Raw genomic sequence first — 71,268 nt, 5'->3', positions numbered from 1 at the left:
CACTGTTCACCACAGCCAGAATCAGGAAACAATCTGAGTGCCCAAGAACAGATGAATGTGGGGCTGGAATGATAGCACAATGTGTAGGGTGTTTGCCTTGCACGCAGGCGACCCGGGTTCGATTCCCAGCATCCCATATGGTCTCCCGAGCACTGCCAGGAATGATTCCTGAGTGCAAAGCCAGGAGTAACCCCTGAGCATCGCCAGGTGTGACCCAAAGCAAAAAAACCCAAACAACCAGATGAGTAGACAAAGAAACTATGGCACATCTACACAGTGGAATACTATGCAGCTGTTAGGAAAAATGAAGTCATGAAATTTTATAACTGGATGGACATGAAGTGTATTATGCTAAAGGAAATGAGTCTGAAGGAGAGGGACAGATGTAGAATGACTGCATTCATTTGTGGTATATAAAATACTCCCACTTGGTTTGGCATACACATTTATATCTCATCTTGTTCTGCAGGAGTATAATATTAGGTTAATGAATCCCCCTACCTTGCCCCTCACTGCAATCATCTTTAGGGTTGTTTGATTTGAGAACTGGATCATCATAGAGTTTGAGGAAAGAGGTAGTGTCTTGCATATATGCTTTAGGATGTCAACTGTCCTAGGATTAAGGTTCCCAGTGTCTATTCATATTACAGTTATTTGTAATAATTGGTGGCTAAATAGATATTCAGTGATTCCACATCCTGAACTGGTCCTGTTAATAACTCAGTTAAAATAATCCATGTCCCTGATATTTAGGGACTAGGTTTTTCTCCAGATTAAGATGAAGGAGACCGTTCCTTCTATGGTTTCACCAACATCCTAGAAGGTAACGACCCTTCTATCCAAGGCTGGATTCAATGCCTTAATGCCTAATGGGAAACTAGCACTGTTTCAGTGTTGTCTGTATGTAGGACTCTCTTCTAGATTTCTCCCCTCTTTTTAGGATTTGCTCCTTTTTATTCCAGTCCTCAAATTCCCTTGGGTTAAAATAGATGCTTACTTTAGAATTCAACCAGCCATGTTCAGGATGCTTGCCAAAGGGATGAAATATTCACATTTGATTTTGGTATTTTATTTTTACTGCCAAGTGTCCCAGGTCACTTCTCCAGTTATAGATATTTGGGCAACAGCTCTTATTGAGAGTTATGTAGACATGATATGTCTTGATTCTCTTGGGGAGTGGGTTGAAGAAGCTAAGTGTAGTGAGAATCTGATGACTTATCTCTCATATTTTCTTAAACCCTTTAGGTGCTTTATAGATCATTGCTATTGCCTAGTTCTTCCTCTCGGAGAACCTGGCTAGCTACTGAGAGTATCCTGCCTGCATGGCAGAGCCTGGCAAGCTCCCTGTCACATATTCGATATGCCAATAACAGTAACACTGATGGGTCTCATTCTCCTGACCCTGAAAGAGCCTCCAATGCGGCACTGTTGGGAAGGACGAGTAAAGAGAGGCTGCTAAAATCTCAGGGCTAGGATGAATGGAAACATTACTGGCACCCACTCGAGCAAATCGATGTACAACAGGATGACAGTGATACAGTGAAAATATATATACATATATATATATGAAGACTAATATCTATGGCCAGGAAAACAGGGGTTAGGAGGTTAGGAGGACTGGTCAATGGTTGGAACTAACCACACGTGTGTCGGGGACTGAGGGTAGGTAAGATAGAGAGGAAATCAGTATGACAATAATAGCTGGGAAAGTTGGGAATGATCATGCTGGACAAGATCTGAGGGTTAAAAGTAGGTAAAAGGATATTATTGGTAACCTTTCAGTGTCAATATTGCAAACCATGATGTCCAAAAGGAGAGAGAGAGAGAGAGAGAGAGAGAGAGAGAGAGAGAGAGAGAGAGAGAGAGAGAGAGAGAGAGAGAGAGAGAGAGAGAGAGGAAAAGCGCCAGCCGTAGAGGCAGGTGTGGGGGTGATGGGAGGGAACCTGAGGACACTGGTGCCGGGAAATGTGCACTGGTGGAGGGATGGGTGTTGGATGACTGAAATCCAATCATTACAGCTTCATAAAGGTCTATCTCACAGTGATGCAATAAAAAAATTTAAAAAAAAAAACTGGGTTGGTAGTGATGTAGGCAGGTAGGTAGGGAAAGGCCCCTGGCAAAGAAACTTAGATCACCAAAGTCTCCGGGGAGGAGAATCCTGAGACTGACCCACCCTGTAGACACAGGAACCGCACAGCACTCGATAAGACCTTCAACAGACTCTGAGGATAATAGACCCCCACCCTGTGAAACCGCACCTGATAAGACCTTCAACTGACTCTGAGGATAATAGACCCCTCCCCAGGAGGTTCCCCGAAGAAGGCTATCACCACTCCCAACCTCCCTGGTAACCTTAGCAACGGACTTTTACCTGGAAAGAAGCCCCCACGTGGGGGCAGGTTGGAGAAACCCTATAAAGGCCACCTTGAACAAAGGAAGTGCGCGCATATGCTGCCTGAGCCCATGTGCTGCTTGTGCCATGTGGCCGAGCACATGTGTCGCCCGCATCTCCCCCCTTGAGATGTGTACTTTCATGCTTTCATGTCCAGTGCTAGGGTGTGTGTAGAGCTCCCTCCATCTTTGGAGGAGCCCGCGTTCTTTCTTGAGCGCGTTACTCCTACTGCTTTTTCCTTTTCACTTATCTCTTCCTCCTTCCCTAAGACCTTCTAAATAAAGTCTGTTACTTCACTGCTTGTCTACTCCTGAAATTCTTTTCCGAGAGCGAGACAAGAACCCAGTAACCCTGGGTCCCGGGTGTTTGAGGCGGTTGGAGAGAAAGTGACCGTCTTTCTCCTCCCCGCTCCACGAGAGTCACCCGTGGGGTCCACCGACGTCAGTAGCACTGAAGCAAGAGTGTTAATCCCTGTACTACCGCTCCAACTGGGAGCCGAACCCTTGGAGGTTGATGTACACACACGCTACATGGCAGCTACAGCTCTCGGCTTCTGCATGTTCTCCTGGACCAGAGGAGGATTTCAGCGGCAGAATCACGTCTTCTTTGTCGGAACCCCGCTCCCTGGGTACCCTCTATATAGTCTGTTCAGGGGAGGGGTCTGTCCTTCGTGAGTCCGTCAGGGGGAATTGGGGTAGAGCGCCAATATTTGTCTAATTCCCAGCAGAAAACTCAGCTCCCTAGCACATTCTCTCCATTAAGTCAAAAATTCCCCAATGGTCTAAGGTCTTCTTCTTCTTCTTCTTCTTTTTTTCTTTAACATTTTAAAAAACCTTTAAGCATTTGTATGTTAGGCATGTGATTTATAATACTGTTAATGATATAATTTCATGCATAACACAATCCCTCACGGTACTCTTCCCCTGAGGGTCTGTTTCCCTCAGCCATTGTTTCATTCCCCCCCCCACACACTTTTCCCCCTTTCCCTTCCCTGTTGTAGCTTCCTACCAAAGACCAGTTCGTTTCTGTTGCCTTTGGGTATTTGTTACACCTCTCCTGTTCCTTTACATCCCACACATGAGAGAGATCACCCCACCCCCATCACCTGTGTGGTCCCCTGAACCCAGCAGGAGTGATGATCCCTGTGTGCAATGCCAGATGTAAGCCCTGAGCAGTTTCGGGTGTGGCCCCCGAAGAAAAAGCAACCAACCAACAAAAACCCACAAAAAGAAACAAATGAAAAAAAAAATCACTGGCCTAAAAAAAATGTGCTTACCCAACTTCTGGCTGAAAAAGTTGGCAGAGAGTCACGTCTGCCTGCTTCTCCCTGGAGAGCTCAACTGGAGAGCAAGAGGCGGACAGAGGAGCACACCGCCAGGCAGCGGGGGAGGGGGTGTGGGGAGGGGGTGTGGCTCAGGACCCCAGGACTCAGGGAGCGACAGAGATGGAGTATCCCGTGCTTACCCCTTGACTTCCCCTGGAGAAGGCTGTAACCCAGACCGGGAAGTTATCAGCCCCCAGCAGAGAGGGGAAGGCAGGCCTGGCTTGCAAGGCCACACTGTGCTGATCAGAGGAGCCTGGCTGGCCAGGGGACGGTGGGCAGCCCTGCCAATGGCGAGCGCACTTGGGAGGGCAACTCTCCTTCCCCACCCGGAGAGGCTGGTGGCTTCGGTGGCGTCAGCTGTGGATCAGGCAGAAGGGATCTGCCACCACAAGCAACTGCAGTGGGTCTGACCCTCCTCTTGCCACCAAAGTCGTGTGGCTAGGTGGGGGAAACACCACGCACCCTTTGGGCATCAGCGAGGCTAGCAGGAGACCCCGTTTGACCAGAGAAACCAAAGTGACCGAGAGAGTGACACAAGGGCTTTGAAAACTACACTGGGGCCGGAGTGATAGTGCAGTGCCGAGGGCTCTCGCCTTAGGCACGGTCCACCAGGGTTCGATCCCCGGCATCCCAGATGGTCCCGTGAGTGCAGCCAGGAGTAATTTCTAAGTGCAGAGCCAGGAGTAACCTTTGAGCATTGCCAGGTGTAGACCCAAAACAAACAAAAACTAGACTGCCACAAAAGTTGTCAAGGATTTGCAAGCTAAGCCTCCCTCTGCTGACTGTCTACTAAAATTAAAAACATGGTGACAAAAGGATCCAGATATGGTTGATGGTCACTGATAGTAAGAGGTAAGACAAATGAAACTTGAAAGAAAAAAAAATAAACCAAACCCATTGCAGAAATGAATCAGTTATTAGAAAGATCTAACATAGATCTGAAAGTAGTGTTCATAAAAAAAAAATTGGGGCTGGAGCGATAGCACAGTGGGTAGGGTGTTTGCCTTGCACGTGACCAACCTGGGTTCGATTCCCAGCATCCCATACGGTCCCCCGAGCACCCCTGAGCACTGCCAGGAGTGATTCCTGAGTGCATGAGCCAGGAATACCCCCTGTGCATAGCCGGGTGTGAGCCAAAAAGAAAAAAAAAATTAAGGGGGGTTGTTTGAGCCACATCTGGTGGTGCTCAGTGCTCACTTCTGGCGCTGCACTCAGCAATTACTCCTGATGGTGCTCAGGAGACCATCTGGGAAGTTAGGGATCAAATCTGGGTTGGTTGAGTACAAAGCAAGAGCCCTACTCACTCTACTATCTTTTTAGTCCCCATAAAAAAGTTTTAACAGGGTCATAATCATAAAAATTGTACAGGGGATAAGGCATTTATTTGGCATGCAGCTGATCCTGGTTCTATCTCTGGCATCACAGGGGGTCCCCTGAACTCGACAGGAGTAGGTCCTAAACACAATGGGGTAGAGCCCTCCTCATTTAATGATGGGTGATTGGATTTCTTTGCTGCTTTGCTGTTGTGCTTTGTGAGCACTTTATGTGTCTTATATAGTAGTCAGATAATAGCTTTATGCTTGATGTATTTTTTTTTTTGCTTCTTTTTTTGGGTCACACCTGGCGATGCACAGGGGTTACTCCTGGCTCTGCACTCAGGAATTACCCCTGGCGGTGCTCAGGGGACCATATGGGATGCTGGGAATCGAACCCGGGTCAGCCGTGTGCAAGGCAAACACCCTACCCGCTGTGCTATTGCTCCAGCCCCTTGATGTATTTTTTTCGGGGGGAGAAAGGTGATGATTCTGGAATTGAGCCCAGGATCTCACACATGCAAGGCAAGTGCTCTACTGCTGAACCACATCCCCAACCCTATTTTTTTTCTTTTTGGCTCACACCCAGCTATGCTCAGGGGGTAATCCTGACTCTGCACTCAGGAATTAATCCCGGCAGTGCTGGGGAACCATATGGGATGCTGGGGATCGAACCTGGGTCAGCTGCGTGCAAGGCAAATGCCCTACCCGCTGTGCTATCAATCTAGGGCCGCCCCCCCCACACACATACCCTATTTTGACTTTTTGAGGATTTGCTGATGTTTCCCAAAAAGGCTGAACCAATTTACATTCCCCGAAGCAATGTCTATAGGGCTCATCTCTTCATCTCACCACTCGTTACGGTCTGTCTTTTTGATTATAGTCAATATGGTGAATATGAAATGGTATTTTCATTTGCATTTTTCAAATTCCTAATAATGCCGAGTCTCTTTTCATGCTAATTTTAAAAAAGGAAGTCAGAGATTTCAGAGGGTTTGTGTGCGTATGAAATTTCCTAATTTTAAAACATTGCTAGGAATTTTTGTTCAACCTCTTGAGGATCAAACAAAACAAATGCTATTCAGAGACATGAGCATTCTAAAATTGGACTACGCTTGCTCATATGGGCTTACTTCCGGCAGGAACCAGGACTCTGACACGTTGGAAAAATTCCAATTAAAAACGGTTCCAAAGTCCACAAAACAGCAGATCTTACGTGTATAATGACCGCTGTGGATTGGAACATACCAGATAAATCCATCCATCCATTGCCGGTGGTACTCAAAATGATGACCTAAAGGGACTGGAAGTACAGTGGGTAGGGTTCTTGCCTTGCATGCAGCTGACCCGGATTTGATCCACAGGACCCCAAACGGTTCCCTGAGCACTGCCAATGATCCCTACATGTAGAGCCAGGAGTTAAGTCCTAAGCAATGCTGGGTGCGGCCCTAAAACAAAAAAGTGGGATGCTGGGCTGGAGAGAGAGTACCAGGGTTAAGGTGCTTGCCTTGCTTGTGGCCCACCTGGCTTGGACCCCAAGCACCCAAAAGGGTCCCCTGAGCCCTGCCAGGAGTGATTTCTCAGCACTGCTGAGTATGGCTCGAAAACAGAAACAAAACAAAGAAAGAATGTTGAGTTCTGTTTTTTTTTTTAATTTACAAAACAATACATTATTGGTTTTTTGTTTAGTGTTTTTTTTTTTTTAAATTTGTTTAGGGGCTGGAGTGATAGCACAGCGGGTAGGGCATTTGCCTTGCACGCAGTCGACCCGGGTTCAATTCCCAGCATCCCATATGGTCCCCTGAGCACTGCCAGGAGTAATTCCTGAGTGCAGAACCAGGAGTAACTCCTGTGCAATTGCCAGGTGTGACCCAAAAAGAAAAATAAAAAATTTGTTTAATTGAATCACTGTGAGATATAAAGTTACAAAGTTGTTCATGATTACCTTTCAATCATACCATGTTTCAACACCGGTCCCTTCACCAGTGTACATTTCCCACCACACAAGTCCCCAGTTTCCCTCCCCCCACCCCAGCCCCCAACCTCCTCCACAGCCTCTTTGTGTCAGGCTCTCTCTCTCTCTCTCTCTCTCTCTCTCTCTCTCTCTCTCTCTCTCTCTCTCTCTCTCTCTCTCTCTCTCTCTCTCTCTCTCTCTCTCTCTCTCTCTCTCTCTCTCTCTCTCTCTCTCTCTCTCTCTCTCTCTCTCTCTCTCTCTCTCTCTCTCTCTCTCTCTCTCTCTCTCTCTCTCTCTCTCTCCCTCCTCCTTTTAGGCACTGTGGTTGTTTGCAGTACTGTTCCTGAAAGGGTATCATGCATATAATTTTACCTCCTTTCAGTACTCAGTTTGTGTCCAGAGTGATCATTTCCAACTGTCATTGTCTCAGGGGTCCCTGTGGTCCCTTCTCTGTCTGAACTGTCCTCTCCCCTTTCCCCACCTTTGGGGCAAGCTTCCTACCATGGCCCAGTCCTCCGGCCCTTGTTTCTACCTTCTTTGGGTACTAGTCTCCTATTAGGAGTTTTATATCCCGTAAATGAGTGCGGTCATTCTGTCCCCCTCCCTCTGACTCATTTCACTCAGCAAGATACTCTCCATGTCCATCCATGGATAAGCCAATTTCATGACTCAATTTTTCCTAACAGTGGCTTAGTCTTCCACTGTGCAGAGGTGTATAAAAATAAAAAGAAAAGGCGCGGGCGAGGGAAGGGACGCCTCACCGCACCGAGCCAGGCACAGGGCCTAGGGCAGCAGCTGTCTCTCCCGCCACCCGAGTTCGGTAGCCTCCAGCCGCTTCCCCCACCTCGGGGAGGTTGATGGCGAAGATGTGGCAGGCGAAGGAAGGAACGGAGCCATGATGGTTGGTCTCACTTGCAGTTTATTCCAGTCTTCCCTCTATACACTCTCCGTCCTCTATACACTTTCCGCCCCTATACACTTCCCACCTCTATACACTTTCCTGCCTCTATACACTTTACACCCCCTCACCTTCTCTCCAAACCCCTTTTATTGATCATGGCCCTTCCAAAGGGCGCAATACATTGACATCACCAAAGGCACCAAAAGATCTTACAGGAAGAACGTTGAGGCAACATAATTCTCTTGTATCTGCAGGCCGTTAATCTAGGCCACCCCCCCCCCCCCCCCCAAAGAAGATACAAAACCAAAACCGAAGCCTTCTTTGGGCTGAAAGCACGATTTACATCCCAAAGACCAGGCTGGCCTGCAGCCTGGAATCTACAATGTCAAATCAAGCCTGGCTAGCACCTTAGATCTGCGGGTCAAAGATCAGCTAGGTTTCTGTGACAAAAGGTTTCTGTGACAAAACTCCAGAAGGCAGCTGGAAAAGGGGAAATATTCCAACACAGAGGTACCATCCTTTCTTGACCCACTCATCTGTTCTCCGGTGCTTACAATGCTGCTTCTTTGAATGAAAACGGGTTTCCTGTGTCCATCGCCTTGACTGTGGCACAGGCAGCTGCTCAGGGATGTTGGTGGATGAGAAAGGGTGGAAGATGTGTTCCCCAGCGCCTTGGCTGTAGGGATGAGGTGGGGAGGAGAGGGGAGAGGGTTCGAGAAAGGTGTCTACCTTGTCCCTCTAACCCGTGTGTGTGTGGGGGGGGTGTGCCTGGGAAATCCTGGACTGATGAGTCTGCTCGGAGCGCCTGCACGGTGCAGACCTCACGTCTCACCTGGACTCCACAGCGTGGGCCATGATCCCCGCCACCTCATTTCTTGGGGTGCTGCAGAGCCCGGGCTGCAGTGAGCAACTGCTCCTTGCAGGGAAAGAAAATCAGTCCTAACGTCTAGCCAGATCTTCTAGAAATGTTGCCTTCCCTCGCAGCAGAGAATTTCAGGAGACAGGTAGTGAACCAGTTTTGTTTAGAGATGATGAGGAAGGGAAGGGGGGTGGGGAGGGAGAGAAACAGAGACAGAGGGACAGAAAGACACACAAAGAGAAATGCATGCAAGAGGGATGTGGGGTCAGAGAGATAGTACAGCTGGTAAGGTGCTTGCCTTGCATGCAGCCAACCTGGGTTCAATACCTAGCCCCGCATTCGGTCCCCTGAGCACCGCCAGGAGTAATGCTGAGTTCAGAGCCAGGATTGACCCCTTTTTTCCCTTTCCGAAGGGTACTCCCTCAATCCTGATTTTAGACATCACAGATTACTTTTTCTTTTTTCTTTTTCTTTTGTATTTTAGACCACATCTGGAGGTACTCAGGGCTTACTCCTGGCTCTGTGCTCAGAGATCACTCATAGTGGGGGTCATGGGACCATTATGTAGTATCAGGGACTGAACCCAGGTCAGCTGCGTGCAAGTATAGCTACCACTATACTATTGCTTTGGCTCCAGACTGCTTTGGGGAGGGAGGTGGGAGGAAGGGACAGAGGCTACATTCATCAGAGGCTATTCCTGGCTTTCTGTTCAGGAGTGAGCCTGGCAGTGCTAGGGAAATATGTGGTGCCAGGGATTTGAACAGGTGTCTGTGGGATGCCAGGCAAGCGCCTAGCTCTGTATTTTCTCTCTGGCCCAACACAGATGACATTTATATCCATGGAATGATGTGGAAGGTACTTTTTTGTGTCTGGACTATTTTGATCAATGTATGTTTGTGCAATTCATCAGTATGTTTGTGTGTATCTCTCACCTGTTCATTGGTGCTCAGTACAGTATTCATCCTACTGTATAAATACACATGTATTATATATTCAACTCTTAAGGAGCAGGTAGTTATTTCCTAAATTAAACAGTTGGAACAATTAAAATTGCCTTTTGGGATCTACTTCTTTTTTTTCCTCTTGGGTCCACATTCAGGAACATTTTTCCAAGATGCTCCTTAAAACTTATATGTATTCCCATCTATGGGAATGTATGTATTGGTATGCTGGTATCTTTCCCCAGCCTTTGTGATCTTTAAAAGGCATTGAAAGTAGGCATTGAAAGTGAAGGGTTCAAAGTAATTTTCTTTTTTGTGTCACACTAGTGGTGCACAGAGACTATGTGGTAACAGGTCTCTGCATGCAAAGCATGTGCTCAGCCCGGTGGGCTCTCCCTGCAGCCCGACTCCAGAACTCTAAAGCACACATACACATACACATACACATACAGTAGTACAGACAGCAGCATGCAACGTCCCTCCCATTCTAGCTCTCAGTCCCTGCTCACAACCACAATTACCACCAGGCTGATCTGTTATTTATTTAATTTTGGTTTGGGGGCCACACATGGCAGTGATCACGGCTTACTGCTGGCTCTGCACTCAGACATCACTCGTGGCGGTGCTCAGGGGACCATATGGCATGCCGGGGACAGAACCAGGGTCAGCTGCATGCAAGGTGAGCGCCCTACCTGCTGTGCTATCTCTCTGGCCCACCATCTGGCTAATCTTACAGAATGTGGGAGTGGAGTCTCTGCCGACACCAGCATACACACATTTATCTCCCACATAAATATGGAAAAGAAGGAAATTAGAATATATTATCCCAAAATATGCCTCTCTGACATAAAAATTATTTTGAGCTGGAGGTAATTAAGCAGCAGCAAACCCAGAAAAAACTCCCCGTTTTCTGCCTTAAGGATTGATTCTCCTTCCACTGGAGCCAGACTCTTACCTTATGGGTGCAGGGATGAGGCGCGGAAGGGATGAGGTGGGGAAGGGATGAGGCGGGGAATCTGCAACCAAGCTTCTCACTGCTCCGGTTTCCGCCCATGGATCCACCTTCCTACAGTCCGTGCCCCTGGAAGCCTCAGCTGCTCTCCTTTGTCCTGTCATTTCTCTAGATTTATTGTTCCTTGCTGAAGACACATTCCAAGTGGGAGATTTTTTTGTTTGTTTTTTATTTTTATTTTTTTTTCCAAGTGGGAGTTTTAAGCTGCCATTTGAGATACTTTTGTTGGGTTTCTTCCATGAGATGTGTGCTGCATACATATTGAACTGTTTTGCTTTGATATTTTTCTTTGTTGGTTTATTTTGGGGGCCACACCCAGCTATGCTCAGGGGTTATTCCTGGATCTGCACTCGGGAATCACTCCTGCTGGGCTCAGGGGACCATATGGGTGCCGGGGATCAAACCCGGGCCAGCTGTAAGCCAGTGCCTTCCTCACTGTACTATCGCTCTGGCCCCGTTTTGCTCCGTCTAAGCTGCCTTTCATTAGTGTGCTGGCCAAAACACTAAGATAGGGGCTGGGGACAAAATTCAAAGGGAGCACAGGATTTCCATGAGGAAGTCTCTAGTTCCATCCTGGCATGTGACAGTCCCCAAATCCACCACCACTGGGAGCAACCTCCAAATACTGTGCTGTGACTAGGCAGAGTACCGTTGAGCGTGGCCCAGAAATCAGGACCAACAATCCAAACTTAGATGGGCAGAATATTGCCTCCCCTCTAGAATCAAACTTCTCACACTTCTCTGCTGTTTGTTTTTCTTTTACACACACACACACACACACACACACACACACACACACACACACACACACACACACACACACACAGAACACACTGGCCCCAAAGATATTCAGGTTTAAATCTCCTCTCTCCATCTATCTCTCCATCTACAGCCGGTGACGGTGATGTGGGGAAGTAACCAACTTCCTTTCTAGGCTCTTTCTCTCCCTGATAGGGCTGGCTGTGGATCAGGGATTGGGGAAGATTTCAGGAACAGTGCCCAGCCCATGGTAAGCCCTTTTCTGGAACTGGCTTACCAGGTATCTTGGAGAATATCCATTTTCATGTGTCAGGCTCTCATTTTATGATCTATTATCTTAAATGTCTGGGTTAAAAAAATAAAAAATTCATCCAAAATCTTGGGCAGAGAGAAAGTATAAAGGGTAAAGTGTTTGCCTTTTATGGGGTCAACCTGGTTTCCATTTTTTGGGGGGAGGTGGTTGTAACAGATTTTTTTTGTCTTTTTGGGTCACACCCAGCAATGCTCAGGGGTTACTTCCTGGCTCTGCACTCAGGAATTACTCCTGGCAGTGTTTGGAGAACCATATGGGATTGAATCTGGGTCGACCACGTGCAAGGCAAACACCCTACCTGCTGTACTATCACTCCAGTCCTCAGGTATAGATTTTTCTAAACTTTATTTTTATAAAGCTGTTCATAATACTTGATTAATTCAATATCTGAACACCAATCCCACCACCATTACACCTTCCCACCACCATATTTCCATCCCAAACCCCAAACCCTGCCCCCAAAGCACAACCAAAATAATTTCGTATTGCTTTTGAAAAATCCACTAAAAATGATACAAAAAAGGTTTCTTAAGAGGACAGTGTGTGAAGATTGTTGTATTTCACTCAGGAGCCACTAAGCCCTTCTATAAGAGATTAGTAACGTGTTGTTAAAGGTTGAGACTTGTGTGCTTATATCTATATCTGTGTAAATATATTTCCCCCTAAGCTTGGATGCCTTCTGCTTTAAATGCCATCACATATGGGGTGCTACTCTCGGTACATTGATGGTGTAAAGTATGAGATGTCCAGGAATAGGTTCGCTCGTGGGTGAGGCTCACCGAGCATGTGAACATGGCGGTGGTTGAGTTCTGGAGGTTTTCGGCTGCTGGAGTTGGCTCTGTTGGCGTGGGAGGGGCCTCAACCACCCACCTCCGGTGTGTCCCAAATGAAACAGCCGGTGGGTACCCTGAGCCACACTAGAAGTGACTCCTGAGTGCAGTAAGCCTTGAGCATCACCGGGTGTGGCCCGAAACTGAAAGAGAGATAGCACAAGGGGTGGGGCTTTGCTTGTGGCTGACCCAGGTTCAATCCCTGGCATCCCATATGGTCCCTAAGCACCACCAGGTTTGATTCCTGCATGCAGAGCCCTGAATATCACCAGGTATGACCCCAAACCCAAACCCAACCCAACCCAACCCAACCAACAAACCAAAGCAATTCCTTCCGTCCTGTGTGCAGGCCTCATTCTGCTCTGTAGAAGGCAGCATGTTGCCTCAGGTTTTCTGGCCTTTGCATGTTCTGGAACATTCTTCACATGCTCTGACTCCCTGACTAATTCCCAGAAGATGTCCAGTTCTGGGCTCCAATATCCCTTTCTCGGGGACAGATCCATGGACCCCAGACAGAGAAGATTTTTAACTCATCTTGCCCTTCGCTTGCTGTTGTTCCCCTTTACTTACTTCCCATGTGGTTCTCTCCCCTGTGGTAAGGCCCCGAAGAGCTGGTGCTTCACCGCGAACTCTCGGGCCTGGCACTGTGCATGTACTCACCCACCCTTAGTGACTGCGGACTACCACCGGCTCTACTTCTCTCACTTGTTTTAAATCTAACTCTACAATGGATCTGGATTTGAAAAACAGAACAGAAAACCCTGCTTTACCTCAGGGTCAGATTTCAGCTGTGACCCACCACACCAAACATGAGAGCTGTCTGAGGGGTCAAGCTCTTCACGTTTCACCCCGACGCAGGTAGCAACTGATGAACACCAAACTTCTGAGTAGGCGCCCGTATATGCTCTTTGACTTAATTCTCTCAGTAACCCTCTGAGGAAGATATAATTAATACCCTCCTTTGAAACGAGGACACGGTGCTCAGAGAGGAGAGCAATGAGTCCAAGGACACTCGGCCAGGAACGAGGAGCAAGATTCAAATACAGGCCCAGGAGGCTGGAGCCATAGCACAGCAGGTAGGGCGTTTGCCTTGCACGCGGGGCCGACCCGGGTTCGATTCCCAGCATCCCATCTGGTCCCCTGAGCACTGCCAGGAGTAATTCCTGAGTGCAGAGCCAGGAGTAACCCCTGTACATCGCTAAGTGTGACCCAAAAAGCCAAAAAAAAAAAAATCCCAAAAACAAGACTCAAATACAGATCCAGTCTGGGGCGCTAACACTTGTATCGGTTCCTCCTCCTAGTACAGGTGGTGTTTCAAGGACTTTAAACTCTGGTCAGGCCTTGGTGGTCTCCCACCCCAGGGGCTTCCAGCCAGTTTCCGATCTCTGTCAGCTTAGCTCAGAGTGTTCAGATGGCTAAAGTCTCTCTTGAATTCTACCCACCCCTGACCAGGGGTCTGGGTACTATATGGCCTCTGAGAGAGGAAACCTTGCCAACTCCCCAAGCCCTTGAAGGCCCCGACCACCAATGCTGACAAGCCTCGCAAGCCTGGTGGACTGTCTCTGTCCGGAGGGTTCCTAGTTGGAAGTCTCCAGGAGAGGCTGAGCCCTGGGGAAGGAGGCAAAAGGAGGATGGGATGTGCTCTGCCCTCTTGCCAGTCTGACAAATCCAGATATAAATCCCATCACCTGCGGGACACTCATGTGTCCCAGATTCACCCTGGAAGCAGGACAGGCTGTCAAAATCGATAGTGCTGGCTGATGGACACGTGGATTGAGCAGGTGACCAACAATACAGGCCATTAAGGAACATTTGGTGTGTTAATTCTGCTGAGAGCGCACTGTACAGATGGGAAAACTGCAGAGCAGAGGCAATTCTATTTTTTTTTGCTTTGGGGAGTAGCAGACGGTGCTCAGGGCTTATACCTGGCGCTGTGCTCAAGCTCCTGGTGGAGCTGGGGTGGATCATATGTGATGCTGGGGACTGAACCTGGGCTGGCTGTGTGCCAATGGCTTTAATCCTTGTAGTTTTTAATTTTTTGGATCACACCCGGCGATGCACAGGGGTTACTCCTGGCTCTGTGCTCAGGAATTACTCCTGGCGGTGCTCAGGGGACCATATGGGATGCTGGGAATCGAACCCGGGTCGGCCGCGTGCAAGGCAAATGCCCTACCCACTGTGCTCTCACTCCAGCCCCAATCCTTGTACTCTTTGGCCCTCCTTCGGGTCTGTTCTAAATTTCATCAGAAAGCAACAGAGGGGCTGGAATGATAGTCCAGCTCCTTTTGGGAACCCAAGAGATAGTACAGCAGAACCTTGCATGCAGAGCGGGTTTGATCCTGGCATTCCATATGGGTCCCCGAGCACCACCAGCAATAATTTATGAGTGCAAAGCCAGAGTAACCTCTGAACATTGCTGGTGAGTACCCCTTTCCCCCTGGCCCCCAAAAAGCAGCAGGAAAAACTTTTTTTCCTTCCCCTGTCCTGCTCCTCATCCCTTTTGCCTGTCCTTCGGCCTTTTTCATAGCACCTGAGCCTGGCAGTTAAGGGCCACAGCTCTGGAGCCAGACAGTCAGGAACTGAAATTCCGGTTCTGCCTTTCACTTGGTATGTGACTTCGGGGAAATCTCTTCACTGCCCTAAGAATCAGTGTCTTCCTCAAAAAACAACAACAACAAAAAGGCCAACAACAGTACCTCTGGATGGTGTCAGACTGCATGAGGCAAGATGCTTGTCGACCCTAGTTAGTGCTCAAATCAGGGTAGCCGCTGCACTTATCAGTAGTGAACTGTCCCCAGGTCACCCTGCTGGAGGCTTCTGGTGTTCAACAGTTAGGGCAAGGACGAACCCTTTTTGTTTTTGGGTCATACCTGGCTGTGCTCAGGGAAGACACCTGGTGGGGTTCAGGGGCCTATATGAGATGCTGGGGACCGAACCTGGCTCGGCTGAGTGCAAGGCAAGCACCCTACCTGCTCTACTAGCTCTCTCAGGCTTCCAAAAGGACACCAAAAATAGATGTGTTTTTTTAAAAAGTTAAAAAAGAAATTAGGGCTGGAGAGATAGCCTAGGGGTTAGGTAAGGCACTTTTATTTTTTGCCTTTTTGGGCCACACCTTATGGGCTGGAGCGATAACACAGCGGGTAGGGCGTTTGCCTTGCACGCGGCCAACACGGGTTCGATTCTTCCGCCACTCTCAGAGAGCCTAGCAAGCCACCGAGAGTATCCCACCCGCATGGCAGAGCCTGGCAAGCTACCTGTGGCGCATTCGATATGCCAAAAACAGTAACAACAAGTCTCACAATGGAGATGTTATTGGTGCCTGCTTGAGCAAATCAATGAGCAACGGGATGACAGTGACAGGTGATAGTGACAATGGGCCACACCTGATGATGCTCAGAGGTTACTCCTGGCTCTGCACTCAGGAATCACTCTTGGTGGTGCTCAGGTGACCATACGGGATGCCGGGAATCCCACCTGGGTTGGCTATGTGTAGGGCAGCTGCCTTGCCCGCTGTGCTATCACTCTGGCTTCAACTTTTTCAGAAACCAGTCCTCTTTGTTCGCTTTTGGTTTGGGGGCCAAAAGCATCTATGGGTGCTTAGGAGCTGCTCCAGGCTCAGTGCTCTGGCCTGCTCCTGGCAGTTTGGGGAACCATGGGGTGCTGGGGATCAAAACTGGGCCTTCACAGGCAAATGCTGCCCCCTAGCCCATTGAACTATCTCCCTGGCCCAAGTCACTGATCCTTAATTGTCTTGTCGAGCCCAGGCAGGGGTAGGGGTTGGGGGAGGAGACACGTGTTGAAGCACACAGTTCCTTCATATCCTGCTTCCCCTAAGCGCTAATTCTTCACCAACCGTGTCAGCACCTCAGTGAAAAGAACCTGGAGCTCTAGGTGCCCTTTCCAGTGATGCCACCTGGTGGCCGAAGGAGAAGCTGCTTTGGGAGGAAGAGCCTGCAGCCATTCTAGCTCCTACCACTCAGGTAGGGAGGGCCGGTCTCTATTCTGGAAGGTTCCTCCAACCGATTATCTGGTGAGGACCTCCTGTATCCAGCATCTAGGAGTGCTCAGTGTTGAAGAAACAAGAGAACATAAAGGGTGTGCCCTTCTGGATATCCCTAATGGAGGGGTGAGGAAAGACACAGTTGACTAAGATGCATCAGGCCTGGGGGGTGGGGGGGAAGCAAGGGTTGGTGCTGGAGAGAGTACAGCAGGGAGGGTGCATCACATATGTCCCCTCCCTGTGCACCGTCAGCAGTCATTCCTGAGTGGAGAGCCAGGAATAAACCCCTGAGCAAAGCCAAGGCTTGGGGATAGCAAGTGATGGCATGGGTCCTCTCAGCCGTGGGAGGTTTCCAGGAGTCCTGGGCAGCTCCTGGAGGTGTTAAGGGGAGTGGCACATTGTATAGGCTGGAGGGGTGGAAGCAGGGGGACCAATAAAGAGGTCACTGTGGTGCTGTAAGTAAAAGATGGACACTGCCTGGGAGACTGCAGAGGGTGATGACAAATGGGTTTGGGATGCATCTGCAGCTTGCACCCCACTAGAGGACAGGACACAGGCAGAGGGGCGAGGTCTGAGAGAGATGCACTCAGCACACACACTTGCTTAGTTATGGATGCCTTTGGAGAGAAGAAATGAATGTTCTCTACTCTGCTTCCCTGTCCTGGCCTGAGAACAGACGCAGACAGACGTCATCCCTTTCCAGCTAGATGACGGGGGCTCGAGGCTTTATGCCGTAAAACTACTGTGAGGCACCACAAGTACTTATGATGACTTGCACTCACCCAACCTTCTTTAAAGCAACCGGTTACAAAGTACAAAACTCCATCGTCCTCATTCTGGTTTTTAATGGTCAAGGTGACAATAGTGTACAAAGTTTTTCCAGACCCACTTTTAGTTTCCGTCAATACTTTCACCTGGAGGAAACGCTGTGGCAGATGCGGCAGGCTCCTGCCGGTTTGGGATTGGAAGCACCAAGCCACGTCCCTTTCGTGGGATGGGCCTGGGGAGACGCCCCAGGCCCCGTCCCAGTTCTGGGTAGAAGTAGTGTTGGTTCTTGGCTCATCGCAGTGGGTGAAGCAGGAAAGAGAAAGTGACTGGTAATAACTGCTTGGAGAGAGGACTGAGGCACATTATGATTCAAGACCAGGAGAGTCTGAGTCAGTGTTGGTTCTAAGTCTGTAGTTCACGTTTCCCAGGGAGGTGGACAGGCTTCCTTCCATCCAAGACCCTAGCGATTCTCTTCTCCAAAACTTGCACAGAAAGTACACTTGAGGGTATGGTCTTTACCAGACTGGCATTACTGCCTGAACTGTTCACAAATCAGAACTCAACTGGGCAGAAAACAATGGGGGCGGAATCTGCACACCAAAGCCATGCACGGATGTTACACTCACCCCTCCAAATTGACTCAGCAGAAGCCTCTTACAGGTGCCACTGTGGTGGAAGGCATTTGTAAGAAAGGGAACTCAGCCTTCAGTATCTGACTTTGTCATGCATCATTGGTGAATGGCACAGTGACACTTGGATTCTGTCTATATTTCAGGCCAAGATATCCCGACTCTAACTCGTTTGGGTTGGTACATGCTGCTTCCCAATGAAAGTAATGTCCCATTAACTTCCTGGAAACACTCAGGTCTCTGGACATGAAGTACAGGCGGAAGCAGTGGGCACTCACCAGGGAGCAGTATGGTTGTGAGGGGAGATAGGGCCAGGAAAGGAAGGAAGGTTAGAATCCCAACTGGCCAGGGCCTTGGGCACCTGAACTGCCCCGAGTCTGAGTACACGAGTGAATCATTCCTTATGTGAAGATGTCTATTATCTTGGTCTGACCTCACACTTTCGGGGACTCCAGCAAGAGTCTTGCCCTGGCAACAGAACTGTTCTTTCGGGAAACAGCGGCTACAAAGCCTCTTCCTAGGAGTTTCCCTCTTCCCTTCTCTATGAAGGTAGAAGAGTCCTCCCCCAGGCATCATGGCGGTGGTGGGTGGGCATACGAGTGGGCGATGTTGTGTGCCACAAGCAATTTTCTGCAGAGTATGGAAGGAAGGCCCCTTCCCACAGGTCTTGGAGATAAATGATTTTATAGCAAGAACCTACTTCAGTGGGAGAGGTTCCATACAACATGCTGGTGATATTCCTTCAATTTTTTTGGTTGTTTTTATTATTTTCTTTAAAGTCCATTGATCGTCACAAAAACCCAGGAAATGCAACTAAAAAGAAAACAAATGTCCAACTGAGATCTAAGAACCCAGAGCTACGGAGGAGACGTGGCACTGGACTGCTGGGTATGTGGGAGGGGTGGGGGTGTGGTCCCCAGGGGCAGCAGGCCGTGGGAAACACAGGAAGGAGGCGAGGCTGCCCATGGGGCCGGGCGGTTATGTCAACCGCTGTACAATGACGGCGTTGAGCAGGTTGGCGTCCTTCAGGGTCTGGTTCTCATCAGCTAGCTCTTTGTTCGGGAAGGTAGTCATGAGGACAAAGCTGGTGGCAGCCATGGCTGGCCGGGCATCTACGATGAAGAGCCGGATGTCGCTGATCCTGGTGAAGTGGGGGTGAATGAGGTGGTGAGCAGAGCCCCCTGCTGCCAACGACCTCAGCCAGTGGAGGCTGCATCGGGCCCACCCCCAGGCTCCTCCCCAGCCCTGTGCTACACACAGGAGCCAGAATTCACCTTCAGAAGCAGACGGGGTCCTACTTCTTTCCTTGCAGAAAACCCTTCCCAGTTTGTTTCCATTTTTCTTGGGATAAACACCACTATCCTTCCTGTGATTCCAAGGCCCAGTATGATGCTATCTCTCACTCACCTCCCACTTTTAGTTCTTCACCATGCCCCACTCTGCCCAGATCTGGGTCCCTCTTCCTATTCTCTGCCTGATCCCTTTCCTATAATCCTTATCAAACTTCAAGCCAAAAGATTGAAAGCCACCTCCTCCGAGCAGCCTTCCCCAAACTCCCGGGATCTATCTTCTTTACCTCTATGATACTGAATTAGTTTGAATAACACAATTCTAGATTAATAGAAAAGATCTTCCTGTAAACCATGAATAACAGATCACAGGAAGCACTCAAACATTAGGGTAGAATATATGAATGAATGAAAGTAACTCACTTTTGAGTGCTGGAATTCCTTTTCTATACACTGTGTCCTAAACCTGGCAATTATGGGGATGGATCACCTAAAAAACGGCAGTCTTCTCCTCTAAGGTGCTTAAGGACTTGTGTCTTCCCATCACCAACCCTTACAATCTATACTGTCTCTGATTTGGCTAATCTAAGGAACTGAAGCCCTAAGATGCAGCCTCAGGCTTTCAGCGTACACATTCCCTTCATTCGTATTCCACCTTCACTTGAGATGGGCTGTCCATTCAGGAGAGAGCTGAGAGACCGAGTGAACTCAAAAGGCAAAGAACTCAAATCTCTGTGATGGACTGATCCCCTTCAATTCCAAGCACCTGAAGTGAAACTAAGGAACAAGAAATGTTTGAACAAAGTCTCTCTCTGTCCTAGGGATTGTTTCACATGTTTCTCCCTTATTTATTTATTTATTTATTTATTCATTCATTTATTTATTTATTGCTTTTTGGGTCACACCTGGCGATACACAGAGGTTACTCCTGGCTCTGCACTCAGGAGTTACTCCTGGCAGTGCTCAGGGGACCATATGGGATGCTGGGAATCAAACCTGGGTCTGCCGCGTGCAAGGCAAACGCCCTACCCGCTGTGCTATCGCTCCAGTTCTCACACGTTTCTCCTTTAAAAGGAATCCGAACAACACTCAAGCGTCGTCAAACCATTCAGTGCCCTGTGCCCTGATGGAACTGGTCTATGGTTGGTGAAATTTAGGTATTACTATGCTAGAGAGAGAACATGCCAAAATATCTTTACTGGTGACAAGCAGTCTTCCTTACTAAACTTAATTATTCCACACTTCAGTTTCCTTATCTTTAAAATGTGAAAATGTGAGAAAGAATTGTTTTCATATAAACAGGAAATCCAAACTTCTCAAAAGTCAGACCTAGAAAAGACCTTATCAAGCTGAGTGGGTTTCAAAAGCCTCACAGGAGGGAAGCAGGCTGGAGAGGTACTATATTTCTTTCCCCTCTGTCAACCAAAGCAGTTCAAATTTTATCTATTCTGCATTTGGGCTTTAGCATGAACCAAGAATCTGGTGGCTATTAATACCCGAAGAACCTAATCTTCTAATTTTAGGTAAGAGGAATGGGGCCCGTGGGAGCCAGATTGGAAGAAACATGACTGGTCATACTTAAGAGAGGGGCGGGATGCAGAGCCAAAGCTCTGGACCCTCCTTCCCCCTGTCTCCCTGGGAAGGCAGGGTATGCCTGCCGGTGTTCAGGAGAAAGAACAGCTCCCTCGCTCCCACCTACTATGGGGGTTTCTGGGACACTCCTAGAGGAGGCAGGTGGAATGTGTGCACAGGTACCTGTGGCTGTGGTTGAATTTCTGCACCAGTCTCCCGCCATCAGCAAGCCGTATTTGGATGTTTGTGGTAGGCTGTGACTCGTCGATTGAGATGGAAGAGCTGGCTTTGGCTTCGTTTTCCGCCTGTTGGGCTGGAGAGCTGGTATTCAACACCTGGGGAGCAGTGCTGAGGAGAGAATCAGATTAAGGCATGGAGAGAAATAAAATCCCTAGCAGGGGTGGAATCCTGGTTTCGGATTTTTACTGAATGGCTTCATCTAACATGGGATTTGGTACTTCTGATACAGTAAATGACCCGAGAGAACCCCTGCCCTCACAAACTTACAAGCCCAGCAGAATTCACCTCTAACCCTCACTCTTGAGTAATCCTAATCCTGGGCCCTCAGTCCCTTCTTCCTCAGGAGTTCTCACTTAAAACAGTCTTTGAAGGGCGGAAGTAGTAAATACAACAATCTCTGGCAGGAAAGATGCAGTCCCAGGCTGGAGGATCCGACAGATTAAGGGTGAACTTCAGCCTCAGAGGGCTGAGGGCGTCAAGTCTGCAATGATAGAGTACTGACACAACCCGGCAGTCACTGCCAGGGCATAAGAGGGGAGCTTCAGACACTTCTCCATGATGAAATCTTCAGGCATTCCCCAGTGCAACCTCAGTGACATGAATATTGCACACCCACAAGCCAACCAACAGGAGGAGGCTGGGATTTTCTGAAGGCTGTAAATGTCCTGTAGGGTTGGAACCGTACTAAGTACAGGCTGTGTAGTGTGTGCTGTGTTTAAAGGTCACACATAGTCTTAGAGTGAGAAAGAACCTGCATCTGAGTTCATCCTACCAGCTATGGTGGCACTGGGAAATCTCTTCCCTTCAACAAGGATAGAAAAGGGATCTTTAGTTGTTACTACCCACTTGCTCAGGTTTCAAGGATTAAATGGGAGAATTACATACAGCATCCAGGGTGGCTGACAAACTGGAATGTACGTTGGACTCCCAATCCGCCACCTCTTCCATTTGGAACCTTTATCTCACTCAGCCTTTCTCTTAACAGATACCCTGTTTTAGATATCTGTAGAGAGAAGTCTTCAGATGAGAACTCACTTGCCCCTATCTCCTGGCATCTAATTAGATCAAGTTTCTGTATCTATTGTCCCTCCTCTCTAATCTTTAACGTAAAACGGTATGGTTAGCAAATCCAACAGGAAGTGTGTTCCCTAGAACTTGAGTCCTTTGAGATGATCTCCAGGAAAATTTCAGAGTGTCATAGATTATATTAGAATCATCACAGGTCAAGGCTGGAGTGATAGTATAGCGGGTAGAGTGTTTGCCTTGCATGCAGCTGGCTTGGATTTGATTCCCAGCAACCCATGTGGTCCCTGAGCACCACCAGGACTAACTACTGAGTGCAGAGCCAGGTGTGACCCAAAAAACAAAAAACAAAACAAAACAAAAAAAGAATCATTACAGGTCACTAGCACATTAAAAGTTCCGAAGGATAATGTAGTGAAACAGATTTATTCAGCCAATGCCCTTTGTTTGTGGGCGATACCCTGCAGAGCGTGGGGGACCAGGTGGTACTGAGAACCAAACTTGGGTTTTCTGCATGCAAAGCATGTGTTTAGCCCACTGACCTCTCTGCCAGTTCACAATGTGCTTTTTACTGTTACACTTGTCAATCTCCTGCAGATAAAGTATTTCATGTAACCCAGAGCAAAAAAACAAAACAAAACAAAAAACTGAAGAGTGATCATATTTTTTTCTGAGAATGTAAAAAATATGGGCCTAGAGACAAGAGCTCAGAAGAGAATGTCGGCCACATTTATGTGCTATGAGAAACTTTTATACATCAGTCTGACTATAGCCTCGCTGCATATGGGACTGAAATGTGGGCCAGATGTACAGATATATCCTACTATAGATCTTAAAAGATGTTTAGAAATTAGTTTCATGGATCTTACAACTCTCTAGACTATAGGCAGCCTGTCCCTCAATCATAACAATTCCAAGTATAGGACAGGTACTCACTGAAGCTCTTCTTTATTTTGATTTTTTGTTTTTAGGCCACACCTGGTGGCACTCAGGAGTTCTGCATGGCTCTGTGCTCAGGGATCATTCCTGGCAGAGCTTGAGGTGTTGAGGAATGAATCTGGTCTTACATGAGCAATCTCCCTGCCCTATCTGTTGTACTAATCCTACTTCCGAAGCCATTTTTCCTACCAGAAAGGGAACTCGTTCTCAGCTGAGCCAAAAAGTAAGAAGGAATACACTATTCCTACGCAGGTGACTTGTCAATTCAGGTAAGGGTGAGGGAAGGAAAGAGGGAAAAAAATGGCTTCAGAATCACAACTTACTTTGGCAGGGAAAGGGTGTGTGACATAGTCTCAGTTAACTTACATCAGAATTATCCTCTGAGATCTTAACTTTATAGATAAGATAGAAAGCAAACACCGGAGAGCAGTTTTAAAACATTTAAAACCTTAACCAATGAACAGGTTTTCTCCATTTACATCCTATATATTCCTAATAGCCATGATACCATCAGGCTTTACTTTCAGAAAAGAATATTTATACTGAATTTTTTCTCACCGACTCCCAGAGAATCTGATTTAGTGGTGGTGGGCAGGAGGGTGTGTGTGTGTGTGTGTCCCAAGAAACACTCAGGTGATCAGAGCATTCCAGGATGGCCCCGTGTGAGGGCACAAGGCGGAGGTGCTGCTTGGGCCCTGAAGTGTCAGGAACCACTGGGGCTACACCTGGTGATGCCCAGGAGACCATGGGGTATCAAGGCCAAACCGGCACTGCAAGGCATGTACCATCACTACAGCCACTCAATTTCCGTCTGTGTAAAAGGAATCCTATGCCTAGTTCCTTACTCATTTTAGGGTATGTATGGTAGGTAATTCATTAAATGACATCAGGGAGATTCAGTGTGAAGGAACACTCTCTGGTGTCAGCTCTAATGGTTTTAAAATAAACAAGTGGTTCAACCTCCAGCAAGTTATTCAATTTCAGTGTTTCCATGTGTGACATAATTAACTACTGTTACCAGAACTAGATGAAATACTGTGTGCTGAAGGTCCAGCAAATACCAGACTTTTCAGAAATCCTCTATACAAGGAGGTAATGGATACTTTTTTCCCAGCATAGCTTTCTGCATTAAGTTGGTACTAAAAAAGCCTGATGTATGGATCTGTTACTTGGTTTCTGATTGGTTTTCTTATATACATTCTAGAAATAGGGTTGACTTGGGGAGGCCTGATAAATATGGTATATACTTACAAAGCTCCCATTATGGAGCGGGGCCGGAGGTATGAGCATCTGACATGCACTTGGTTTACTCAGTCTTAAAGGTTGGGTAAAGAATTCATCACTTGGGGCTGGAGCGATAGCACATTGGGTAGGGCATTTGCTGCCAACCCGGGTTCGATTTCAGCATCTCATATGGTCCCCCGAACACTGCCAGGAGTTAATTCCTGAGTGCAGAGCCAGGAGTAACCCCTGTGCATCGCTGGGTGTGACCCAAAAAGAAAAAATAAAAAAATAATCACTTATATATTACATATGAGGAAACTGAGGCACAGTGGAATCACGCATCTTGCCCCAAATCTCCGTTTAGTCTGAGGTGAAAGTGGAATATGATCCAAGCCGTCTGGATCATGCTAGGTCCTATGCTCTTAAATTACTATACTCTGCCAGGCCTAGAAGTCAGACAGACCCAGATCTGGATTACCTAAGACTCAGTTTACTTATAACTAATATGAGAGGGAGTTGATGAAAACCTCTCATAGCTGAAGGTTTTGCATATACCAGAAGCAGAAACAAATGTCTGTATTGTTATGCAAAAAACATCTGAGACTCAATGCAGCATGGTGGGTAAGAGTGGAGACCAAACTACCTGCTCCCTGAACTGTACTGACCTGACCAGCAGTGTGGCCCGAAGCAAGACCAGGACAGGGGTAAAACAGGATTAAGGGTGGCAACACACGGAATGCTCAATGGAGTGCATACTTAACAGAAAGACACTCAGCTCATTACTCTCCTTCTTCAAGGTCCTAGCCCACTTAATATTTGCCTAAACTCTGACCCCAAGTCCCTTGGAGACGCTAATGTTTTTCATTAGGGTTGCAGAGAGCAGGTCATCTGAGAGCAACCAGTCTCTGATGCCCTCAAGAAACATGGGGCCTGGAGGGGAACCTCGGTACAAGGTCTCATGGTTGTTGTTTGGGGCAAGACTCTCAATGAGCATTAGTTCTGAATGCTCTAATCACCGTGGATTAGAGATACAGCAAAATGTGTCTGTTTAAAGGTACCCACCCATGTCTGGTGCTTCCCAAGAACTGCTAACACTTGACCGTTTGGACTCCCAGAGCAGCTGGGTCACATGCAGCAGTGAGAGCAGTTCATCCAAGTCTCACTCAGACCGAGTCTGAATAACCAGCTGCTCCTTTTCTTCACAGTGGAAACAAACTGGGTACTAAGGTGTTTGTTATCTCCCTTATGAAAAATGACTGCAGCTTTGGTGAGCAGGCGGAGTCCACCCTGTCAGTGGGAAAGCCTCCCTCAAGCACACTTTTAACATCTGCCACTCAACATGAAGTAAATGTGGACTTGCCCAGATTTCCAGATGAGATCCTGTCCAGATCAATGCATTGTAAGGACTGTACCTGTGGGGAGGGTCACCATGCTCTGAGTGCCTCTTAGTCCCCTTGGAAGGAAACTGACCAAAGGACTCTGTAGCAATGGTCAAAGCTGAGATCTTGGTAGCCTGCCTGCAGTGTCAAGGGTATGGTGGGAGAACCAATCGATCCTATCAGCTGCTGGCAGTGCAGAGGACTTAGGCCAGAAAGGTATAGGAAGTGACAGTGGAAGTGTCAGGCAGGGACCAAAAAATAGGGGCGAGAGCTGCCACAGTGGTGGAACAGTAGCCCACATAGGCCAGAGACCTCCAGGAGCTTCCCCGGGCCTTATGTAGCACTTCTGTGAAGCTGGCTGATGGGAGCTGGGTTCTGCATTCCTGTCAATCATCACCCAGGTAACATGAACATACATGTCTGCTTTAGCTGAGTCACCAGGTCACCCCCACTCTCGCTGGAATGAAAGCGAGTGCCTTTTCCTCATGCTTGCTCTGTCTGCTCACTAGAGGGCACTGATCTCCGCACTCCTCACAATACAGGAGCGGGGAGTTCCAGCATAATTATCAGGCAGTTCTAGAACAGACATGAAGCCAGGAAAGTGGAAAGATTTTATATTAGCCTTAGGTTGTTAACACCTAAGCTCACATTCTTCAGACTTTTCCTCCCCTGAGAAGGGGGAAAAAAGAAGGATTTTGTAAGCAAGTAAAGAGCTACATAAAACAACCAGGTCAGGCCAGGCTGAATGACAGTTGCACTCCTGCCTGTCCTCCTCCTTACCTGCCCAGTTTCTGACCCTCGCCAGTGAAGGCCTTGAAGGCTCCCTTGGGCTTCACGAAATCCTCATCCCGATGGTCCTCCATGTCCAAGTTCACCTGGCCACCGTGTGCTAGCCTCCGAAGTTCTGCTGGCACCTCCCTGTGGGAGAGAGAAGATGCAAAGCTGGGAGATAGGGCAGGACGGGAATGATGGGAATGACGGTGATGGGGTTAGGCAGAAGAAACGTCCCAGTTCTAACCGTGAAACCGTTAAAGACCTTCGCAGAGGGATGGGAAGTCCTGTCCACCACGCCTGCCCCAGGTGAGGTCGAGACCTCTATCTTACCCGGTCACTAAGCTCTGCTCCAGGCCAAAGGCAAAAAGGACATACACGATTCTGGGAGCAGATCTGAAAATCTCAACCTATGCTCCTGCTACTTAAAATCTTTTGCTTCTCAAATTATAAACATCTAGATCAGCTTCTTTCCCACCAGTCCCCTTCCCCGTATAAGGGAACCGGGAAGGCTTTGCTCACCCTCTGCGGATAGATTCCAGAAACTGGGCATTGGCCAGGTCTTGGTAGCTTCGGAGTTCGCCATTATCCAGGCTGAACCCGCTCTTCCAGAGTTTCAGCACAACATGAACCTGGGACAGGAGGCAAGCCATTCAACCACGGCCAGAAACCTGGCAAGCACAATATATAACTGCAAACGAACATCATGAGCCTGCAAGTTAGCGGAGTGTCCCTACTTGAGTCATTATTAAACACACACGGGAATCTGGTTACACAAATACATCAATAACCAATAAAATCAATATGAACCTGAAGCTGAGAAGGTGCTAGGGAGCCAATTAAGAGCTTGGACTTTAAGCAGACCTAGGGCTGTGTCTTGACTGCCACTCTCTAGCTAAGTGGCACTCAGTAAGTGACCTGATCAAAGATCGATAGGGCTGGCAGCGAGTTTGGCATGTAGGTCATATGCAACTCAACTTCACAGCGAATTTACTCAAAAGACGATTTTGCAGCCATTAAAAGTATTATCTTGGGGCTAGCGGTTAGCACTGCAGGGAGGGTGCTTGCCTTACACATGCCAACCTGGGTTTAATACCTGGCACCAGCTACGGTCTCCATCACTGCCAACAGAGATCCTTGAGCACAGAGTCAGGAGATATATCCTGAGCACACGTGGGTGTGTCCCCTTGCCCCCTTTCCCTTTTTGGGTCACACCCAAATATGCTTAAGGCTCACCCCCGGTTCAGTGCTCAGGAGTCACGTCTAGTGTGCTTGGGGGACCACGTGGGGGTGCTGGGGATTGAGCCTGGGCCTGCTGTGTGCAGGGCAAGCGCTTGCTGCTGTGCCATCTCTCTGGCTCCCCCAAATTGCCTAAAATTTCTGCTCACAACTTTCTCAAGACACATTCACAAAAAAGGGTCTACAAGAGTGTTTCTCAACACTTGGACCCTTTGCAATCTTGTTTACTTCCTGTGCACCCTGCCCCTAGTCCCACCAGTTGGTCCCCTACTCTTGTACTGGACCCCCACCCCCACACATTTATACGTATTTCTACCTGTGGAGCCTTGGAATCCTGGAGACCACAGGGGACCATGTGGCTCCTGGCTGAGAAACACTGGACTAGAAAACCAAAAACCACCCTAGCAACACTGCTATCTCAGGTGGATAGGATAGGATTTTCTTCTGGCTTGACTTTTTTTGGGAATTAAAAACTAAAATGATTAGGGGTTTTGATCCCTGGCATCCCTGACGGTCCCCAGAGTACCACCAGGAGTAATTCCTGGGTGTAGAGCCAGGAGTAATCCCTGCGCATTGCTGGGTGTGGCCCCAAACCAAAACTGATTAAAAACAAATACATTATAGAAACTAAGTCTCTCTCCCCCTCCCCCTCTTTTTTTCATTTTGAGCCATACCCTGGAGTGCTAGGGTTACTCCTGGTCCTATGCTCACGAATCACACCTGGAGATGGCTCGGGGGATCTATGTGGTGCTGGGGCACAAACCCAGGTCAGCTACATGTGGTGTACTTTCTCTCCAGCCCAGACACTAAGTCTTAGAGGTATGTAAGAATGTTTACAGCATACTATGGATCATCTACCTGCACACACAACGATCAATGTGGTACAGGATCACATTTACTGCATTTAATGGAGGGAGGACCCTTATGCACCTGCTGGGGTGGGGGAGGGAGGACTAGACAACAGCAAGTTCAATTTTATAGAAGTTGCAGTTCAGGCCTTTTCTGGCGAGCTGAAGAAGTTCTTTAGCCACGCCCACACTCCAGAACCCCAGACACAAGGTCCCTCTGGCTGGGATCCAGACAACAATGAAACCATCCCCTGTGCCCCTTCCCGCCTGCTTCTGAGCTAAGCTTTTCTTCTGTCCGTGGACGGCGGCAAGGGCAGCACCTCTGCGGGCTTCCCTCTCAAGGCTGTCAGTTCCTACCCACCACGTGACCAGGCCCTCCCGACCGACAGCAGCGAGTACAGCACAGCACTAGGGGAGGAGACGCTCACTCACATCCTGGCCGGAGTGCCGCCTCCTCTCTCCCGCCACATAGGCAGACTCTTCCTCCGGTGCGGCCCCGAGGCGGTAGCCACCCCCTGCAAAAGGCTGGAAAAGACAAGTTCAAAAAAAACACTTGAGGGTGTGTGCGAGATAACTGACACAGATAATGACACAGCTCAAATCTGTTAACCACCATACACATTCTCTGGGCATCAAATTCAGAGCTGTGAGGTATGGCAGGTAGCACAGGTAAACAAATTCAACAGCCAGGACTGGGGTGAGAATGGGGCAGGGCTGGCTCCTGGCTGAAGGGACAGGCGCTACGGAGCTCTTACTGGCCATGCAGGAATCTCAGCCATGCAGGAATCTGAGAGCAGGGAACAAAAAAAGACTTTAATTTTTCCAAGACAAAAATCCAGATTTTCTGCTAATTAAACAAAATGAAGCAAGACATTGAATAAGCCAAATTGGACAGACCAAACAGAACCTGGGAGTAGGACACAATTTGAGACCACAGGCCATACGTTTAAAAACTTTGCCACAAATCTTGATTTTGTTAACTGGTAAGAAATTCACTGCTCTTCTACACAGGAGACCAAGCAAGTGCAGGAAACAGAAACAAGGACCAATCCAGTCAGACAGAAACAAGGGCCTCTTCTCCCCATCTGTGCTCACTCTTGGTTTACTGGTCTCTCCAGGGCTCTTGGTCACTCGTTCCACAGCCACTGCTCCATGTTCCTTGGCACCTTTAAAAAGATCATCCACCAGCTCGTTGGGACTTTTCTTCCTGGGAGGGCCAACAATCTGCTGTCCGCTTCTCTCTGAGCCCCCGGCATAAAACCTGCGCAGAAAACACACATCTAACACCGAAAGCACTTAGAAGACCAGACTAGAGCATGCTCCAGGCTCTGGGCGAGATGCTCGGCACGTTGGGGTGAACAGAACAACGCCCATGTGGAAGGAACTTACTGTCGATGGGGACACATGTAAGGAGGCAGGCAGGCAATAAAGCAGTGTGAGCAGCAAGAGAAGTCAGTAAGTGGTGTTCTGGGAACATGAGCTGGGGAAGACAGTCAAGGCTTCCTAGAAGGGTGTCTTCTGGGCTGAGTCTTGAAGATGAGGATGAGCTTATTAGGTGAAGAGACCAGGGGAGGGCATTCCAGGCATGCACGGCAGCATGTCAGCTCTGAAGAGTCCCGACTGAGTATGACTATCCATCTGGTGGCCGGCCCCTCTCCAGGAGCCAGCACTACAGCCGGCCAGCAGGAGCTATCACCAGCAGCTCTGGGTTAATGGCAGCAGTGGGGCAATTAGTACAAGCAGCTCGGCTCTAGTGTTGGCTTAGCCGCCGTGTGACCCAGGGCAAGCAAGTACATTGCCTGGTACCTCACTTTTCCTGTCTTTGAAATGGAAGGGAAGGACCACATGCCCTACCTACCTGCTCCTTAAGTCAGGACCGTGAGGTTCAAATCAGCAGATGTATGCAAAAGAACAAGCACAGAGTAATGCACACAGGTGAGGACGTGTGACACAACACAGAGAGCTCACCCAATCCTCACTTCATCTTGCCAGTCTTGTGACAAACACTGGGGAACTGAAAGGGTTGGGGGGGGGGGGTGCTTTAGAGAAGATCAGAGAAGTACAAAAACAAGCCCCAGGCGATCCATAACAGGGTTGCAATGGACTAAGCATGGCATGAGATTAAGTTGGTATCTCTAAACCTGGGTCTGAAAACCTACCAACAGTCATAGCCTGACTAGCTGCCTCCTTATCACTACTAGTCACACATGTATCAGAGGCACATCCTGAGTGGGGAGAGCTGGGAACCTATAAAAATGAGTTTCAGCCTTTAATTTCCTAGGGAATGCAAGGCAACATTGTAGGTCTTGGTAAGGACAACAGCACCAACGTCGAATGTCAGATCTAATATGCTGGGCCAAGAAAGGAAGGTTATTGCCTGGAGGATAAGACAGGAGAGGAGTGGAAAGAGAAACAAGTCTTTTAGGAGTTGCGCATTCACACTCGTGCCTTTTACTAAGTATAAAATCCTGAAAATAACATTTAGTCTTGAACCTTGTGTGTACCTAAGAAGAATGTTCTGTGGCATAATAAAGTTTACTACATCATGAAAACTGAATAGAATACATGATGTCATTTCTCAGTCTTCTTCGCAAAGAGTGACCATGATGAGGTAACTGAATTTCCATTATGGTTATTATACAAGATAACTTGGGGATGTCTGACAGACCGAGGCAGACCTCCTAGAGAACAAAACCCATTAAATGAGGCTACAGCAAATTCATCCTCCTTCACTCCAGGTAAATGAAGTTCTGTTCAACAGACTGTAAAGTCTTTCTTTCAGAGAAATCTCAAAACCTTAAAGAAGTAACAGTCTGTAATCAAGTACCTTAAAAACATGCCCTGGAGAGAGAGCACAGGGGTTAAGATGCATGCCTTGGATGCAGCCAACTGTGGTTAGATATCCGGCATTGCATATGGTCTTCCACGCACCACCAGAAGTGACCCCTGTGCACAGGTACAGTATGTGCCCTAGCCCACACATTCAAGCCCTTCAAAATTTCACACACTTCAAAAAATTATGCTCAGATCCTTGACCTGCATTTTAATTTCTAGGAACTGTAATTTGAAATGAAGTAGAAAATATAAATGAAAAAGATGCTCACACACTATTTCTAGTGGAAAGCCCGGAAACAATCTTAATATTGGACATACATATGGATCATAATTAGTCATTGGAAATGCTCATGAACAAATTTAATGACATGAGAAATGTTTAAGATGAAGCATCAATGTAACGAGAGACACAAAAATGATCTGACTTCATATAAACAAAATACAATCTAGGCCCTTTTTACCCTCTGGAGAAGCCTCCGTGTTCCACTCTTGAAAACCCCCCCTCTACTCCCATGTTAAATGTCTTTCTAATAAAACAATTTTACTTCATCAAACAAACAAAAAACCCCAAAACAAAACAAAAAAAAAACAAGCAAAAAACAAAAACAAACTGAAAACATGTATTTATACACAGCATCAAGACTAAAAACAGCATCTGTAGTTACCAAAGGGTGGAAATACTTTTATTACAAAAATCTTATTTACTATAGTGAAAACTAAAATTACCATGGCATGACAAAGGTTAAAATCAAACATACTTGGGGGATCATACATTTTATTGTTTGTATTTATTCTGCCTTTAATCTGTTTATTGTGGACATATCATCTTTTCAATTAAAAAGCTCTTTAGAAATAGAGCCAGAGAGACAGTACAGAGGGCAGGGCACTTGCCTTGCACTGGCTGACCTGGGTGCGCCTCCCCAAACCCAAAGGAAAGAATACTGATATTGGGTTACTTCTGAGTTGTGCTATTATGAATAACTTGTTCTTAGTTGTTTTTCCTTTCCCCAATTATCTTCAGTATAATTCAGACACATTCTTTAGGTAAATGAAAAATCAAAACAAACAAGCAAAAACAAACCACCAAACAACTAAAAGCAGTAACATGGATCATTTGGAAGTGGGGTCAGGAAACTGCCCCAGGACATAACCAGCAGAGCAGCCCCAGTAGGACTCGCTAATGGCTGAGCTCACTGAAGCCTTAGGCATGGTTTACATGCTTTCCCACACACTATGCCCACACCTGCCCCCACCAAAGGCTCACCTCTGGCCTTCTTCCTCTTCCTCATCCTCATCTTGGTCATGAATGAGGTCTCTGAAGGATGTCACCCTATTATCGCTGGAGATACAAAAATGAGCAAAATGGTTTCAGGGCGAGTTGCAAAGAAAGTCTTATCATTAGCAGTTAAGGAGTTGAGAACACTGCGGGGGGGGGGGCAGAATTTTTTGGGTGGGGAAGGAAGAGGATTTCTAGGAAAGAGGGCCAACTGCAGGCAAAACAAAGTGGTATTTCTTTAAGGTCACAGGGGAATAAGAGTAAGTTAGAAAGTACTGCAGTAAAGTTGATCAAATTTCATTAATACTCTGCTGGAGAAGGGAGAAATGGACACATTTGCTCTGCTTTAAAAACTTACTACTAAGACTACTTTCATCATCGTGTTTTCTGTAGGGCAGAGGTTTGGGCCACACCCAGCCAGGCTCAGGCTCAAGGGTTATTCTTGGCTCTGTGTTCAGGAGTGACTCCTGGAGGTACTCAGGGGACCATAAAAGCTACTGGGGATTTGAACCAAATCGAGGTTAGTAGTATGCAAGCCAAGAGCCTTATTTCCCGTATGATCTCTCTGGCCCTTCACCATACATTATTATTTATTTATTTATTTATTTATTTATTTATTTATTTATTTATATTTTTAGGTGACCAGACCCAGCTATGTCCTGCACTTACTTCTAGCTCTGAGTTCAAGGATCACTTCTGGGGTTGCTCAGGGAACCATACAGGGTGTGGGAGATTGAACACAGATCAGCCGCATGAAAGGAAAGCACCCTGCCCACTGTTCTATTTCTCTGGCCATACAATTTTTAAGAGCTGAGATGAAAGGCCTGCGTGGATGCCAAGTCTATATAGATGATAAGAGTTCTTAGCCATGTAGCACCCTGGCCAGGAAAACAACCCATTCAGCACTGCAATGGGGCTAAGGCAGTCTTGAGCACAGGGGACATATGGGAGCCAGAGCCTCCTGTTCTGTGCAGCAGGTGAACATCAAGAAAGGGTTCCTGGGAAAAATGCGGCCGATTTGGACAGCCAGACAGAGGAAGAGCTGTGTGAGCATAAGGAGTTCTAGTTCCTTACAATTGTTAGAAGGGCATCACAGGAACAGGTTATACAAATACAAAGAGTGGAAGAAGTAAATACTGGAGCAGGGTTCCCCAGAGTGGGCATACCACCCGCCACAGGGATGCTCAGAGATTCAGGGGGTGCAACAGTAGCACTGCAGCAACTCAGTCATAATCCGCCCCCCCCCCAAAAAAAAGGGTCAAGGAAAACAGATTTGGGCTTCTATATGCTTCCGGCTGCAGTTCAGTCAAGAAAAGGTTATCAGTGTTTAGGGTGAAAAAGCAGGTCTGTATGGGGATGGGGCACTAAAACTGGGTGTGAGAACAGTGAACTCTCTCCTCCAAGATTGTCTTCCACTGTCACTTTTTTTTCCTAGTTTAAATGTATTTTCAAGGAAAAATTTTATATTTGGCAGGGGGTGGGCTTTAGGTGCAGGTGGTCTCAGAAGTGGTGCTCTGGGACTCTGGGTGCAATCCTAGATCCTTAGTTGGCTGTTCAACGCTACTGTCCAGGGATGCAGTGATACCTGGGTCACTTGGCGCTGGGGACCCCAGGGCCACACCTGGTGGTGCTCAGGGCCCTACAGAACCAGACCCAGTGATGCTTGAGAGGCTCTGTGGTGTCAGGGAACGAACTCAGCTGTATAGTCTCCTGGCCCCAAGGACTAATCTTAGCTTTTTAAGGATCATGAGATCAACATTTTGGCTTTTGTACCAAAGCCAGTGATACAACAGGATAGGTGCTCAGAGGCTACTCCTAGAAGTCTGAGGGGACCACTTGCAGGAAGAAGGCCAAACCTGGGCCTCTTGCACGCAAAGCATGTACTTCAGCCCAACAGATTATCTCTCTGAAATAAGTATATTTTTATTTATATACTTCCCTGAAATATGTATTTTGTAGTTCCCTTCCCTTCCCACCTTCCCCAGTATTTCTTAGGGGGAAAAAGGAGCTTTGTAATAAGATAACAAAGGGTTAGAGAGGCCAAACAGAAAAAAGAGTGGTTTGCAAGAAAGAAAGCCGCCCTGTTCAATTTTGAAGAATATTTCAAGATGCCAATTGGTGTGCAAAGCAAACTTTGAAGTTCTATCAACTGGAAATAGGAACAAAGACCAATCGATCTAACAAATCCATTCCTTGCTTGAGTCAGCTAACAGGAACCTCTTGGGCATTCCATGATCTTTCTACGACATGGTTCAAAAGGACCCAAGTGATAAGATCTGTAGCTGTGCCTTGAAAAGCTAATTCCCAGGGGTACCTTTCCACGAATGACCAGTCTAAGAGCTACAGAGGGAAAACACACTCTCTCTGTGACAAGCATCTATGAATACACACATGTACACTTGCTTGGGCCAACAGTTTCGTCTGACTATGGTTTGATTCTTTCCTCTAAAGTTCCTAATCAGAATATGACTGTCAGCACAGACTCCAATGCCCACCTCTTTGGTTCTGACCCCAACCCTGCCTGTCACCCAGGCTCTTGGGTATGTTAATGACGTTCTGTAAGACTGCAGCAACCACAAAGGCTATCTGGGGACAGTAAGAGTACTGAGGCATACAAAGTCCTTTAAACGATTTGGCTCATTTTCCACTGTTACTTTTGAACAGGGACTCAAAATGGCCTTTGAACCAGGAGCCCCAACTGTGAAAACTGCAGCTTCTCAATCAGGAGCTCAAGTTCCAATGATCTTGTTCTATGGAGTCCTCCAAGTAATTATTTGGGTTGTTTCTGTGCCACACCCAGCTGTGCCTGGGTGCCCAGCTGAGGGTTCCTGCATAAAAAAGCGCTAGTCCCCGAGTACCTCCCTGACCCCATCTTCAAGTAATTCTTATAAACGCTTAAGTTTCAACACCATTGCGCCAAAGCACAACCTTTGAAGCATGTTGGGGTCACTACCAATCCAGAACAATTTGTTCTCTGGTCTCCAAAAATAAGCAAAAGCTCGCAGAAATGCCAATTTCTCAGTATTAAAATTCCATCTCCTAGGTTATCCTGGCACTCTGAACTGACACAGAAGTCTGCTATCTTGCCAGATACTTTATGTGGGGATAGAAAAGCTGATCTGTACCAATATGTGTACAGTACAGACCTCTAGCCACATGTGGCGATTGAGCATCTGAAACATGATTAATGAGGGCCTGGAGAGAGATGGTACTGAATTTGCCTTGCATGTAGTTGACCTGGGTTCGATCCCAGGCACCCCGGCTCCACCAGGAATCATCCCTGAGCACTGCTGCATGTGGCCCCAAAACAAAAAGAATAATATTAGAGAAAAAGACCAAATATCTTGTCTGATTTTAAGCAACTGAAATTGCCATTGAGGCCAGTAATGATCATCTTAAGTTGTATCATTTTAAATAATCAGAGAAAGTCCCTGGAGTTTTAAGTGAGCATGGTGCTGGAAATGGTCGAAGCAGCTTTGGGACAGACCCGACTTGGTGTTCCATCTGCCCTCCCAGCAGCTGTGAGTCACTCAACCTTTCTAAGACTCGCCTGAGAAATGATGAGTATCTGATCTACTACTTCAGCTGGCAAGGCACAGATAAGCTCAGGTGAAAACAACTGGCAGGGCTAGACAGATGGGAGGCAGTCCTTCTATGATCCCTCCCATTTTCAGGAACATACAATTTACTTAGGATAGAAAAATTAAGTTAAGTATGAGAAGGGGAGTTCACAAAGAAGGCACATGGCTATGGGTCAAAGTGAGAATTATAGTTGTGACTGGAATTGAGAGATAGACCAGGGTTATGTTGCCTAGGTTGGGGTTCAGAATATACTGAGCAGAAAAGGTGCAGGTAAAGCTAAACCTGAAGGACATATGAGATTTGTATAAGCAGAACATTAGAATGGGCTGTCTTGTCAAGTGAGAGGCCTGAGACAGCCCCCTCCGCCCTGACAATCATTTTGGTTGGAACAGATTTAAGACCAGGGCGACTTCTGAATCTTGTGAACCTTGAAAGACCAGAAGGAGAGGTAGTACATCATTCTGGCTGAGCTAGATGCTGGGAGCAGAAACAGAGCTGTGGTTAAGGCCTTGTTTTATTGGCTGTGTGATCCTGGGAATGTGCTCAGCTTGTGTCTTCACCTATGAAACGGAGACAACGACAGTGCCGACTCCCCAGAGTTTTAGCGGGATGTTTCCATGATGGTTTAGCTCGTGCCTAGCACCTACCAATGCCCAATAAAGGGCGGCTTATTGAGTTCAGACTTGTTCTGAGAGCAATGGCTAACCTTTTGTGTACCAAAGCATTCTGAAGATCTGATAAGGAAAAAACAAACGATGCTATTGTAGATTGCTGTGTCATTCCCCATCCTCACTAGAAAACATACAGCTTTCTCTCATATTTCTGCCTATACTTTCAGGTAATTTTTAGACCTCTCCATAGATTCTGTCTAAGGGCTCAGGATTTCCATTTTGAGACCCCCCCCCCCAATTCTAAAGTTCAAGGAACTCACTAAGTGCTGTTCCAGGGAGGCTGTGATGACATGAGGGTATTTGAGAATGTGAACACGGGGAATGGAGAGAAGCCAGGAGCAGAATGAGTTTCTTGTAACAGGGCAAAGAGCGGGAAAGGCAGATTCCCACACAGAATTTCCCTTAAGTGCAAGGACAGGTTTGGCTTGAGAATGCAGCACGTTCCAGACGAGGATAATGATGAAATAAACTGCTCTGTGCTCTCCCCTTCCCTGTCTTCACCTAAGCCCAGACCAAGTCTGAGTGAGCTCTAACACAGACACAGAGAAGGCCTTTCTATACGTATGAATGTGTGCTCAGCCTTTTACTCACAATTTTCATATTAAACTGTTTCCTTGCTCCTTTTACTTTATATCTATTTTTAAATATATTGCAGTTTTGGAATGAGACAGGAAATATTAAAAAAATGACTATAGGAGCTCGAGAGCTAGTACCGTGGGAAGGGTGCTTGCCTTGCATGTGGTGGACCTGGGTTGGATCCCCAGTACCCCTTATGGTGTTCCAAGTCCCTCCAGGACTGATCTCTGAGCACAGAGCCAAGAGGATGCCCTGAGCACCACCAGGGGTGATCCAAAAACGAAAACAACAACAACAAAGACAATAGCTGCTAACATGTACTATGTTCTATGTGCTTCATAAGAATTAACTCACATAATCGCCCACGTGGTACACTATTATTTCTATTTGGCAGGAAGGGAAAACTGACAGGCTGAGATATTAAGTTATTTAAGGCCACAAAATTACAAAGTGGCAGAACTGGAATTTAAATCCAGGCTGCCAGGCAATCAGGGCCGTGCTCCTTATGTCATTAACAGGATTTTCACACTACTAGAAAAGGAGAAGCATGAATATGTGATTGACACCAGAAGCTAAGTGTCAGTTTCTGCCCCTCTGTATTTCTGACATGCCAACAACTCAACCTGGAGTGCTGTGAGAGTCACATCTTAGGAAATCAGTGTCTCTACCAGAGGTTTCAAAGTCCTCTTCTTAAGGATCACACCCCAATGTGCTACCAGTGACACCTGACAGGCGCCTCAAAGGGAGGAAACACATTAACGGGGGTGGGGGTGGGAGACAGATGAGATGAGGGAACGCACACCTAGCAGTGAAGGACCATGTGGTACCAGGTATCAAACTCAGGGCCTTCTACCACTCCAGTCACCTTTTTTTTTTTTTTTTTTTTGCTTTTTGGGTCACACCCGGCGATGCACAGGGGTCACTCCTGGCTCATGCACTCAGGAATTACTCCTGGCAGTGCTCGGGGGACCATATGGGATGCTGGGATTCGAACCCGGGTCGGCCGCGTGCAAGGCAAACGCCCTACCCGCTGTGCTATCACTCCAGCCCCTCCAGTCACCTTTTTGGCCCCGGGAAACTTAAAGATGCCCTCAAAGAAAGAGAATTTACCGCTTCACTGACAAAGCAACATTCCCGAAACATTCTCTATTATGAACTCCAACTCCAGCAGATTTTTTTTCCTTTTTCTTTTGGGTCACACCTGTGATGCACAGGAGTTACTCCTGGCTCTGCACTCAGGAATCACTCCTGGCAGTGCTTGGGGGACCATATGAGATGCTGGGAATTGAACCTGGGTTGGCCGTGTGCAAGGCAAACACCCTACCCGCTGTGCTATCGCTCCAGCCCCTCCAGCAGATTTTTCTGGTGAGAACACAGACAAGACAGGAGAAGCCAAGCAGGCTCCGGCATGGGGGGGGGAGCTATGATGCAGGCCCACTGGCAGGAAGGGCCTTGTCTGTGCCTGGAGGGCAGCACCGCCCCATTCTGCTGATCACTCCCCACACTGGCTGGCCCACCACCCACCTTTCAGGGAAAGGCAAAAGACCAGAATCCAGCGCCTGCCTGGAAACCTACCTTTTAAAAGCAGACAAACAGAGCCACCCAAACTGCAGCGAGGCCCCCCTCCCCCTTGTTCTAATGTCCCCCGAGGTACAGTATTGCTTCTGCTGGGAAACAATGGTCCACTCTGGGAACACAGAAGCCAATTAAAAGGACAGAAGAGGAATGAACAAGGAGCCACAAAGGTTGACACCATTTCACCTAGTACTCTGCTCTTATCAGTCTGGGAAAGGGTGAGTAACAGAGACTTCTTTTTAAAGTACTTGCTGTGCTGTGGGTGTCACACCCAACGGTGCTATGTAGAGCAGGGAAATGAGCCCAGGACCCTGCACATCCAAGGCATGTGCTCTAGTTATGGGAGCCACAGTCTCTATCCTTCAAAACTCTTTCTTTTGAGGGGCATCTCCGGCAATGCTCAGGGATCACTACCGATGGTATTTGGGGGACCATATAAGATATCAGGAAATGAGCCTGGGTCAGCTGCATGCAAGGCAAGCACCCTACCCGCTGTAGTATACCTCCAGCCCCAACCCCCCAAAGCTCGCAGCAGTATAACAGGCATCATAAAATTAAAAAACAACCTGAACAACTTTGGGATTAACCTTTTACATCTGCAGCATTGCCGAAGGCCTTTGGCTTTGATTTTAAGAACTTCTAAAGAGGACTGGAGAAATAGTACAGTGGGTGGGGCACTTGCCTTGCATCCTACATGGTCCCCAATGCACTGCCAGCAGTAATTCCCGAGTCTGAAGCCAGAAGTAAGCCCTGAGTACCACTGGGTACAAAACAAACCAACAAAACATAACTTCTAAAGATAGAGGCATTTCCTCGAATTTGCTAAATAAAAGATACAAATACCTTCAAAGTATGTTGTGTGAACTGGATGACAAACCACCCTCAGATAGTGGCGCAGGAAAGGAACGAACTGCAAAGAGCTGTTACCCACCCGCCATCAAACTCACTCAAACCCACAAGTGAGCATCCCTAGGCCCGAACCCTCAAGTCAGACGACCGCCGCTCCTCAGTGCTGGAAGCAGTAACTCAGATGGACCCTTACCTGGGGGCTGTGCCTCTGGACACGGAACTGGGGGCTGCCTGTGAAATGGTCACAATGTCTTCGTCCCCTCCATCCTCATAAAAGCTTGCTAGGGCGATCTGAAACAGAAAGGCAGCAACGTGGGACCCTTCACAGGCCTTTATCTCACACAACTCCTTGGGGCATGGAAGGAGAAAGACCCAAATGTGTGTCCCCCATTCACAAGGCAGTCTATATCCAGGGCCCAAAGGAACAGAGACCGAAAGGCCACAGTGTCAATTATTACATCTTCATAGCAGCTGAATTCTACCTACTAAGAAGGATCGAAAAGGCAGGAAGAACGGATCAGATGGACACATTCCTCACTCTCATTCACTGGGAAGTGCACCCTAGTACAAGCACACATTTACTACGGTGCACGCTGTTCTGAGTGTACCTCTCTACACGTTTTAACTCATGCTTCTCTGAGAATCTTACCTCTTAAGTACTACATTTTTCTACTGACACAGAAGCACTGACAAGTCAAGAAAACTGCTCAGAGGCGCACAGTTAAGGAATGGAGTCAGGTTTGGGCCTTTTTGATTCGGGGGCCACACCCAGCAGTGCTCAGGATTTCCTCCTGGCAGGCTGGAGACACCTCCTCAGCCCCCGGGATGGTGGGGATTGAACCTGGGTCTGTCCTGTGCAAGGCAAGCGCCGACGTGCTGTATGATCGCTCCAGCCACAGAGTGGAGTCAGGCTTGATCCCAGGCAGTCAGCTTGTCCCTTCCTCTGAGCTCTGACGACAGCCAGGAGTCGGGGCTGAGAGTTCAGTCCCAGAGCTCTATTTTCTTTGTCTCTGAGGCCTCGCTTCCAATCTGGTTAAAGGGCACAAGAGTCCCATCCACGTCGTGCCATGGGTAAGAAGACCCTTTTTACCCGCACGAACGGTCATGTCTGCATTCCAGAAATGAAGCGGTATGTGTGTAGGGTGGGGGGGTGGAGCGACAGTACAGCAGGTAGGGCGTCTGCCCTGCATGCAGCAGACCCGGGTTCGATCCCCAGCATCCCATTATCCCCCGAGCCCCATCAGGAATGATGTCTGAGTGCAGAGGCAGGAGGAACCCCTGAGCATCGCCGGGTGTGACCCAAAAAGCCAAAAGAAAGGAAAAAAAACCAAAAACAAACACACCAACCCAGAATTGAAGGTGGGAGTGCTCCCACCACCCGCGGTCGCGAGTTTCTCCCCCACTCCACGGAGCGGTGGCTACTGATCACTGACCCTGCCTGCACAAACACCCACGACACGCCACGGTCGGCAGCGGGGAGGCAGTTGGGAAGGCGCCTCCGGAGCAGCCAGGACCGGGCCTGGAGGGATCAACAACAAAGGATGCCACAGGCACGAGCCTCAGTTTCCCTTCCTGCTGAGTGTGTGTGTGCGGGGGGGTGGGGGGGTTGGCTGGGGCTGCTGGGCGGCCTGACAGGCACCTGCGACCCCTTGCAAGGTTTCCCGCCGGGGATCGGTGCCTGGGGCCCCCGTCCATCTCGGACTCTGGGGAAGGGGCGCCAAACGGGGCAAGTGGCACATCCAAGGCGGGCGGGGGGCGGGGGAACAACCCAGACCTGCCTGGGCACGTGTTGGGGGGGTGCCACCGCCCAGCCCGCGACCCTGCCGAGCTTTATCCCCGCGGGCGGGGGGGGGCGGGGCGCGCCGCGGCTCGGGCGGGCCGGGGGGGGGGGGGGTCCCCGGGCCCGGCCCCCGCCGGCTCCCCGAGGCCCGGCCGCCCCGGCGGAGGGCGGGGGGCGCGGGGCCGCGGCCGGGGGGCGGGGCCGGGCCGGGCCGGGCGGGGTCCCGGGGGCCGGGCCGGCTCGGGCCTCGCCGGGCGGGATGACGCGGCGCTTCGGGCCCCCCGCGGCCCCGCGCCCCCGGCCCCCGCCCGCCGCCGCCGCCGCCGCCGCCCGCCGCGCGGCGCTACCTGCAGGTCCCAGCCGGCCGACTCGAGGAAGAAGCGGGCCCGGTCCTCCTCGGCGCCCGTCACCGCCACGAACTCCCTCAGCGCGTCCTGCCGCTCGGCCGCCATCTTCGCCCCGTGCAGCGCCCAAACCGCTCCGGCCGCCGCCGCCGCCGCCGCCGCGTTCCGCCCGCCGCCGCCCCCGGCGCAGTGCCGCCCGGAAAGGGCTCCGTGCGGGAAACGAGGCCCCGGAGCGCGCCCCCGCCGGCCACGCCCGGAACTGCAGCGCGGCGGCGGGACGTGCCCGGTGGGAGGCGCGGGCGCTCAGCGTTCTCTCACCGCCAGGCAGCGCGGGGCTCGCCGAGCCGGGACCCCCGCGGCGCTCCTGCCCGCCTGCGGGAGCTCCTGCAGCAACAGCCCTGCAGGGCTTCTGGCTCCGCACCCACCGTGCACTTTGGCTCGTTTGTTCGTGGGACAGCCCTGCGTGGCTTCTGGCTCCGCACCCACCGTGCAGTTTGGCTCGTTTGTTCGTGGGACAGCCCTGCGTGGCTTCTGGCTCCGCACCCACCGTGCAGTTTGGCTCGTTTGTTCGTGGGACAGCCCTGCGTGGCTTCTGGCTCCGCACCCACCGTGCAGTTTGGCTCGTTTGTTCGTGGGACAGCCCTGCGTGGCTTCTGGCTCCCCAATCTTGTGCAGTTTGGCTCCTTGGTTTGTGGGGCAGCCCTGCGTGGCTTCTGGCTCCGCATCCACCGTACAGTGTTTGGTTTATTCGTTGGCCACATCAGGCGATGCACAGGATCCACACCTAGCTCTGCGCTCGGGAATCCGCCCCCGGGACATTCAGGGGGCTTTGTGGGATGGAACCCGGGTCAGCGTCCTGCCCGGCAAGTGTCCTTCCCCGCTATCAGTCCGGCCTGAATGTCCTGTCTTGCTTAACAGGACAACAGTGCCCAGAGTGTCCATCTTATCTCCTGCGCTTCCCCCCTGGCTTCCTCTGCTCCGGGCATCGCATCGTCCATCTGGAGGGTCCTGGAAGGCAGCAGGCGTTGGAGGTGCTGGCCAGAGGCTTCTTCACCTCTGGACGTGATGCTTCCCTTTCCCTCGAGGCTGGAGGGGCACTTTCTTCAGGTCTCTGCTTGTAGACAAGCCCGTGACCATCTTAGTCTTCACAGGATCCTTAGACCCACACCCACTTTTTCATTGTCATAGTTTTGTATTACTCCTTTTGGGCACTTAGATTGGACTCAACACAGAGATGATAAAGCCGAAACATGGCAACATCTTTGTCTTTTTCCTTTTGTGTTTTTCCCCCCTCTCCTTTTCCTTCCTCATCCCCTTATTTATAGAGAATGGGGAAGTACATTAGGAAGAAAAGTAGCCGTATTTAAGCCCTCAGGTATAAGTATAGTGCAAGGCAAAATGAAGCAGTGAGATGCCTGCTTCTAGGTATGTACAGACTGTAGAGATGCTTGAAATAGTCTGTGTTACTGTGGGTGATATAATTTATCAGAATGGTAAAAAAAGCAACAACAACCCAGTCTTATTTTTTTGATACTCTATTTAAACATCACAGTTTACAAAGTTGTTCATAATACAGTTGTTACAGCCTTTCGATGTTTCAACACCAACCCCCCACCCCCGAGTTCTTAATTTTAAAGTTATGTGCAATGCAAAGTTGAATTAAGATGCATTACATTATGTGTCAAGGGGCTGAAGTGATAGCACAGCGGGTAGGGCGTTTGCCTTGCATGCGGCTGACCCGGGTTTGATTCCCAGCATCCCACATGGTCCCCCAAGCACTACCAGGGGTTATTCCTGAGTGCAGAGCCAGGAGTTAACCCCTGTGCATTGCCAGGTGTGACCCAAAAAGCAAAAAAAACAAAAAAATACATTAGACGTCAAGTGTGCTAGGAATGAGGTGCCAGTAATAAGGCAGTCTTTCAGCTGCACTAGTTCTTGACTGATTGATGTAGAAGAGGAACTACTTTAGATCATGTTCATGAAACTGACCAAGAAGAAATTGAGGGCTGAATTTAAAATGAAGCCACCAGGGCTGGAGCGATGGCACAGTGGGTAGGGCGTTTGCCTGGCACGCAGCCAATCCAGGTTTGATTCCCAGCATTCCATATGGTCCCCTGAGCACTGCCAGGGGTAATTCTTGAGTGCAGAGCCAGGAGTGACCCCTGTGCATTGCTGGGTGTAACCCAAAAAAGCAAAAAAAAAAAAAATTAAGCCACCAGCCTCTCCTGGACAGGGACACTTGTCTTTCCCTCAAAGCGTAACCCTTACAAATCTGTGTAGCTTTTTTGTTTGTTTGTTTGCTTTTTGGGTCACACCCAGTGATGCACAGGGGTTACTCCTGGCTCTTGTATTCAGGAATTACCCCTGGTCGTGCTTAGGGGACCATATGGGATGCTGGGAATTGAACCCGGGTTGGCCGCATGCAAGGCAAACACCCTACCCACTGTTCTATCATTCCAGTCCCATCTCTGTGTAGTTTTGCAAATCATAAAAAAATGAATCTCGCGGGACCAGACCATGATGAAATTTATTTAACACTTTAGCATCCACCAGCCTGCAATCCACTCTTTCTAAAAATGTGCCTCCCTGTTTGCTTTTCTTATAAAGACGTTGCTTGTAGATGTCTGAGCAGGCAAGACACCATCTTCCCACCTGCTGGCTTGCTGCCAATAAAGCTCTTTCTGGACCATCACCACATTTCTCAATTAACCTTGAGCAGAAGTGGAACTGGACCTTCATGATTCTGCTTATGTTTTGGTATAATGCGAAACTGTCAGCAAGATTCTGCCACCTTGAATACTGATGACAACCTGCCCTTAAAGTTGAAGTAGTACACGACTCTTGTACCTGCCAGCTCTCCTTGTGGGTATGTACCCTAGGTGAACTGGCATGCATGAGACATAATGTAATTGTCTTTATGTAGGAGGGTGAGACAACTGCAAATGAATGGGTCAATAAACTATGGTGTTGGAAACAATAGTGGAGGTAGGGTGTAATGGAGGTGGGATTGGTGTTGGAATATTGAATGTCTGTAACAAATCATCGTGAACAAATTTGTAAACCACAGTGTTATACAAAGTGTAAGGGGGAAGTTGAAAAAAATAAAGAAAAAGAAGCAATGGTGACTAAATATGGGGCTGGAGAGATAGTACAGCAAATAGGATGCTTGCCTTACATGTAGCTGACCTGGGTTCAATGTCTAGCATCCAATATAGTCCCCCAGAACCACTAAGTTGATACCCGATGCAAAGTCAGAAGTAAGCCCTAAACACTGGTAAGTAAGGAATAAATGGGCTTCTAATCAGTAGAATTCACAAATATGATATTTGTAAATACTGTGATTTTTATATTCTGATAAATTAAAGTAGATACAGCTCTAAGGAGGAATGAATTAGAAATACAGGTAATCAGTCAACCTGGGTACAGCTCGAAGTTAAGTAAAAAAAATCAAGATTAGTAACATGAAGTTCTATCACAAAAAGTTCAAAATAGAACTCCCTTATGACCCAGTAATACCACTTATTGGGATCTACCCCTAAATATAAAAATAAAAACATTAATTTGAGGGCCTGGAGAAATAGCACAGCAGGTAGGGTATTTGCCTTGCATGCGGCCGACCCGGGTTCGATTCCCAGCATCCCATATGGTTCCCTGAGCCCCTCCAGGGGTAATTCCTGAATGCACAGCCAGGAGTAACCCCTGTGCATCGCTGGGTGTGACCCAAAAATAAAAAAAAATAGACATTAATTTGGAAGGACAAATACATATCTAAATTCATTGCAATTCTGGCATAATAGCCAAAATATGGAAACAACTCAAATGCCCAATGAATGAATGGATCAAGGAGCTATGGTGATTGGGGCCAGGGCTGGTGCCGGCTCTAGCTCCAGCTTACTTTTGCCCCACACCGGCCAATGGGAGAAATATCTTTCTTCCTTGGTTTTTCTTCCTTCCAGGAGGAAGAGGTGTGGTGTCCGCCGTTTTATGTGACTTTTAAACAGGTATGAACTTGGTGGTGCGGGGAAAAAAAATGTTCTTTGAACTTGAAACAGCGGGAGGCCTGGGCAGTCTCGGGCCGGGGCCGGTGCCAACTCCAGCTCCGCCGAGATTCGTCCCAGGTGGCCGTGCCTTTGCACAGCTGCTTTGCTGCTGAAAGAGCAGGATCCAGAGCCAGCTATATGACTTGGGGTCACAGGGAATGCTTGCAGCCATGTCTCCAGACTGTGAACTAAGCTTTTGCTCCATGCTGCCCCAAGAAGGGAAATGATTCAATTTCCAACTTAAATCTCCCTGGACTTAATTACTAAAATACAGAAATCCTAAACCGCAGGGCCGCTACTGCGCGACTTTATATCTCTTCATTCTCATCAGTGGGAAACTAATTATCAAATGTTTCCCTGTCAATAGGGTCGTATTTTTGGGGGATAAATTCCAACAAGAATAGTGAGTTCTGTGTTGAAACTCCAACAACAATAGTGAGTTTTGTGTTGAAATATGGAATGTAATCAAGGTAAAGATAAAAGGAAGTGAAATTTATCAGTTATGCAGGGGGGGTTGGGGGTGGGGGATGGGAGGTATACTTGTTTTTTTCTTTGGTGGTGGGATATGGGTGTTTGAGCATTGTATAACTGAGACATAAGCCTGAGAACTTTGTAACTTTCCACGTGGTGATTCAATAAAATAAATTTAAAAAAAAAAGAAGCTATGGTGATTAAATATGGGGCCAGAGAGATAGTACAGTGGGTAGGGTCCTTGCCTTGCATGTGGCTGACCTGAGTTTGATCTCCAGTGCCCCATATGGCCTCTCAGAATCTCCAAAAGTGATTCCTATGTGCAAAGCCAGGAGTAAGCTCTCAGTACTTCTGGGTATGGCCCCCAAACAAGCAAACAAAAACCAAGAAACTCTAAGAAAGGATAAAATCATACAATTTGCTGCTATGTGAATGAAACTAAAGAGTATCATATTGAATGACATCAGAAGCAAAGGATTAGATACAGAATGATCTCTCTCATATGTGGGAGTTAAAGACACACATTAAAGAGCAACAACAATGGCCAAAGAACTGGGGAATTGGTTTATAGAACTGAGCTTACAGGGTGGGGGTGATGTAGAATGGAAGGAGTCTTTGGGATCTTGGTGTAAGGAAATGGGTGGTGGGTGTGGTGTTAAAATGATGTACATATGAAATTATCATTAGGAGTACTGTAAATCACAATCCTGTTGCTCATCGATTTGTTCGAGTGGGCACCAGTAACGTCTCTCATTGAGAAAGTTATTGTTACTGTTTTTGGCATATCCAATACGCCACGGGTAGCTTGCCAGGCTCTGCCATGTGGGCGAGATACTCTCAGTAGCTTGCCGGGCTCTCCGAGCGGGGCCGAAGAATCGAACACAGGTCGGCTGTGTGAAAGGCGAACGCCCTACCTCTGTGCTATCGCTCCAGCCTGTAAATCACAATACCTCAATAACAAGTTTTAAACGCCAAGTCTAATAGTCATATATAGAATTGTCCTACATTATGGTTGACCAGGTCTGGTCCCTACTTGGACCCCTGCTTCCAGGACATAATGCCATACTCCTGGAGATGCATATGTGAACCTTATAGGTTGTGGGGGAGGGCAGGTATTCTGGACTAGACCTGAGGATCCCTCTCCTCTGACCCCAACACAAATCTCCAGGGCTACCATCCCCTAAGGTAGATACAGGAAGCCCCTATTGATGGGGTATTTGTCCTTCCTCTTCCTCCAGATCTAAGCCTTACCACAGAGCTTGTGGGAGACCCTCAAACCTGAGGAGAACCATGTGGATAGACCCCTCTTTTCCAACAGGTGCCGTCAAGGAGACTAGAGCCCAGGCAGCCTTGATGAGTGGAGGAGGAGGAGGAGTGGAGCAGAAGTAGGAAAGAGATAATGAAGAGCAGCAGTAATGAAGCGGGGAAATAAAAGAAGATGGAGTGAAATAGATGCTCCAGTTCACAGAGGCCAGGAGGCCAGTTGCTGACCTTCATGGTTCAGATTCTGAGGCCAAAGCAGGTACAGTCAAGAGCAGCCTATTCGGCCCCTATAGCTGGCCCAAAGTCCACCCTTCCCTGTCTTTGGTCAGCCTCCCCTCCCTTTGCCTCCCCTCTCCTCCTCTCCTTTCCTGCCCATTCCCTTCCTCTCTCCCCTGCCCTCTCTTTCCCTCCTCCCCTCTCCTTACCACCTCTTCTCTTTTCTGACTTCTTGGGCCACACCTGGCAGTGCCCAAGAAGCCAGACTCAGGGATCCTGACATATTCCTGACTCAGGGATCATTCCTGGTGGATTCTGGGGGCCATATGGGGTATCCAGGATTAAACCTGGATTAGCCGGGTGCAAGGCAAATGCTTTATCCACTGTACTATCTCTCTGATTCCTGGCCAGTGTATTCTTTAATGAACTTTCGCTTTGCTCTTGTCTAAACATCTCATTACGGGTAAAAAAAAATTTTTTTAAAAACTAACTTACCACTCCAGCGTTCCTTGTAGCCTGAGTCCAAGGAAGTCCCTTCAGAGACAGAGACGTCATGGTGTATGTGGTCTGGGGAAGCCTTTTGAGAGAAGTAGTTAAGCAGTGACTTGGCTGATCAGGGAAATTGGTGTAGTCAAGACCCAATGAATGCCAGTTTAAGAGGAGGTAGTGGAAAGGGTCTGAGATAGTCACTTTGTCTGCAGCCGGTGACGGGTACGAATAGGCTAGTCCAGGGCCTTGTCAAGTGAGGAAGGAGCCAGAGCAGGAAGGAAACCATCTCCAGTTATTTCCAGGCTCAGTTTTTTCAGAGGCCCAGTTCCACACATTCCTCGTCACCAGTTTCCTGTAACTGTGGTAACGAATGACTACAAACATGGTGGTAAAATAACAAAACTTTATTTGGACAGATTTGGAGGTCAGAAGCCCGAAATCGGTGTCACGAGACTGAAATCAAGATGTCAGTGGGGCTCTTTGTCCTGCAGAGGCCCTGGGGGGGGGGGTCTGTTGCTTGCTTCTTTTAGCTTCTGGTGGCAGCCAGTGTTCTCTGTGACCGCATCACTCCCTACCTGCACTTGCAGTTACATTGCTTTCTCCTCTTCTTCTGAGTCAAATTTCCCTCTCTCTTATTGGGATCATTGTCCTCATATTTAGGATCTGCACAGATAATACAGGATAACCTCCCTGTGTCAAGATTCTTACACCTGAACTTCTTTTTTCAGATATACCAGGTAATATCCACAGATTCTAGTGATTAGGGATTACATACACATATGTACACACATATACACAGTATACAGGCATGGGAATGTGTTGGATAACATTGGGTTATCTTTGCTCCTCCTGCAGGGAGCTTAGGTTTATTGAGTTACTCCCACAACAGTGCCCCTGAGGCACACCCAATTTCATTAGGCATTAATAATCCTACATTGCTTTTCTCTTTCCTTTATGTCACTTGCATGGTTTAGCAATGTCCTTTTTTCTAATGTCCTTTTTTTCAGACACAGGAAGATAGTCCATGCTATGCTTTTGTAACATGGGAGTTAATTGACTCCAAGTAATATTTACTCCTGGGCATCCATCATATTTACTTGACTTAAGTCTCAGTTGCCTTTACTTACTAATATCCCCAAAAGGAGGGTCGCAGCGAGGGACAAGGATGAACCCAGGGAAGCTGCAAGCTACCCTGGCATCGGAAAAGGACTAGCTAAGTGCTATATGAAATATAATATGTTAAGAGCATGGTCATGGACGAATTCTGTCATGACCCAAAAAGAAGTAACTGAGGGGCTGGAGCAATAGTACAATGGATAGGGCGTTTGCCTTGCACATAGCTGACGCGGGTTCGATTCCTCTGCCTCTCTCGGAGAGCCCGGCAAGCTACCGAGAGTATCTTGCCCACATGGCAGAGCCTGGCAAGCTACCCATGGTGTATTCGATATGCCAAAAACAGTATCGATAAGTCTCACAATGGAGACGTTACTGGTGCCCACTCGAGCACACTATGAGCAACGGGATGACAGTGATACAGGGATACAGTTTAAATGGATTACTAGCTGAGGAAAGGAGAAAACAATATACCCGGGATGGAATCCCACCCTTGAGTGGATCTTTTAGTAATCTAGAGTGCTGGGCCCTCAGATGAAATCTTGTCGTTGAGTTAATCTCCTAGAACTTCCCCTGAAGGACCGAAGGAGTGGCTTTACATCTGTTTGTTGTTATGACAACATTCAACCCCACCTATGTGTATTCCCACCCTTCATGATTTCTAGATAAGTATGCTGTAAGGGGAAAGAGGGAACTAGAATGATGGGACTATGATGACAATAACTATTATGATTACGACTATGACTATGATGAGACTATGATGGGGAAAGCGAGAGAAATGATTATACTGTAAGGGAAGAGGTCAAACTATGCTGGGGAGAAAGGAGGAGAAATTACTATGCTGTAAGAGGAGAGATCAAACAACGTGGGGAGGAGAGAAAAAGAAACTGTTTTCCAGCCAGTCTGGGGCCCTGTTTCTCCATTCCCCTTGTCCTTCATCTGTCTGTTGCCCTTGACTGGCCTGGGGGTGCAGCTCTCGGCTACCAAACACTCCTGTGCCTCGTGCCCATGCTTTTTTTGGAAACTCACAGGAACGGAACACTTTCAACTTACTGATGTCTGACGGTTCAATGATTTGATTCTATGACAAACTATCCCTTTTGGGTCACACCCGGCAATGCACAGGGGTTACTCCTGGCTCTGCACTCAGGAATTACCCCTGGCGGTGCTCAGGGGACCATATGGGATGCTGGGATTAGAACCCGGGTCGGCCGCGTGCAAGGCAATCACCCTACCTGCTGTGCTATCGCTCCAGCCCCAAACTACCCTTTTGGTTTAGGTTTGTTTAAGGAGTTTTTCTGTTGCTATAAGGGGAAACATTAAATCAAAACAACTCTACTTCCCCACATGGTAGGCAATAGTAAATGTACAAGTGGGAAGAGAAAAAAGGGTTCAAAGCACATGTTGAGCTTTCAAGGAATTGCTGACTTGGTTTTATCATTATCATTATTATTATTATTATTACTATTATTATTAATTATTTTGGATTTAGGGCCACACCTGAAGTTCTCAGCGATTACTCCTGACTCTGAGTTCAGGTATCAAGTCTTGGCAGTGCTCGGGAGACCATCTGGGTCACATGCTTCCTTTCACCGGGCTTCTCAGCTTTGGATCCTTTGGGACCAGATAACTTCCTTGTGTGGACTACCCGGTGTTTTGCAGGATACTTTGTGGCATTCCTGATCTTTACCCATTAGTACCACCCAAGTTATCACAAACACACATCTTTGAGAAGTGTCAAATGTCTAAAGGGCAAAAGTCTCCTCCTAGTATGCTGCCCTTAAGGACATGGTAGTACAAAATGGTGCTTTTTCAGCTGGAAACTGAATTCGGGTATCCTGGAGGGTAGCAGCTGACTGCTGTGCTGGTAGAGATTACAAGTTATCAGCTGATATTTACCTTCAGGTTCTCCAATAAAAAATTTTAGCCTAGTGCCCTGTTGCCAGAATAAACTACTAGTTTCCCAGACTGGAGAGCTGACAGGAGTTAAGGTGTTTTCCTTGCATGTGGTCAACCCCGTTTGATTCACAGTACTGCTGGTATTAACCTCCAGCACACCTGTGTTGTGTGACCTAAAAAACAACACCCCAGCCCCTCAAAGACTACACTTCCCAGCCTCCTTGCAGCAAGTGACCACGTGACCAAATTCCAGCCAATTAGAGGTGAAGGGGGACAAATTCTGAGTTGTGTCCTTGAAGAGGAAGCTCAGGCTCACCTCACTGCCTTCTTCCCTGACAATCTATTCTTGCCTAGGGATGTGGATCTAGTAGTAAGCAGATCAAGTCTCACGATTAGAAATCCTGGATTAGTATTGCACGACCTAGTTAGATATTATTAGAGAAATCCCTATTTCCACCCCCAACTGCTACCCCTGGTGCCTCCCCACCTAACCTTTAAAATTTTATTTTTGAAGTTGCTGTTATTTCAGAGTTTATTCAAGTTGCCACCCTCCATTTAACTATAACAGACTTCCAAGCCAACCCCAGAAGGCATGGCTAGAATGCAGCAGGAAATGGGGAGTCAAGGAGTCCAATGGAGGGGCCCAGGAGGTCTGGTCTGACTGGGTGAGCTCAGAGATACTCATGGCAGTTTGGGTCTGCAGCAAGAACAAGAGCTCAGAAAAGGGACCTAGTGAGGCCTTGAAGAGCTTGAATAGGCTAAGAAGACTGAGGAAGACACAGTGGATGGGTGCCTGCTGCGAAGTGGGAAATTTCATCAAATGTACTGAAACCAGATGGAAGGGAGCCAGGAGTTCATTATGAGGCTTTGGGACCACCTGGAGACTGGCACGGGAAGTAGAATAGTGCTGGAGCTCTGGGCCATCTGTGACTCAGGTCATACATTCTGGAGTGGACCCTGCCTCTGTCCCATGCTAAGATGCACTGGGTCTGGAATCTTTATATCTTCTTGTTGAAGACTCTCTGTTGGACAGCCAGGACCAGTGAGACGAAAGCGAAGGTCACTATCTTCAATGCCAGGATCACAAAGACAAGTGCACACAGGTAGCCTAGGGCACAGAGTAAGAGCTCAGGACAGGTAGCAGGTGAGGGTCCCATGTCCCATACTTCAGAGCCGCCTGGGTGAGGTATAGCCCAGCTACCTGACACTTGTGGGGTTACATCCTTTCAACTGGGTAAGGACGTCATAGACTTCCTCTTTCTCTCTCTTTCTGGCCCAGAGACTTTGCCTGATACCTTTGGTCTACCTCTACCTTTGGCCATCTTGACAGCATCCTTGACCTCTGATGGTAGCACAAATTGCTGTCATTGACTGATGGCTCAGCACCTCTGCCCCAGACCCTGGGGGAAATACTCTCTGATTGCCTAAGAGAGGCCTCCAGCCAGTTGAGACAGACTCCAAGTGGGGTGTGCTCAAGGTCACAGGTGTCAGAGAAGTAAGTGATAGGGCTGGGAAGGTGGGGGACTGACTCCCCAGAATGGTTGGGACAGAGCTGAGCAGAAGGAAGGCTGAGCTGGCCACCTCCACCGGAAGGTCCTCTTCTAAGCCCCATTAGCAAGTGGTCCTAAATGCTTGCTAAAGGGTGATCTGATATGCAATACTGGGACATTGGCAAATACAGTCTCCTTGACTCTGCACACAATCTGGTCCTCTCTAATTCTGGTCCTCTCTAATTATTTTAATTTTTTAAATTTATCTTTTTTGGGACGGGGGGTGTCACAGTGATGCTCAGGGGTTACTCCTGGCTCTGCACTCAGGAATTATTCCTGGTGGTGCTTGGGGACCATCTGGCATGCCAGTGATTGAACCTGGGTTGGCCACTTGCAAGACAAATGCTCTACTTTCTGTATAACCACACAGGCCTCACCCAGGAGTGCTCTGGGGGACCCAGGGGTTCTGCCTGGTGATGCTTGGCCTGGTCATGTGAGCCTCGTGGTTCGATTCTTAGGCCCAAGGTGGAGCTATGTCTGCTTGGGTGCATTACCAAGGATGTGTTGCTGTTTGGGTGTTGGAGGCCACACCCAGTTGTGCTCAGGACTAATTCCTGTCTCTGCTCTGGTATCACTCTTGGCGGTGGTGCTTCAGGGGGACTCTGTGTGCCAGGGATTTGAACTGGAGTCTCCTTCGTGCAAGAACCTTCCCCACTGCACTATTTCTCTGGTCCCAGTGTCAGAGATTAAGTTTAAGACCTTGCCCACGCAAGGTATGTGCTCTATTGCTTGAGTCACATCCCTGGTCTTTTCTATCATTCTTATTTCCCCTCTCCCATAGTTCACTGACCAGGATCCTAGAGAGTTCTGGAGTTAGCAACCACACCATTAGAAAGGGAGTGAGTGCAGAAGGCCTGGTTATAAAACCACACTTTAAAGCACAGCTATGTAGCACCGCGTCACAGTGAACCCTGACACCGAATCACCAGGAACTCGAAGCTCTCAATTCAGACCCACAGAACAGCAAGCTTTGGCTGTTAGAAGGTATTTTCTTTTGCTTTTATGTGGTTCTCTGGGTTTTTGGTTCTCAGCTGAGATGGAGCCCTGGGTATTTTCTTAGTGGGAGAAGGGCTCGCCCGTGGCCAAGCCACCTTTGGCTCACCTTGCTATGGGGATTGGCTAACTCCACTGCAGGTATATATATACTCACCCGATTCAGATATTGTTGCCACATATTGACTGATAATCTTGTCTCAAGAGTTGATACGGAATTTGCTGCAAGGGAAAGAGATCATTTCATATTTCTTCTTTGTCCTGCCACTTCCTTAGCCCTTCATGCTAGGGATGAGGTCATTGAGTTGAGTCTGCCAGTTTTTACATGGGGCAGGATAGAAGCTCAAGCCTGTAACTCAGAGGACTGGGTAGACCTGCATGAATAGCTCTGGGGTAAGGACTGTGATTTATTACAGTGTCTGAAGCACCAATGACAGTGAGGAATGGTCAATAAGTGTGCAATCCATGCTTGCCAAACCAGTCATGAATTACATCACTGTTTCCCAATGGGATCATATGGCTCCATGTTGGCCCCAGGATAACTCCAGGTGAAGGTCATGTAAATGGGGAAGGGGCACAGCATGAGACTAGGGGCCAAGTGATAAAGAAAAATTAGAAGGGGGCTATGGTTGGAGAAAGGGTGAGAAGTGCTGATCTATCTCAAATTCTGTAGAAGTTGAAGACTTTATAAAGAGGAATCATTCTGCCTAAAAAAAAAAAATTCACAGAGGTGGAGTATATTTATGCTGGGTCTTGAAGGATGAGTAGGAGTTCTCCAGAGAAGAGAAGAAAACATTACAGAGGTTTCTCTTATATAAAGACAGGGAGGCTGAGAAGACATGGCTGTCGGGACCTGGTAAAGGTACTTTGTAGACCACCTTCCCCCTTCTCCCAGCACTCCCAGCCCATTTTCCTCACCTTTCACTTTCAGCCTGGTGCCCTGTCCAGACAGGTATTGCCTCTTGTATTTCCTCTCAAACTTTGCACAGTAGTAGGTACCAGCGTGCTCGGCTGAGATGCCCTGCAGAAGAATGCTGAAATCGCTGCTGGAGGTCTGGACTGATGTGATGTTGGGGTGGGATATGCCTCCAAAATTGTAAATGGCCTTTCGGTTCAGACCAGCCCCTTGAGACCATCTGATGGGTCCTGGGGGACCGTCTCCAAGGACTGTGCAGTTCAGGATCACAGTGTCTCCAGAGTTTGCCCACACTAACTCCTGGGGCTGGATAATCCACAGGTCTGGTTCTGGGTCTTCAGCAACTGACCAAAGAGAGGAGCCTCATTGTTCCTTGGCCTTGCATTTCTTTCTTCTCGTCTTGCCTATCTTTCCCCTTCCCTGATTTCTCCACCCAGCCATTCCATCAGGACTCACCACAATTCACCAAATAAAGACATTCTCCTTTCCTACTGTGTGCTAGTGCTGGATTGGGGAGAAGCAAGTACAACAAGCCCTGTGGCATGATCGAGTCTACAGTCAGCCTGTCCTGTTGACTGCAGGACCTCACTCCAGTGGCGTAGATGGTCCAGAAAAATCTCCCTATGAATGCTGTGCCGCAGAGGCAGGGTCGGGTGGTGGGGGATGGAATGGGGGTGGCGAGAGGGATACTGGGATCATTGGTGAAGGTGAATGGGCACTGGTGGAGGGATGCGTAAACGATCACTGTATGAGTGAAATGCAAACATAAAAGTTCATAAGTTTGTAACTGTACATCACAATGATTCTCTAACAAAAAATTAAAAGAAAAAGAAAAATCTCCTTGAGTGTGAAAAACAGAGGAATGCAGGGCCCAGAGGAGGGACCTGTCCCAGCTTAGAAACATTCTGGAAATTCCTGCTTCCCGTTAGAATGTTCAGCCTCCTCCCCTTCATGCCAACAGTTCAAAGAGTGATTTGACAAACCTTTATGCTTTGATTCCATCACCTGAAAGGCTTTTGAAGCAGGAATTCTGTTGCCTGTTTTACAAGTGGAGCACTTGGGGTGTACACTGTAGACAAGACTGATGTAAGAACACACACCATTGGATATCTAGGTATATGTACTTGGTATCTGTACAGGCTGATAATATTTGGGGAATACAGTAGAACAAATTATCAGCCCAGTTCTTGTGGGTTTACTCCTGGTTCTATGCTCAGGAGTAAGTCCAGCAGTGCTGGAGGTGGGGAGAGAGAGTGAGAGCTATGGCGCCTGGGATTTGAACCAGCAGTGGCCTTATGCAAGGCAAGTGCTGTAACTACTGTACTATCTCTCTGGCTCCACATCTTGTTATGAGCTCATGGCAGCTTGGTATACTTGCTTGTCTTTTGACTTGGCATGTAGCCACTTGACTCGTTTTATTTTATTTTATTTTATTTAGCTTTTTGGGTCATACCTGGCAATGCTCAGGGGTTACTCCTGGCGGTGCTCAGGGGACCATATGTGATGCTAAGAATCAAACCCGGGTCGGCTTCATGCAAGGCAAACACCCTACCCGCTGTGCTATCACTCCAGCCCTTGACTCATTTTAGTCAATGGCTGTTAGATACTGTGTGAGCAGAAGCTGGATGTACATTTGGGGTGTTGGGCTTTGCCTTCTTGTGTTTATGCCATCTCCAGAGCTACTTGGGCTGCTTGCTGCCTCCCCAGCATGGAGCCTAGTTTAGGACATATGGAACAGAACCACCTCACTGCCTGTCAGTATGTGAATGAGATGCACTCAGGGTTATGTCGACTGAGATTGTGTGTGTGTGTGTGTGTGTGTGTGTGTGTGTGTGTGTGTGCTGCAGGATTGTGAACAAGGGGACTGGCACAGGAAGACGGGCCAGGCACAGGACCCAGTACTCACCCCACACAAGCACTGAGTTGCCCCTCTCCAGTTCCTTTCCTGAGTTCTCACTCAAGTCATAAAACCTTTCACAGTGGTAGGTGCCAGCATGCTGCCTGGTGACATTGTGGACGTAGATGGAATAGTCATAAGGAAGTAAATCTGATGGCTGCTGGGTCAAGGGTGTCACTCCGGGGAAGAAGCCACCTTTGAAGTTGTAGATTTCCTTCAGGTGCTGGTTGTTCATCTTGACCCACTTTATCATGTCACTGGTGCAGTTTCCGAGCCCTGTACACCTCAACAGGAGGGTCTCACCTTCTGCCACCAGCATGGGGCCCTCAGGCTGTAGCAGCTGACACTCACTCCCATCACCCTGCTCATCGGTTCCTATGACAGAGGAAGGAAGGCAGGAGGGAGACAGAGGAGGCAAACTTTATTCAGCCTAGTCCTGAGCCGGCCACAGTTACTCAGGACATGGGAGGGATATGTTGGTGAGGAAAGGGAAGGAGATGATGGGACAGAACGACTGAGTTGAAACAATATAGATCACACTTAAGTATTTTACCATGTGCCAAACTCAGTCTGTATTTTTATTTTGTGAGGGTGGCTTGTTTTGTTTTGTTTTTGGATCGCATCCGGTGATACTCAGGACTTACTTCTGTCTCTGCACTCAGGGATCACTCCTGGCAGTGCTCAGGAGACCATCAGGAATGATGGGGATTGAACCTGGATCAGTTGCATGCAAGACAAGAGCCTTGCCTGCTATAGTATCTCTCTAGCCCCAGGTGTTTGGGGGCCACATCAGGCAGCACTCAGGGCTTACTCTTGCTTTTGTACTTAGAGATCACTCCTGGCATTGTTCAGGGGACCAAGTGCAGTGCCAGATTCAACAGGGGTCAGCCATATGCAAGACCTTAGTCCCTGTACTGCCTGCCCAACACTGCCAGCGTGCTTTCACTTGTTCCTCCAACACCCCTAGGAGGTAGGCAGCAACATCTCCATTTTATGAAAGATACTGGATATTAGCTTTTCCAGGATCTCCATTTTCTGAATAGTAACACCTCTATCCCTGCCCCGTCCTGGCCACCCTCCCCGAAACAAACCCCAGTTTTAGGCTGAAGCCCTAACCCTAGCTCTAATTTCAGAAAATGACTGCATTTGGAGAGAGTCTTCACTTTTTAACTTAAATGTAAGTTTTTTTTTTTTGGTTGTGCATTTTGGATCATACCCTGTGGTGCTGGTGCTCAGTGGTTACTTCCAATGTGCCAGGGACCAATGCCTGGAAATAGCCAAAAACCAATGTCTGGGAACAGCCAGAAACCTATGCCTGGGAACCAATATGTCAGTACAAACTGACCTGTAACTAAGGAACAACCGCTTCTTGGGAAAGGTTGCAGAACAATGCCCAGGGAAACTGCCATCGGGTCCCACATCCAGTTTCGTTAAACGTTTGCATTCTTTGCTATTCTCCCATTCTGCCCACTTCCTCATATAATCAATTATAAAAGACTAGCTCAGAAGAAATAAAATTGGAGCTTTCTCCCATTCTTGTGTCTGCCTGTGTCTGCCTCTTTCTTCTTGTGTCTGTCTCCTTTTCACTCGAGCACCCTCCCCTGGCTACCCACGTTGATCAAGTCCCTCGGGATGGGACACCAACGCACTGAGATTTGCTCCTGGTGGTGTTTGGGGGCAAACGATGCAGTGCCAGGGCTCGGTGGGTTCATTCTCCAGGCTTTCTGCATGCGAAACATGTACTTCCACATTGAAGTGGATCTCTCCAGCCCCACAAATAGGAAATTAAGGTAAAATGAGGTCATGGTAGTGGGGTGGATCCTAATCCAATATGCAAATGTCCTTCTAAGGAGAGGCAATTAAGACACAGTCAGCTTAAGAGAAGGCTGTGAGGTCAGGGGAGAAGGCGGCTAGGAGAGAGACCGCATTAAAAAAAACAATATTAAAAAAATGAAGATACAAGTCAGCTTAGGTGGAAGGTTTGGCAATATCTTTTTTGGTGGTATCTCTGTATAACTCCCATTCTAAAATTGTGCTTCCTGGCCCAGGGAGATAGTACAATGGGTAGGATGTTTGCCTTGCACATGGCCGACTGGAGTTCAATCCCCAGCACTCCAAATGGTTCCCTGAGCACTGCCAGGAGTGATCCCTGGGTATAAAGCCAGGAGTAAGTCCTGGGCACTGCCAAGTGTGGCCCCCAAACCAAATATAATAAATAAATAAATAAATAAATAAATAAATAACTGTTCACTGTTAACTGTTCACTGTCATCCCGTTGCTCATCGATTTGTTCGAGCGGGCACCAGTAATGTCTCTCATTATGAGACTTATTTGTTACTGTTTTTGGCATATCCAATATGCCACGGGTAGCTTTCCAGGCTCTGCCGTGCGGGCGCAATACACTCGGTAGCCTGCTGGGCTTTCCGAGACGGGCGGAGGAATCGAACACAGGTCGGCTGAGTGAAAAGTTAAATGCTCTACCGCTGTGCTATCGCTCCAGCCCAAATAAATAAATAAACAAATAAATAAAATTGTGCTTCCTATTACTGATGGTTCTTGATGGATTCTAATTACAAACCTTTGCTTTACTTAAAAAAGTTTTTTTTGGCTACACTCAGTGTGCTCATGGATTACTCAGAATGGGAGTTAAACAGAGATATCACCAAAAATGGATGCAGGTGGAAACTATTCAACATTAGGGAAAATGCAGATTAAAACTATAATGAGATATTAATATAATACACATCTATTAGAAAACTAAAATGGAAAAACTGACTATATAATTAGTGTTGGTGAGGTTGTGGATGAAACATCCCCAGACACTGTTAGTGAAAATATCAAATTGAAAAAATGGTTTAAAAAGTTTAACAGTGTCTTAAAAAAACATTGTACATACTAAGGCCAGAGAAATAATACAGTGGGTAGGGCAATTGCCTTGCCTGTTGCCAACCCTGGTTCAATTCCTGGCACCACTTATGGTCCCCCAAGCACTTCCAGGAGGATTTTCTGAGTGCAGAGCCAGGAGTAGCCCCTGAGTATAACCAGGTGTGTCCCCCACACCAAAACCAAAACCCCAAAATGTACATACACCTATCACATACTCTAGTCATTTTATTCTTTGGTGTTTCCCAAAAGAAACAAAGGTCTATTTTTATTCAAACACTTTCACTCATATTCATAGATACTTTGCTTGTAATACACCCAAACTGCAGACAACCCAAATATCTGTCACCGGGTGAATGGGGAAAAATATATGGTATATCTACACAGTGTATGGGAAGGAAAAGAGAAAAGGATTAAGGAGAAGAGAAGTGTTGAAAAGTGCAACATGAGTAAACCTCAAAACAACCATGTTGAATAAAAGAAGCCAGACAGGGCTGAAGAGATAGTATAGCTGGTAGGTTCTTGCATTGCACACGGCAGAGCCCTGTTCTATTCATGCTACCACGTAGGGTCCCCTGAGCTCCAGGAATGATTCCTAAGCTCAGAGCCAAGAGTAAGCTCTGAACACAACTGGATGTAGTTCCCCCCCAAGCCAAAACAAAACCAAAATTAAAACGAAAAATAATTCATGGTGAGATCTGTGTCCCAGGAGGAGCCAGTGCTGGCTCAGGGGCATGAGATTTGAAGAGTCACACAGGACCCTGAACTTAGAAGGACCCCCCTCTTGCACTCGGCATGGCTGTGTCCATCTGGTACCACATTTGTACAGCCTGTTGAATGAAGAACCAGTGTTTCCATGCTCTCTAGGCCCTGGAATCTGTGTCTGATCCTGCTGAACCTCATCACATTTATAGTAAATACAAACTCCAAGAAAGCTCCCATCAGTGTCCTGTTAGACAGAAGAAGGACGAGTGTGGCATCTGACTTGGCACACCAGCCAGAACACAGCCACAGTGGTATCGGCCCAAAGACAGGCCCCTCACTGCTCTCTATAGCCCTGTGCCCACCTCTTGGAAGATGGGTCTGCTCTCAGCTGGGATCCCAAAAGTTCTCAGCTCCCCCTTCATTCCATCTTGCTGGGGTCAAGCCCCAGCAGGGACCTTTAGCATCCCTCTCTGAGATGAGCCAGGGCGGATCCCCGGACACACTCACTTACCTGAGAGGACAACAAGCAGGGCCAGCAGCAGGGAGCAGTAGGGTGAACGGACCAGGCAGGTGTGGGCAGGCATTGCAAAGAGCGCCTCTTGCGCCCCAAAGACTGGCTGTTGCTCTGCTCTCTTGGTGGGTGCTGGAGTCCACCGTGGGGTCAGTGGAAAAGGTTGTTCCTACTTCTTGGGGCCAAGGCTTCTTGGGGCGATGTTTTCACTGTAGCAAGACAAGGCTGCTTGTACAGGAGGAAGGAGTGGGTGTGCGTGAAATTTCCGGACTTGGTATCTGTTCAGTGGTTCTTGTATTCACACTTTCAAAACCTCTGTGGCCCTTTCCTGCCGGAGGTGAGTGCAGTGTGTGCATTTTCAATGCTCAGTAAGCAAGGCAGGAGGTGATGTTTGTTGAAGAATGAGGATTTCCCAGGAAGTAAAATTCCTGGATGAGTCCTCAGGCGCTCTTAATGATATAGTCATGGGAAACTCTCCTTGCCGACACTCCCCGGGGTCAAAAGAGAAGACAGGTTGGGGCTGGAGTGGTTAGTACAGTTAGTACAGTGGTTAGGTTGCTTGCCATACTCACGGCTGACCCTGGTTCGATGCCTAGTACCCCATGTGGTCCCCTGAGCACTGCCAGGAGTGATCCCTGAGTGCAGAGCCAGGAGTAAGCCCTGAGCACTGCCAGGTGTGGCCCCAAAACAAAACACATAAAAGATTGTATATGTATAAATAACTTATGTTCCTACACTGGAATTTTCTGTTCCTGTTCTCAACTTCCCCAGAAACCACCATCATGTTGGGCTTGAGGAAGAAATAGTTTCAAGTTTGCCAGTTCCAACAATCAGGCGCTTCCAGGTTGAGAGTCTCTCAAACTTCACTGTTCAAGGTCAAACCTGGACTTGACTCAGTTCTGGCTGTGTGACTGACCTTGGGAGCAGCCTGGAAGCACTTTGCATCTTCGTTTCCTAATCTGTAAGCAGGAGTGGACATTTGGTTGCCTACATGAGGGTAGAGTAAACGCTGTAGATGCTGCCATTCTTTTCTTTCAGGTTAACTCATTCAATTCCAGAAAAAAACAGAATAAGGGCCAGAGTGATAGCAAAGTATTTGCCTTGCACATTGCCAATTGAGGTTTGATCTCTGGCATCCCATAGGGTCCCTGAGTATGGCCAGAGTAATTCATGAGCACAAAGTCAGTAGTAACCCCTGAGCATTGCTGGGTATGCCTCCCCCATAAAAAGAATAAACAAAAGAAACTTGAGCTTCAGTGCGTCTGCTGACTTCTGCTCCAGATGCCCAGTGCAGGTGAGGCTCAGGTTTCTTCTCAGGGAGATGAGAGGCCTTGGCTGTGAGTATCTCTTTGTCTCTGGTATCTACCAGGAGGATGTCTATCTGGCCTGGCCCCTGAGCATGGTGCTCTGGGTCTGCTGAGAGCAATTGGGTCTATAGCCCTCTGGGACTGGTACACTGGAGGTGCTCTAAATCCAATGGTTCCCTCTACTTGGTCTTTTGTTGAGGATAACCATATGTTAAGTCTTCTTTAAACTATCTATAGACCTAGAAAATTCTTTTAAAAAATTTTATTGAATCACCATGAGATAGTTACAAGCTTTCATATTTGGGTTACAATCACACAATGATCAAACACCCATCCCTCCACCAGTGCACAGTCCCCGCCCCCCCAAATGTCCCCGTATACCCCCCTTTCCCACCCTCCCCCTGCCTCCATGGCAGACAATATTCCCCATACTCTCTCTCTACTTTTGAGAATTATGGCTTGCAGCACAGACATTGAGAGGTCATCATGTTTGGTCCACTATCTATTTTCGGCACTCATCTCCCATCCCGACTGATTCCTCCAGCCATCATTTTCTTAGTGATCCCTTCTCTATTCCATTTGCCTTCTCCCATCTGCTCAGGAAGCAGGCTTCCAGCTATGGAGAAATCCTCCTGGCCCTTGTCTCTACTGTCCTTGGGTGTCAGCCTCATGTGATGTTATTCTATACTCTACAAATGAGTGCAGCCCTTCTGTGTCTGCCCTCTCTTTTGGACTCATTTCACTTAGCATGATACTCTCCATGTCTATTCATTTATAAGCAAATTTCATGACTTCATCTCTCCTAACAGCTGCATAGTATTCCATTGTGTAGATGTACCAAAGCTTCTTTAACCAGTCATCTGTTCTAGGGCACTTGGGTTGTTTCCAGATTTTGGCTATTGTGAACAGTGTTGCAATGAACATATAGGTACAGATGTCATTTCTACTGTGCTTTTTTGCATCCTCAGGATACCAGAAGTGGTATTGTGAGGTCATATGGAAGCTCAATTCCTGATTTTTGAAGGACTGTACATATTGTTTTCCAGAAAGGCTGGACCAGTCAGCATTTCTACCAACAGTGAAAGAGCATCCCTTTCCCCCCACATCCACGCCAGAACTGGTTGCTTTTGTTCTTTTGAATGTGTGCCAGTTTCTGTGGTGTGAGATGATATCTCATTGTTGTTTTGATTTGCATCTCCCTGATGACTAGTGATGTGGAGCATTTTTTTTATGTGCATTTTGGCCATTTGTATTTCTTTTCTGAGGAAACTTCTGTTCATTTCTTCTCCCCATTTTTTGGATAGGGTTGGAGGTTTTTTCTTATACAATTCTACTAGCGTCTTGCATATCCTTGATATTAAACCCTTATCAGATGGGTATTGGGTAAATATTCTTTTCCATTCTGTGGGCTTTTTCTGTATTTTGGTCACTGTTTCTTTTGAAGTGCAGAAGCTTCTAAGTTTGATGTAGTCCCATTTGTTTATGTTTGCTTCCACTTGCATTATACCTAGAAAATTCTACCAGACCTTTAGTACCACCATGTAAGCCTTATGTTGGAACTTTTTTGTTTTGTTTTGTTTTTGTGGTGTAATGTTCGCTCTACACCCAGGAATTATTCCTGATGGTCACCAGGAATTACTCCTGATGGTGCTTGGGGGTCCAAATTGGATGCTTCAGATGGAACCAGGTTGACCGTGTGTAAGGCATATGCTCTACCCACTATATTATTGGTCTGACCCCTCACAGGGGAACTTTCAAATCTGCTCATTCACGTGAACATGTTTCTCAACTATTTCTTTTGTTCTCAAGTTTTACTTAAAAATAATTTTATTTATTAATTTTTTTTTTTGCTTTTGGGGTCACACCCAGCGATGCTCAGGGGTTACTCCTGGCTTTGCACTCAGGAATTACTCCTGGCGGTGCTTGGGGGACCATATGGGATGCTGGGGATCGAACCCGGGTCGGCCGCGTGCAAGGCAAACGCCCTACCCGCTGTGCTATCGCTCCGGCCCCTATTTATTAATTTTTTAATTTGAATCACCATGGGATGCAGTTACAAAATGATTCATGATCGGGTTTCAGTCATATAATGTTCCAACACCTATCCCTTCACCAGTGTACATTTCCCACCACCACTGTCCCTAGTTTCCCTCCTGCCACCTCCACTCCCTCAGCTTGCCTCTCTGGCAGGCACTTCTCTCTCTCTCTCTCTCTCTCTCTCTCTCTCTCAATTTTATTTATTCTGATAGGTAGTGTAGTATATTGGTTAAGCTATTGATATGTAACAAACTGCCCCACAGCTAGTGACTTAAAACAAGAACCATTATTTAATTGGTGATTTTGTTTTATTTATTTATTTTTTTTGCTTTTTGGGTCACACCTTGAGATGCTCAGGGGTTACTCCTGACTCTGTGCTTAGGAATTACTCCCAGTGGTTCTTGGGGGACCATATGGGATGCTGGGAATTGAACCTGGGTTGGCTGTGTGCAAGGCAAATGCCCTACCCACTGTATTATAGCTCCAGCTCCTAAATGGTTATTTTGTTTGTTGATTATTTATTATCTGGCTTTGACTCTGTGGTTCTTCTGAGATGATTCTGACTGTGATGGCTTGAAATTTGCAGTCAATGGGCTAGGAAGCTCTGACCTGTGGCTGATTCATAGTCCCCATTGGCCACCCCAGCTTTCTCTCATGTGGTCTATCAATCTCCAGATGCCCAACACAGAGATCCAGTTCTGAGAGAGAGGCAACAGTGGGACTCATTCCTCAAGCTTGGTAACAGATAGTTTCTCTAGCTACCGAGCTGACACCATGATCTTTGCCTTCTCACCACCCTCACCAGGTCTTATGGGAGAAACTTTCCTTCTATAGGGACTTCCCTAACACACAATCTTCTTTGTTTTATCTGAAAGTCTCCAACCCCCTCCTGCCAGGCAACACACCCTAGGCTCCAGCTCTGACAAAGGAAAGATTACTCAGAAAGGAAGCAGGTTACTCTGAGGAGGAAGTGCACAGGGATGTAAGTATGTAAGTGATATTGGACCTCCCTTGTTTTCTCTAAATGGGACATCAAGCCATAGTATGGAGAACACTGGCTCCCCGGGAAGAAGAGGCCTGATTGCTTGTGTCAAAATGGAGGAAGGCAGGTATGTGAGCATCTGCATATGACAGCAGTGAGGGTTTCTAGTGACCCCATACTCTTACCTCACTTTGCCACATAAGCACTATAGGTTTTATATTCAACTTTTTTCCCAAAAGATGTAGGAGGTCTCCTGAGCACTGCCAAGCATACAGAACCAGGAGTAAACTCTGAGTATCACCAGTGGCCCCCACATTATAATCAATGCAATACAAAAAGAAGTGGGGTGCACCCATATGTGAAGCTTTAAAACATTACGCTAGTATTGCTCAAAAACAGGGTGCACCAGTTATATGGTAGTGAAGATTATGCTGTGAAATATGGTAGGTAAGTTGCCTGCACTCATGCAGCTATGATCATTGATGGTGGGTTCTTGAGAGTCTTAGAGGCTCCAGATTCTCTAAGAGCTATCAGTGAGCGGGGAGCTAAAACAGTGATGCAGTATCATGGTCAATAGCACCAAGTCCCATTACTCTCCGGAGCACTAAGAGCACAGGTTTCTATGACTTAGGCTGGAAAGCCTCCAGCATCATTTCTTCATTCTTTTCAGTTAGGTGGAAGCTGTTGATGTCTCACTAATCCTGGTCTTGAAGTTCCCTAAGCTTGACTCAGTGATGACATACGCTTTTCTTCTTTTTCTTTTTGGTCACACCCGGCGATGCACAGGGGTTACTCCTGGCTCTGCACTTAAAAATTACTCCTGATGGTGCTCGGGGGACCATATGGGATGCTGGGAATCGAACATGTTGGTTGGTGCAAGGCAAACATCCTACCTTCTGTGCTATTGCTACAGACCCACATATACTTTTTTTTTCCTTTTTGGGTCACACCTGGCAATGCACAGAGGTTACTCCTGGCTCTGCACGCAGGAATTATTCCTGGAGGTGCTCAGGGGACCATATGGAATGCTGGGAATCGAACCCGGGTCAGCCGCGTGCAAGGCAAACGCCCTACCCTCTGTGCTATCTCTCCAACCTCCCCCCACATATACTTTTCTCTATGCCTGTTGACTATTTTTAAAATTAATTTTTACTTTGGCTGGAGTGATAGTACGGTGAGTAGGGCGTTCGCCTTTCATGCAGCAGACCCGAGTTTGATTCCCAGCATCCCATATGGTCCCCCGAGCACTTCCAGTAATAATTCCTGAGTGCATAGCCAGGAGTAAACCCTGAACATCGCCAGGTGTGACCCCCAAAGCCAAAATAAACAAAACAAATAAAATTACTTTTTATTAAAGCACTGTGATTTACAAAGTTATTTATAAGGTTAGTTTATAAAGTTAGTTAAGTTTTAAATGCACAATTTTGTAGGACTGATCCCACCAGCAGTGTCAACTTCCTGCCATCAGTGTTCTAAGGTTCCCTCCCCCAACTCCTGCTAAGGTTGGTTGTTAAAGTCTGGGTCCCTTGATTTCAGTGTTGGTTTGAATATTTGACTCATCATGCCTAAACACCACCTTTGTACCTTATTCCCCTGACTGGGCCCCATTGCTTCTCATCTCTCTGTTCTCTCCCTCCTCCACTTTTTCTTTCCTTCTCCTCCTACTTTGGAGCTGTTGTCTATTCATCTACTTCTTTAAGGAAATGTCCTTCAACTCTACCCCCCTTCTTTTCTTTCTTTCAATTAAATACCATGACTTCCACAGTTGTTCATTATACAGTTGTTTCAGCCAATATTCCAAGATCTATCCCACCATCAGTCTGGCCTTCCCTTTACCCGTGTTCCTAGTTTCCTCCCCCCAATCCTGCCCCCCAGGCAGGTACAAAATACTTTAGATTGCTTGTTGTGATGTATCTTACAATGATGCTACTAGAGACCTTATGTGAGGATTTACTGAGCTGTCTGCTGCTAGCTGAGCCTCCTGTGTGACTGTTTTCCCTCACTGAGCTCAGTGGGCTTCTATGCAGCTTTCTCCTCCATCTAATCTGCTGTTCTCCTCCTGAACTGTGAAATTTGAAGGTGTCACGGATGTTGTCATATATGTGGCTGTGCTCTAGGAACTGTGCAGCTGGGATGATTTGGCTGTTTGGTGGCTCTTGGAGGTCAGGAGTGGAGCTGGACCATTTATAGGCCAGAGGAAGTGAGTGTGGGTGGTACACTGGTCCTCTCGGAAGGGTGGGGACTCCACTAGCCCCCACCCGGAGAAGGTTCCAGAGATCTCAGGCAGAAGACTGGGTTTACCTGGGATGACTCAGCAGTATCGAGATTAGTCAAAGAATAGAATTTCTATACAATACCCAGCAACATACCTTTTAAAAGAAAATTTTCAGAATCAGGCTGGGAAATATTCTGATTTTCTGAAGCTGCTGAGGATAACTTCTATGACAGGTTTGGTGGGACAAAATAGCCTGAAGGAGTGCTTGGTACATCTGAAGGGAGCTCCATTATTATTATTATTATTTTTGCTTTTTTGGTCACAGCTGGTGATGCACAGGGGTTACTCCTGGCTCTGCACTCAGGAATTACCCCTGGTGGTGCTTTGGGGACCATATGGGATGCTGGGAATTGAACTTGGGTCGGCCATATGCAAGGCAAACACCCTACCCACCGTACTACCGCTCCAGCCCCTACTCCAGGATTTCTATAAGGAAATGGGAAGGTTTGGATTCCATCCTGACATGGTATGATCTTGAATTAGTCATTTTATTTCCCTCAGTCTGAATGAATTTGTTGGCTGCTGCCACAAGGGGTCTGGACTGGGTGAAGAATTGCATGGGGTGCCAGGATGCTGGGGAAGAAGGGGTCTCACGTGCCTGTCCTTTCCTCTCCGCATTTTTTGAGTTTTTGAATTCTGTAAATATTTTATATATCTTGAGTATTAGCTCTGTGCCAGATGTATGATTTGTGAATGTTTTCTCCTAATCAGGGGAGTATCTTTAAAGTCATGTTTCTTTTTTTTCCACAATGGAAAAACTTTTTAGTTAGATAAAGTCCTGTGTGTTTATTTTTATTTCTTTTCTTTGCCAATAGAACTAAATCACTGATGATACTTCTGAAGATAGTATCACTGGAAGTTCTGCCAACATTTTGCTTGCTATATTTTGTGGATTTGGACCCAATAGGGAGACTAAATCCATTTTGAGTCAATTTTTGTGTATAACATGAGATAGCAGATCAATATATATATATTTTTGCATGCAGTTTTCCCGACACTATTTATTAGAGGTTTCCCTTCCTCTAATGGCAGCTTGTTGAGCAGCCTGTGGTCCCCAAACTAAGTTTGATCAGACCTGGAATCCAATACAGCAGACCAAACCTGGTCTTCCAGCTCTGTGCTCATGGTACTCTGCCTCAGTGCTCTTGGGACCTTATGACGCTGGGGAACAGCTAGTTCAGCAAAGCAAGCACCTTAACCCTTGCATTATCTGTAAGGTTTGCTCACGACCAAATGGCAACTGGCTGATGTGAGGACAGACCACAGGAATCTATCTAGCTTTCTTAAGACTCTTTTTACAGGAGCTGGCATTGTAGAATAACTTGTCTATCTGTCCCTGAGCAAGGAATTTGGATACAGGCAACGTGGGTCGCAAGAAGGGTGGTGGTCAGACCAGATAATCAGACCCATATCACACGACCCATATCACAGGACCCAAGACTGCCCCCAGAACTGGGACATTCCTGAATATTGGCGCGAATACTGATCTCTAAAACCACAGGCTAGGACCCTCTGCGCCTAAAGACTTTGATTCCAAAGATGTAACACATTCGGGCATCCAGGCAGCATCCAATAGCGATGCACTGGGACACCGAACTGGGCTACAACTCTGTGCTGCCGGGGGTGGATTTTTTTCCCTCCCCACCCTGTCTTCCTGCACAGAAAGCCGCGGGCTGGCGGCACCATGTGGCAGGCGCCATCTTCTGTGACTCCAAACCCACAGGTATTCGGATTTTACTTTTGGGGCTCCCAGGAACTCATGGGAAGGGGGCGTAACCGGCACGCCCTCGGCCCAGATAAATCCGGAGCCGCTGAGCGCGAATCGGACCCTCTGCGCCTAAAGACTTTGAATTCAGAGACTTCTTTCAGCAATGCACTGGGACTGTGAGCTGGGCTATGTAATTTCTGGCAGAATTTTCCCTGGACTTTATACAGAAATCCAAAACCGCGCGACTTAACATTTATAATTGTCAGCAATGTGAAATGGTTCCATTTGAACTGGTCTGACTTGGGGGGGAAACTACAAATAATAACAGTAAGTTTTTGTTGAAATATTTAAGGTTTTTAATGTAGCAACCACCTCTGGACTGTGAACTAAGCAAAAGCCCCACGCTGGCCGACGCGGCGTGGCGTACACCATACTATGAGGCGCAGGAAGGGGGATGAGGGGGAAAAAGAAAAAAAAAAGGGAAAAGGAAAAAAGGAAAAAAAAAAGAGAGAGAGAGAGAGTTATGTACTTGTAGCAGTGGGGCTACATATCTCTTCATTTCCAGCAATGAAAAACTAATTATCAAATGTAGTAGGTCTGTCTCTCTTGGTTGGAAACTCCAACAACTATAGTGAGTTTTGTGTTGAATTATTGAATGTAATCAAGGTAAAGAAAAAATGAAGTGAAATTCATTAGTTATACAGTAGGGGGTAGGGGGTGGGGGCGGGGGGTATACTGGGGTTTCTGGTGGTGGAATATGGGCACTGGTGAAGGGATGGGTGTTTGAATATTGTATAACTGACATATAAACCTGCGAACTTTGTAACTTTCCACATGGTGATTTAATAAAAATTTAAAAAAAATAAATAAAAAATAAAACCACAGGCTAAGGAGTGATGTCCTTTTAAATGGATTGGTTAAGAAAGTTTGCAATATTACAAATCTATTGGCTATGAAATGCGCGGGCTCTGTTGTAACGGCAGGGGAAGGCCTATATAAGATCTCCTTTGGAGAAGCTCGGGGTCTTGCCCAATCTGCTGGACCTGCATGTCCGAGTAGGCGGCTGAACCCTGGCTAGCCAGTCTTACAATAAACCCTGCTTGCTGTTTGCAGTCTCTGGAGTCTCTTTGTCGTTATAGGGAGATTTCATCCGCGCCCTAACAGCTGATGAGATAGTGGCATTCCCGGAATCAAAGATCACCCTGCTCCCAGAGCAGAAGAAGGACTTATGGCCTGTCTGGTTGATATCAGTGGACCCCACGGGCGGCTCAAGTGAAGTGTGGAGGAGGAAGATGGTCACTTTTTCCTGATCCACCTCTGCCACCCGGGACCCAGGGTTACTGGGTTCTTGTCTTGCCTCGCAGAAAGGAATTCCAGGAGTAGATGAGCAGTGAAATAACACAGTTTTTATTTGGAGGTTTTGAAGGGAAGAAGGGAGGGAAAGTAGGAGAGAGTGCAGAGTAACGTACTCAAGAGAGAACCCGGTCTTCTCCAAAGGTGGAGAGAGCCCCTATACACATTCCAGCAATAGGCATGAAAGCGTGAAAGTACACACTTCAAGAGGGAAGATGGGGCGACACATGTGCTCAGACACCGCATGTGCTTGGCCATGTGGGCACAGTCAGCACACAGACTCAGGCAACATATGCACGCACTTCCTTTGTTCAACATGGCCTTTATAGGGTTTCTCCAACCAGCCCCCATGTGGGAGCTTCCATCTAGGTAAAAGTCCGTTGCTAGGGAGGTTACCAAGGGGGTTGGGAGTGGTGATGGTCTTCTTTGAAATTCCTTTCCTGACGTTTTGTTTCTGCAGGAGCTTCTGTTGGACGGGGTCGGTCCAGCCTCCTCGGGGTCTGTTACAGACTGGCGCCAGTTCTCCATGAGGTCAGGGCTATTACTTCCCAGGGGATTGACTGCCATGGCCTTGGCAGGGGGCCTGCCCTATCTGCTGCCTACATCATGGTGACAGGAAGCCACCAGATTGCATTCCATGCATACACACATCA

The 71,268-nt window shown here is 47.6% G+C and overlaps 2 protein-coding genes across 2 annotated transcripts; both read right to left on the bottom strand.

Moving 5' to 3' along the window:
* Positions 1 to 17,426: 17,426 nt before the first annotated feature.
* On the bottom strand, positions 17,427 to 42,170 carry NSFL1C (NSFL1 cofactor). The gene is made up of 9 exons (XM_055139262.1): positions 42,011 to 42,170; positions 40,077 to 40,174; positions 32,619 to 32,693; positions 29,615 to 29,780; positions 28,952 to 29,044; positions 26,955 to 27,064; positions 26,442 to 26,579; positions 21,040 to 21,204; positions 17,427 to 19,136 (listed from the first exon to the last, which is right to left on the bottom strand). Exons 1-9 carry the CDS (start codon positions 42,113 to 42,115, stop codon positions 18,974 to 18,976), a joined length of 1,113 nt encoding a protein of 370 aa, XP_054995237.1. The 5' UTR covers positions 42,116 to 42,170; the 3' UTR covers positions 17,427 to 18,973.
* Positions 42,171 to 52,496: 10,326 nt separating this feature from the next.
* On the bottom strand, positions 52,497 to 61,026 carry SIRPB2 (signal regulatory protein beta 2). Its single transcript, XM_055139933.1, has 6 exons — positions 60,954 to 61,026; positions 56,864 to 57,229; positions 54,960 to 55,301; positions 54,199 to 54,263; positions 52,811 to 52,838; positions 52,497 to 52,606 (listed from the first exon to the last, which is right to left on the bottom strand). The coding sequence occupies exons 1-6, from the start codon at positions 61,024 to 61,026 to the stop codon at positions 52,497 to 52,499; spliced, it is 984 nt and encodes a 327-aa protein (XP_054995908.1).
* Between the last annotated feature and the right edge of the window lie 10,242 nt (positions 61,027 to 71,268).

The sequence above is a fragment of the Sorex araneus genome, chromosome 5, assembly GCF_027595985.1.
Source record: "Sorex araneus isolate mSorAra2 chromosome 5, mSorAra2.pri, whole genome shotgun sequence".
Taxonomy (NCBI): domain Eukaryota; kingdom Metazoa; phylum Chordata; class Mammalia; order Eulipotyphla; family Soricidae; genus Sorex; species Sorex araneus.
The sequence above is the reverse complement of the archived record's forward strand: the minus strand, read 5'-3'. Positions and strand labels throughout refer to the sequence as shown.

Bases quoted from the DNA above. Each gene is read 5' to 3' on its own strand.
- SIRPB2 (XM_055139933.1), bottom strand. From the start codon at position 61,026: ATGCCTGCCCACACCTGCCTGGTCCGTTCACCCTACTGCTCCCTGCTG. The intron at 57,230-60,953 runs GTAAGTGAGTGT...CCTCTGTCATAG, and splicing joins CCTGCTTGTTGTCCTCTCAG to GAACCGATGAGCAGGGTGAT. The intron at 52,839-54,198 runs GTGAGTATATAT...CTACCATCAGAG, and splicing joins GGCAACAATATCTGAATCGG to GTCAAGGATGCTGTCAAGAT.
- NSFL1C (XM_055139262.1), bottom strand. From the start codon at position 42,115: ATGGCGGCCGAGCGGCAGGACGCGCTGAGGGAGTTCGTGGCGGTGACG. The intron at 27,065-28,951 runs GTGAGTGAGCGT...CTCCTGTCCCAG, and splicing joins GGCGGCACTCCGGCCAGGAT to GTTCATGTTGTGCTGAAACT. The intron at 26,580-26,954 runs GTGAGCAAAGCC...TCTCTCCCACAG, and splicing joins CTGGAATCTATCCGCAGAGG to GGAGGTGCCAGCAGAACTTC.